Below are 56,662 nucleotides of genomic sequence, written 5' to 3'. Positions count from 1 at the left end.
CATCATTGTGTGCATGTAATGACTGCAGGGATTGTGTTAGGGCTGCTAATGTATGAGAGAGGGCACCCGTGTGTCATCCCATTAGTAATTGGAAAGACAAGAAGCCTACATGTATCACATTACTATTCTGCATTGGCGTTGCTAGGTCTCCAAAAGATGTGGGGCTGGAGCCCAGAGAAGATTTATATATACCGTACATACACACATACATATTTGCAACACTTTTGAAAAATTAACAAAATTGGACTGGTATGCTTAGCCCCATAGTCTCTATAGTCAAGTTGAGATTCAGGGCTTCATCTCCAGTAAACCCCCTAGTGATGCCCCTGCCATTTTCACACTATTATATAAAAACATATATCTCCAGTGAAAAATTTTAAAACAATCAGAGAAGTTTGCAACCAGTTTAGGAGAGGGTGGGCAGCAAGCCCAGGTGAACACAGTGTTATCCAGAAGGTGCCTAGCAAGCCAACAGAATTAGTTGCAGCGTTCATCGAGCACAGGCAGTAGACAGGAGGAATCCTCTCAAGGAGAGCTGCTAGGATATACAGGAGACTGAGAACCACACAGGTAACAGCAAGGAGCTGCACAGTGCATAGTGAAGCGCAGGACAAGGTTCATCACCCTCAGGTAGATCAGCAAATGGAGATTGTAGTCATAAAGACACAAGGGACAATGAGGAGGAAATCACAGTATCCACAGGCTGCAGTAGCAACGTAACACCATACTAGAGCATAGATGCAAACATCTGGAAAAAAATCCAGATGCTTACTTTTAAATTATTACACCCACTGCCCCAAAGCTCCACCCACTTTCCCAACCTGCATCATTTGCATAATTACTATGCAGAGTAGGGTGCAGAGCAATTATTTTATATGCAGGGGCAGCTGAGTCAGGTAAACTGGGTGCATCACATCCAGCCAGAGGAAATAATTGCTCTGCTTACTCCGCTGTGCAGCTTATTCACAGCTCAGTGCTCTGCATCTCACTCTGAGCAGAATCTCCCTGGGCCATATACTCTAACACACTCAGTCTAATACCATACACTAACACACGTTCTATTACCATACACTGACACTCAAACAATACACTATCTGACTTGCTACATAATGATAGGAGTCCTGCTGTAGCACAGTCTGTTTCTGGATCACTATATAATGATCGGCCTCATTATGTACCACCCTCAGTGCCTGGATCACTATATAATGATAGGCCTCATTATGTACCACCCTCAGTGCCTGGATCACTATATAATGATAGGAGTCATGCTGTACCACCGTGTCTGGATCACTGTATGATGAGAAGAGTCATGATGTACCATCATCTGCGTCTAGATTACTAAAACATAATGTGAGTTATACTGTACCACCTTCAGTGTCTTTTTCACTATACAAGGATAGGAGTCATACCGTACCATCATCTGTGTCTAGGTTACTATATGATGATGGGAGTTAAACTGTACCCCCCGTGTCTGCATCCCTGTATACTGATAGGAGTTAAAAGGTACCCCTGTTAGTGTATAGGCTACTATATAATTATGGGACTATGCTGTACCACGGTCACTGTCTGACTTAATATATAATGATGGGTGTTGTACCATCATCAATGTCTGGCTTGCCATATAATTATTGGAGTTATGCTGTACCCCTGTCATTGTCTGGCTTAATATATAATGATGGGAGTTATGCAGTGCAACCATCAGTGTCTCACTCAATATATAGTAATGGCATTTATGTTGTACCACATGTCAGGCTCACTGTGTGTTTATGCTCAACATGAGTTGCACTATATCATATCTATGTCTGGCTAACTGTATATTGATGAGGGCTATGCTATCACACCTGCGCATGCATAATGGAGATTATAGTACCCAACTTCTTGAGTGCCAAAGGTTACTTTATTGTCCCATTGTCCCTAATTCCTATTAAATTCATACAAAACACTTGCTCAGGCTCAGAATACTATTTATTTATAAATCTTTTTTATTGAAGTTTCAAAATTGTATATAACAGCATTAAACAACCCAATCACAGAAACCAATAGCTAAAACGTGTACTTTGTGGGGAGAAAAAGATTTTTTTTTTTTGTACGATGATACAATGAAAAGAAAGGTTGCAAAAAACAGAAATGCAGCATTGAAAAAGATACATATGATTCGGTAGATAGAACAAACATTCTCTGCTCCCAGAGTAATTTAAGAGATAGCTGTTGATCCCCCCTTAGGCTAGGTTTCCACTTGGGTTTTTGTCCGGCGTTTTTTTTCTTGATGAAAAACGCCAAGAAAACTGCCACTGCATTTTCCTGCGTTTTGGCGTTTTTTTCTGGAGTTTTTTCTGGCGTTTTAGCCTTTCTGTGGAAATTGCTTTTTTTGACCTTAGGCAGTTTTTCCAGCCTTTACAAGTTAGAAGTTTCACCCAGCTAAAAGGGATTAGGATAAATGGCAAGTATCTGCCCTCTCCTGATGTCATTTACTTGGTAGACCCTTTTGTCACTTTTCTGTGGTTTGTAAGGCATGCTTTATTCCGAATGTCTGCTCCTCTGGGAAGATTGGCCCCAAATGATGGTGCAAATTGTTTGCTGTTGCTTTTGGCACGCAGGATCCGGTCGCGTATGTTTGTTTGTAATGGCATGTTTGTTCCAAATGGTGTAAAATTCAATATGAACCAGTCCAGGACTTTGTTTTGTGTGAAACTGTTTGTTTTCAGCCTATTTCTCGTAGGACACACAGATACTGGGTCCATCCTCTGCATTGTAACTGTGGAAAAAACGCCATAAAAAACGCCAAGGCAATAAACCCACATGGCTTTTTCATGGCGTTTTTTCTCTCCCATAGACTTCTATTGGAGAAAAAAAGCCAAGATTTCTTGCAAAAAACGCCAGAGTGTGAACATGCTGCAGTTTTGAAAAACTGCCACAGAGCCCAAAAAAGCAGAAAAACGCCAAAGAGGACTGAAAAAACGCCAAACAGAAAAACGCCAAGTGGAAATGGCATTTTGCGATTTCCTATTGAATTACAGCTAACATCTGGCTGCAGCCGTTTTTCACAAAAAAAACGCCAGGTGGCGCTATTGGCGTTTTTATAGGCGTTTTTAGCAAAAAAAACCAAATGGAAACCTAGCCTTACCCTTACGAAAGAATTACTGCAGTTTTTCTGAAGTAATACTGCAGTTTTTTGGACATGAAAAAAATGCAATACTGCACTTTTACTGCAGTATTACCGCATTTGTACTTCACTGTACTGCAGTACAAATGCAATAAAGCTGCAGTACATTGAAGTACAACTGTAGGTTTGCACTATAAAAAAAAAAAGTGCAGTAAATGTGCAGTAAAACTGCAGTAAATGTGCAGTAATACTGCAGTATTGCAGTTTTTTCGTGTCCAAAAAACTGCAGTATTACTTCAGAAAAACTGCAGTAATTTTTTCGTAAGGGACCCAACAAAACAAAATGGCACTGACGCACTGAGGAAAATATGCACTGACAAGCTGTCTGGGGACAAAAGATGGAACTGGCAGTCTGGTTAGGGATAAATATGGCAAACATAGTTGTTTGGGGCAACTATGGCACTCCCAAGCTGTTGGGGCAAAGCTGGCACTGTGGGAACTGGGTAACATGTTACTTGAAGTTTGGGGTGCAAAAAGGTGGGGTGGTTGCCATAGAAGATGGGTGTGGCTAGAAGTATTACTTCTGTTAAGGAGTTAGCAATATAGCCACACCAACCTGAGGCACCAAAGACATTTTGCACCCAGGTGTCGGAGCATTTATGACATATTCAGCTGGTAAGAATATTGTTTAACACTTATACCCTTCAAATCCACTTTTTTTTTTCTCCACACTTAAATTGCCCTGACCTACAGCTGGTGGGTAGGTGGGGAATTTTTATTACACCAGCCATGGGCTGGGGGCCAGAAATGGTACTTTACATGCTTCACCTTGCACACATTTGAATTGATTGTTGTCACCCATTCTTAGTTCACTGAAAAGTGACACAGTGGCACCGAATCTCTGAAGACTCTTTTGGGGCGGGTGCCTTTTGGCCTCCATTCCCCCTTGAAGACTTCAGTGGGTCCTTCCTTTGTGAAGGGACCCTAAAAGATCTGGCCCTACATTCGGTAGGAGTCAAGGAGCTGTATATTCACCCAGCCGCGGGGAGTGCAGCCCCAGAAGAAGATTGGGGACCTAGTATCCAGTGGCCTTATGAATTTGGAGCACCAGTTAACTTGTTTTCTATTAACATACCGAAAACATGTGGCACCTTGGGCTTACTGGAAATAAATGCATATGATCACGTGGGGAGCACCACCACAGAAGACTGTGCTTGGTCTCCACTGTGGCCCTACCGCTTATGGAGCACCATTAACATGATGGCAGGAAGCATTAGGAGCCTCAGACTTTGGAAGAATAAAAAGAACATTATCCGACTGTTAGGACTATAGAATACTGATATATTCTGCAAACTCTTTGAGCTCCTAGAATACAGGGACATAAACAAAAGAATGGAGCGCAGAGCGATTTATCTCCCAACAAGGACACTTGGGTATATGAACCTAGGTGGTGATGCAAAAAGGGGGCCGCACCAGCACTCCATAAATAATAAAACACACCAACTCAGACATTTTTAAGAGGTAGTTCTTCAATCCGAGCCAGCTCATTTATAAAGCCCAGTGTTTAACTGCAGAGGCCTCCCTGTAAGCAGCTTGCAGAACGACCGTTGCGCTTCTACGCAGGGTCACATTGTACAAAGCAAAGTCCACGAATTTGGCGGACATTGGCTGCATTCCGTGAAGCGAGAAACTACATTTCCCGTGACCCACGGCGCGTCGTTCTTTTCCTAGTATCCGGTAGTGGCTAGGGCAGAGCAGGTAGGACTTCCGATGATGTCAGTGGAAGAGAGTGAGAGAACCTCAGGATACGGAAAGCCTACCGAGAGACAAACCGAGGGTCTGTCCGACACCGTGAGGGGCAATTCCAGCCCAGACCAACTAGGGTGAGACCAAGTAGCCGGCAGCAGTCCTTCTTTGTCTTTTTTACGCTCTTTCGCACTTTTACACAGCTTTCCCCTCCATTACTAACTCACTATGTCTGCCCCTTTCCTTTGTACGGGTCCCCGCCCTGTGCTTGCGTCCACCCGCAGCGACCCTCTGTACCGTAATTCTCTTTAGTGTGTTGCAGGATGTCCGCTTCCGGTGTCCCTCTCGTTAGGAGCAGGGCCGTTTTGCTGCAGCGGTGGGTCCAGGTGTTCCGCTCCCCATATAGCTAATCAGTGCAGGGGAGTGTTCCGGGAAGGAATGTGTAATTATCCCTGGGATCAGTACTGGGGCAATTAACAATATATATATAACCTTGGGGCCTGGGATTTAACCAAGAGCTAGTCTCTAGTGTCAGGTGTGCCTATTTGCCCTGTGTCTATATGAATGCTATTGTTTACAGGGTTATATAGTAAGGTTTATGATGAAAACAAGACCATGTTACCCCCAGCTCACAATAAACAACCTTCCATCACTTATCCAATTAAATTCTCATCCATCAGACAACCTTTCTTTGCTGATTCATGTTTTAACATCCTTACCAGACTGGTGTAATATGGGGATTTCAGTGTAAATGGATATATGTACTAACTATATATATATATATATATATATATATATATATATATATATATATTATTCACAGTCCATGGTTCATACTCATCCGAGTCATTCAATAAGATTATTCTAGGATAAAATCTCCCTGTTAAGAGAGTAACCACCAATGTAATTGTGTCTATTCAAGTGCCTCGTTTCATTATTTTTATTAAAAATATTTAGATTCAGGCCATGGTAAATAAATGCCTTGTCTGTTTAATCCTGGATGTTAAACTCGGAAATGTCAATGAAAATGTTCCACGCAGTGACTCGGTGATGATAACCATGACAGCCCAAGAGCCGTTTAACTAAACTAAAAACTCAGCCATCACATATCCTGTTCTTACAAGAGCCTCCTATTGTTTTACTTAACAGCAAGATAAACCTGGATAAAGATTTATATAGTGATGGAGATGTAAGAAATGCTCTCTGACCCACACAGATTGCACTATTCCAAGAATGCAGCCATCAAAAAAATTGAATGTTAGACAAATTGGCACCTTTATGAAAAAGTGAGTACTCTGCTTCTGGCTATGTTTAAACATAAACCCGATTTATATGAAATTTGGCATTGTCCCCTCTTAACGTTGTGCTGGTTTTGAGTATCTTCATTCCAAAAATGAAGCAAGCAGTCGAATGTACGTTTTTATAATGTTGCAGGAACTCAGAAGGATACAATAATAGTATCACGGGTTACTCATGTAATGATGGTTTTCAAATACACGGTGCAGGTTGTGTATTCGTAGATATCCAACCTAATTATATGTTGCCGTGCGTTGATTATCATTGTGCAGATATGCAGTGTGGTCACGCTGTGATCGTTCCATCCCTTCCCATTAAATCGCTTGCATCTGGTGGGTGCTGGGGGCGCTTTATCGTAGGCTCAAAGTCTTCAAGCTCTTTCTGAAGAGTTTCTGTATGTTTCCTTGTATAGGCAAGGTACAGAAACTGTGTGTAATCTGTGGTATGCTGCCCTGGGGCAGTTTGTGACGTTGCTTTTCGTAGAAAAACTCTAGTTTGTTTTGATGCGGTAAACAACGCTACTTCCCATACCTCCTTCTGTTTTAATGCATCGTTAATGATTTGCTTGCAATGCAATAATATATATATTTTTTTATTATTAAAGAAAATGTATAAATGTTTAACCAGCCAGAATAAAAGTGAATTATTGGTCCACCAATCGTTTTCTATGTATCAGATCTATATTACATAAAATACAGTCCACAGACTTTCGATGCTGTTTCTAGTAGTCACAAGCTATAGATCTTTGAGAACCATGTTTTTAGACAAACTTGATTTTGACTTATTTGACCGGATCTTTGTTTTAAATCAGAATATAAAACCCAAACACTTTACTATTTACATGCCTTAGTAAAGATCCCCCGCTGTCTTACCTATGGGACACGGATTTGTAAACCTGAAGTCAATCTTCTGAGACCCATTAGATTAATTTCCATTTATTATCGTAGTTTCCCTTCAGTCCTTGTCCTTCTTTGTCTCCTTTTCCAATGGTTTATTATTTCGCATCCTGATAACGTAATACTTTTATTGGCAGCTTTTTCCCCCTCGCTGGTATAACAGCAGATTTTTTTGGCTCAGAGTTACACGGTGAAGTGATAATGTGTTAAAATCTATTCTATGTAAGTTGGGCACCAAGTCCCATTTGGGCGAACAGAAAGATTAGACGTGATCAACGTCCATTGTCTTCTAGCTAGCTTGGTTGGAGAAGAACATGAACACAATGCTCTAGTACTCTGTAAGAGTGGTGTGATTGAAGATCAATTCTTTCCGAGACTATGTTGTACAAATTCCTGTTCCTGCGCGTGGTGTCCCATTCCCCTTTCTGTTTTGCATTGTGCCATGCTACAGAATATGAAGGCACTTTGTTAATCAGTAACCAATAATTCCTCATGATATGATTTATGTTGTAATGTTTTCCATAAAAGAATATTTAACCGGTGATCAGCCGCCTGAAATCCAGTAGACAACATGTAACCTATGTAGCTATAACTCCCATAACCCTCAGCAGCCGTTCTAAAATAAGAGTATGGCTACCTGTCTAGCACAACAGCAACAGACTGTCTAAACTTGTGTCCCTGGCCCCATATTGGCTACAGCATCAAGGCAGGAGTTTAGCTGAATCGTTGCCATGGTTTGACCCGCTGATCTGTTCTCTCATCTTTTCTTTGTAATAATTACTTATTATTTGAATGTATTAATAAAATAAAAAAGCCACCATTTCATTACCGAGCCCTGGGCAGGTAACAAAGTGCTGTTTCTATGTGAACGCCTGCTCGGGTTGTGCAATCTAGCACAGTAAATTTTGTCCTTCTAAAAATAGGCTGCGACTGTGTTAATTCTGCGTGTTTGGCAGGGGCGTTTCTTCGATATTTTTAATTTCCACAATTCACAGCACTTCCTCTCAAATAGTCAGTAATGTTTTTTACCATTGCTTTCATGTAAAGTAAAGAGACAGTTTAATAGTTTTTTTTTTTTAACCCCTTCACCACCCCAGGGGCTTGTAGTACCCTACGTACAGTGTTTTGTTTTTTGTTTTTTACCATATGTTGGTATAATTAGGATTCCACTTTAACGTGTTTGATGTACCCACACAAGTTATACATCCTTTTGTTTGAAACCATAGAAACGTGGCAAAAAAAATAAACAAACTTTTTATGCTACAAAGGGTAGACAGGACATAATTAGTATACAACATAAGATGACATACAAAAAAAAGTGAGATGGGCCCTGTTCAAACAAGCTCACAATCTAGAGGATTGTAATTTTGCTTAGAATTTCTTCTACACAGTAGGTGCAACTGATCAATGACCCAAATACGGTAATACCTGGCAACATCCTCTGATTAGATGTACCCCACATACATATTTTTATGTTCTAGATGGCCAGGTCAATCCCTCACATAGTACCCTAGAGGGTAGAATTTTTAGTAGTTCTGGCTTATGGATTTGAAGGTAGTGTACAGATGGGAGTCATACTTACATGTAGTGCTGGGGCAAGGGAATGTCAGGGTTTCATTTATTGATGTTATGGCACTGTGTTATCCGTGCAATATGGGTCTATATTATGGACTATATGGTCTAAACAGACCCTGCTGAGTCTCTCCTGTCCTCTAGTGACATTCTGGTCGGCATCAGCAGTGTCGGCTACCGGAAGGGAATCCCAGATTATTATTATTATTATTATTATCTTTTATTTATATAGCGCCAACAGTTTACGCAGCGCTTATTGGGCGTTCCGCATATAACAGCTTCGGCAATAAGCCACCCTTTTTGGCTTCTGCTGACGGGGGAGAGTCTCTGCCGCTGCAACAAAGTTGGGACGTACTGGTACGTCCTAATGGGCGTCTTATCACAGCTTTTAAGGGCATACTGGTACGTTGATATGGTTGCAAAGGGCATTAAAAGGGGCCTGCAAGTTTTGCCATTTACTGCTGCAAGAGGACATTCATGGTACACGGAGCAGCTAGTGTTGCAGGCAGACACGTATAGGGAAAAAGATAACCTTGACCTTTTGAATCCCCAGCCATGTTCTCTTTGGCTACAGAAAACATAGGTACAGCACAGAAAAGCGCTAGCATTTTTACATATTTCAGCACTTTTCTATATGCAGTACTGAAATCTAAGCCTTGGCTTGTATTTATTTTCTTTTAACTTTAATTTTGTTACTTATTTGTGATGTATAGTTGCTTCTGAGCATACTCTTGTTCTTCATTGTTTGCATATACATGTCAGTCGTGGCATAGTATTTAAAAAAAATTAAAAAAAATGGTTTAGGCAGCAGACGTGTAGGCAAATGTAATATTTTTTTTAAAAAATGCAGTAAGTCAGGCATGTGTGTACATTCCTGTTTGTGTAAACCTCCCACATGGCTCAGTAAGAACTAGATAAATATTAACCTCGCCAGTGTGCCAGGGCAAAGTAACCAAAGGCAAACACACAGTCAAATATTACACTCACCCAAGGTGTGTAGAATATAAACTGTACAGTGCAAAATGTTTTTCGCAGGTGTGAAACAATGCTGTGAAGTAAGAATGCTTTCAAACATAAGCATGTTTATAGTTCATCTATTAACAAAATGCAAAGGGAGTGAACAGGAATAAAATCTAAACCAAATCAATATTTTGTGTGACCACCCTTTGCCTGCAAAACAGCATCAGTTCTTCCAGGTACACACATTTTCAGGAACTCGGTAGGTGGATTGTTCTAAACATCTTGGAGAACTAACCACAGTTCTTTGGGATTTAGGTAGCATTGGTTACTCTCTCTCTCTCTCTCTCTCTCTCTCTCTCTCTGTGTAATCCCACACAGACTCGATGTTTAGATCAGGACATACCATTACTTCAAGGGCTCTTTATTCTTCAAGCTGAAGATAGTTCTTATTGGCTCTTGCTGTATGTTTGGGGTTGTTGTCATGCTTCGGAATACATTTGGGGCCAATCAGATGACCCCCTGATAGTATTGCATGATGGATAAGTATCTGTACTTCTGAGCATTGAGGAGATGGTTAATTCTGACAAAATCCCCAACTGCATTTCCAGAAATGCAGCCCCAAACTTGCAAGAAACCACCACCATGCTGCACTGTCGCCTGCAAGCACTCATTTATGTACAGCTCCCCAGCCCTTCAGTGAACAGACTGCCTTCTAGTACAGCCAAATATTTCAGTTTGACCCATTGATCCAGAGCACCTGCTGCCATTTTTCTGCACCCCAGTTCCTGTGTTCTCATGAATAGTTGAGTCCCTTGGCCTTGTTTCCGTTTCAAAGATATGACTTTTTGGCCGCGAGTCTTCCATGAAGAGCACCTTTGGTCAGACTTACCTGGCCGTTGATGAGTGTACCATGGTCCCACGGTTTAATGGCAATTCTGAGGAAAGTAAGCATTGTGTGTCTTTCATCTGTTTCCTTGGCCGAATTCTACAGCCCTCAACATTGTCCATTTATTGTGCTTCTTCAAAGGAGTTTAGACTGAGCATCTGGAAACTCCTTATCCGGTGTAACTATCTTGTGGATTGTTGCTGTGCTCAGTCTTGCTATGGTGTATCACTTGGCATTTGTGTTCCGCAACCTCACCTTGTTAGTGAGTCCAGCTGTTCCTCACCCAGTTTGATTCCTCCTAAATAGCTGTTTGTTAATGATTGTCTTTCAACCTTCATATTAAATTGATGGTCATTCACACTTGTTTAATTGTTTAATCATAAACCAAACTATGTGCCTACAAAATCCCTGACTTTGTGCAAGTGTACCTAGAAGAATGAATGTTGTTTTGAAGGCAAAGAGTGGTCACACCTAATACCGATTTGATTTAGATTTTTCTTTTGCTCCTTTACTTTGCATTTTGTTAATTTATATATATTATTATATTATTGGTATATACAGATTTATATGTATGTACCTTATACGTGCACTTGAGTATAAACGTATACACATATGAAGAGATGTGATTGCTTTGCAACAAACCCAGTGCACTCCTGTTCAGACTTGCTGTTCACATTCTGAATTATTTAGCTCTGCTTTTCTTTCCACTTGTTTAACTCTTCGCTCATTGTTACACTTTACTGACCTATATAACCTTGGTTTGTGCAAGATTGTCAGACTGCATGGCAGAGCCTTTGACATAGTAGTAATAGATACCTATGCTGCACGAGACACGCTGTTATTCTGTCAGGAAAGAAGCTGCAGCCACGCTCGATACAGGCCCGTTCTTGTAGCAAGCTGATCACGCTGCATAGGAAGAGTGATGAGATGGCGTAAATGGCTGTATCCACCAATCTTTCTTTGACTGGGAGGATTGACCCTCCCACTTGCCCAATAGTGCCACCTCTGGAAGGCGTTTCAGGGTTACCTTTTAATAGCGTGGTAAATATTGTTACACAGTGCAGGGGTAAGGTTACAACTCTGTGATCTCTTGTATGGGAGGCATTACGAGATAAGTTTCTCTTTATCAATTAGTGGATTACATTGGCAAACGCTGCTGAGAAGGCTCTTCCGGGGGCACACACTACAGGACTGTCTTTGTGGAAAGTGAAATTCTGTATGACTGAGCTATTTTTATTTTTTCTTTTCTATTTTCACAGATTCTCCACGGAATTGTCCCCCTCACTCCGCGCCCCTGCAATGGAGGACAGGAGCGGTGAGTCCTAAGTTATGAATTGTTCTGCTCCTTGTTCAGGCCTGTGGACCTGGAGCTTTCCACTTATATCCCTGTAAACGATTGTAAGCTCTTGGGTAATTCAGTCTCTGTTTGTAATCTATAATAGCATTATGTCTATACATGCACACACCTATATTATGTAACCCTTTGAATTCCATCCATGTCTAAATCATACACCATTTGCCCAGTAGACCTAGGAAGTCAACCACTTATCCCATATCCAAATAAAAAATATGCAGCGCTTTTACCCCCAATCCAGGATCTTGCAGGTTTAAATGTTTGTGCAGGGGCCCATGATAATTGAGACAGCAATAATTTGGCAGCCTCTTGTATAAGAGAAATAATGTCTGTATGTGAGCAGAGATGGGTACTTGGAACAATTGGTTCAGTGTAGCTTTGATATGCCGACAAGTAAAAAAAAAACAAACAAAAAAAAAACATTAAGACAGTCATCAGCATGCAGGGACAGTAATCTGATTCCTGCTGACATACAGAGATCAGAGACTCCCCACATCTGCAAAATCCCCAGTAAAAAAATAAGCATATGTATGTTTTTTAACATCATTTTATTACTCTTATAGAATATTGCTCCAATAACTTGTAAGACAGAATAAGGGTAACCAGAACTATTACCCACAAAACAGTGCACCAAATGTGCAACAAGATAGCATAATTGTAGTAAACTACTGGTATATCTTACGCCTCGATTGCAACTCTTTGGTGTAATTACATCATTGGACCTCCATCTTATAAGTGCCTAGTGTACAGTATGTTGTATGCTGTCGCTTACATGGCTTTTGTATGTGTCCTTCTTGTATGTAGAACCACATAAATTGGGCATACACTTATCAAATATTTTTCTCAAGCCATCCCTGAAGCTGGCAAGTGGTGGGTACACTGCCTGTGAGCACTGCTGGACTGGAGATGTGTATCACTGAATGTACCTCCAGCCAAAAAATGTCTAGGGAATCTGTCCAATCATTTCTAAGGGGGGGGGGGGGAGCACTGGACTATTGCGTTTATGTGATGTCTGGAATGCCCCATTAACTTCTGTAAAAAAAATAAACTGTATGTTCCCATAAAGCATAAGATAAAGGAAAATCTGTTGGGACTCTTGGCACTCCAAGCGGTAAGTAGTTTATTACAGTATGCACCGTTGAGCCCAGTGTTCTGTACTTAATAGTGTTGGTGGTAGGCGCTGGTTGTCATCCCCTCAGAAAGCTTCCCTCTGTACAGGGGCTCTGGAAGATCTGACATCTCAAAGAACAATGATTACCCTGACCCCTTATGATCACATGGCCCATACAATCCAGAACTACTGCTGGAGGAACATGGCAAACTAATAATCCACTGTGGCTTAGTTTGCACCAAGATTATCGCCGTTTCACATCTTTTCGCATCTTACAACACATTTCTTCTTACGAGGTGCTTGAAACATTAAAGGGCAATCTAATGTCCCATGCACCCCACCAATGAAGACGTATATATTACCGCAGTGTAACATGCATTCATTAACCTTGTATGGCAGGATAAAACCCTAATGTTAAGGAAAGCTGCAGCTCCCTTGCGTTGCCCACCTCACAGTCTGACTTTGCACTTGAAACATCCAAGTCCATCCATGGGGAGGGAGTCTCATATCCCCAGTGATTCTCATGGGGAGGGAGTCTCATATCCCCAGTGATTCTCATGGGGTGGGAGTCTCATATCCCCAGTGATTCTCATGGGGTGGGAGTCTCATATCCCCAGTGATTCTCATGGGGTGGGAGTCTCATATCCCCAGTGATTCTCATGGGGAGGGAGTCTCATATCCCCAGTGATTCTCATGGGGTGGGAGTCTCATATCCCCAGTGATTCTCATGGGGTGGGAGTCTCATATCCCCAGTGATTCTCATGTGCTCAAGCCTACTGGCTGCGAGTGTACTCCATGTTTATAGTGTGAAAGAGGTGGTATGTTCCGCCGAGTATTTGGGTCTGATGAGAGGCAAATGCATAGGGGGAATTCTGCTGAATCCCTCCCGGCATGTGCAAATGGGAGAAAACTATATTTTAAAGGAAGCGTTCCAATTTAAGTTAGTGGGAATGCTTTGTGTGTGTGCACCAGGGCTCTCATTAGACCCCTTGAAATTCCCATCGAAGCCAGCTGGCTGCCAGCGAGTATGTTGCTCACACACAATGACAACCTCCCACAAGCTGGTGACTAGGCGAATGCATGTGTGGGCATCCTGCAGAATCCACCTGACAATTAAAACTACATGATAGCTGAGTGGTCCCTTTAAAGTGCAAGTGGTGACTGGAGTGTCCCTTTAAGCCTGTTTGTGGCCTGGGGGGGAATGGCGAAGCCCTAACATGTATGTTTTATATGGAGTGTATCTTTGTAAAGCATCCACAAGAGTGCAGTATGACAGTACTTTTAATGTGGATGTGTGGATGAGCATAGTAAACCACAGCTCTATGGGAAATTATTTTGTAGGGAAATAAAAAGTATAACTAAAGAAGAAGATCAGAATATTGAAAATCTGTTTCCAGATTCTGCTACTATGAAATGTGAATTAAACGATTGCTTATTTTACAATAACACAGGCTATTTACAGGTTCTTGTTTTCAGTAGACATCATAACCAAGTAGTGTTCCCCTCCAAACTCTTTTGGATGGGACACACACTACTTAATCATGAGGTCTGTTTTGTTTGTTCCCAATAACTGAGCCCATTTCTTTCTAAAAGAGGGGGTTTCTCCTTGTGCCACAGGTGTAGGTGATACAAGGAATGGCTTATGAGAAAAGACTTGTCACTAAGAGGGAGTGGTGGAGACTGAATCAGACACTGAATCACACGTAACCCATTCTTTTCTAGATTGGAGTCGAAGGAGTGGTTCAGTTGAGTGGTATCAGTCTTGGATACTGTTTATACAAATTGATAAGAGGTTTAGTAAACAAAAACATTATAGAGTGCTGCTATACGCTCTTATTAGGAATAATGTATAAGCTGGGTGTCGTAGCCAGTACTGCAGGATATGGTACGGTATAAATCGAGAAGGGGAAAAAAAAAGGCTTGGCCAGGGTCTGAAATTCAGTATAGACCACATACACAGAGATACATATGCCGCTTCTCGGTGAAACCACCACTCACAGTAATATCATCCAAATGACATGCAACGAGCCACACATTATCAGCACTCCTTATCCCATTCATCAGCTGTTCTGTTAGCACATGGGTCATGTGAAATCACACCACGTGACCCTGCTTAACACAAATACAATCAGTGCATGCATAACACGCTTGCTTTTCTTCTGTGCTAAAAGGGCGCTGTATATAAAGGGAGTTGTTCTATCAAAACATGGAAGACATAGGAAGAGTTATATGGAAGAAATGAGAAGGTTATTGGGCAAGGTTGTACAGGATGATAGGAGGAGTTCACGGGTAGTTGTAGGGAGAGGTTGATGTTGCAAAGAGGTATGGAGAGATAGGAGTAACAAGAGGTCATGCTGAGGTCTACAAGGTGCTATCACAAGAGATATGTAGAAAATGAAGTTATTCGCATTACGGCCCTGAGCTGAGCTGCAATGCGCAGGCAACATACTAAACTACTGACTGCTCGGGAGGAAACGAGACAAAAGTCTTGTTAAAAAAAAAATAATAATAATAAAAAAAAAAAAATATATAGTAAAGTGCATTTGGTGAAAGCTCACACAAAATGGATTCCAATGTGAAGTGTATCGGTCTTTTGGACTAGAGGGTTCCTTTTTAATCACAGATTCTAAAACAAAAATCCACAAATCGACGCACCGCTTCTCTCATTCTTCTTGCGTATGTTTCTGTTTAAGGCGAAGGGATAATTACACCATAGATCCTGTTAATCCTGTTTGCAGCAGGGACTGGGTGTGGAAAGGGTTAAGAGGGCGGCAGTGGTATTAAATTCCCAGTGTATGTGTTTCTCACTTGACTGCTCTGCTCTTTTTAAATACGGTCCCCTCCTCTTCTCTCTATCTGCCCACAAGTCTCTACTTTATCGGGGAATTTTAGTAGCTGTAACAGTGGCATTGCGCCGGAGGGGAAGTCACCAGGGTGCACCAGCCGAGGGGATCGATGGGGCGAGCACTCTTCTCTCGGCCTATGATCCCGGCTCTCCGGGGTGAGTATACAAGGGGAGAAGGGAGAGGAATGGCAAGTGGTTATTTAACCCCTACTTGACCACAGAGCTAAGAGTGTGATAAGGATTTTGTTCTTGTAGATTTTTAACATGTATGTGGTAGTGTCTTTGCCGTGAAAAGCTTGCTTTAACTCTCACAACTTGCGTTTCTTTTCTATAATGTTTTATACAGTACCTTAGTAAAACTGGGGTATGTTTTTGCTCATGCATGAATGTGATTGTAATACTTTTGTTGTTGCTATTTCCTTTCTTTGTTTTAAACTCTCTCCTAGCTAATGCCATGTTACATTTCACAAATGCATAAGACCACCTTCCAAAATAAACTCCTATAGCCTTCCCCTCCCATCTATCCATGTAGCAGAGCTTTATAACTCCGTGTAACAAAGATGTGTTAGTTACTATGTCTTCATTTACAAGTACACGCTATCATACTCTCCGGAGTACCTCCTCCAGAACTCATGTGACTCCTGTAATGTTTTGTAGCTCTCGTGTAACCCGTGGCTTTTCCTGTCTCAGTACTACGTGTGGCTCCCGGTACCTGCCTTTTTATAATAGATCAATAAAGCGTCTTTGCTTACGGACCTCATGTTTATGACACTGCACCCTGTGGGGGCAGGAGGGATACAATTACGGTTATTGACAGGGGGCTGTAGGGGTGATACCTCTTCCTTCATAAAAAATATTTCCTCCCCTGAGCACTCATTATTATATGTTAAATCCCTTAATTATTTTCTGAACACTCCCTACAATTGAGTAACATATGTGCCAGCCTCCTACGACATAAGAAAAGCACTATTGGCAGGATTTCTCCATTATTATACCCCCTCCCAACTGCGATGCTCTGCTTAATTAACACTCAGAACTGTCAGACTCCCCCTTTATATATAGCGGCAATGTCCGCTCTCTCCTTACCTTTATAACATGCGCACGCAATGGATATATATTCCTGAAAACTGCAGCATTGGCAGTCTCTCTGTATTGGGCATGCTCATAGTATATACTGTATGTATTACCTTTCCATATAATACAATCGGGGAACGTAATTGTGCCCTATAACACATTCCTCGAGAACCCTTTTTATCCGTCTATTTTATTAGGTAGCGATATAGTAAATAGCCAACTATGGTGGCATACTGTCACTGGTCACATAAAACATAGCCGCAGTGTCCACCTCCCATATTACATGTACACACAGTGTATGCAAGTCTGTTATTATAGTGTGTGTGCGCGTGCTAAGCTGGCACGTGAGAGTATAGTTTGTACAGATATTGTATTTGAGTTGTTTGAACACAAAGCAACTTCAGCTCAACCGTTTAGTTACTGCAAACAAAGCACTGGGTTCCTCCATATACATACAGCGGCTGTGCCAGATTCCACCACAATCCTGTATTCTTAAGTGTATTAATATAGATATTCTGTAAACAGTTATGTTCAGGGTTGGAGCCAGTAAGGGATATATCCATAGAGAGAAATGTAAATAGTATAAAAAGCTACCGCTCTCGGAACCCCAGTGGCTGAAGGTTTGCATCTTGGCCCACAAATGCTGTATTGCGACTCGTTATCAGGAGACAGCCTACAAGCTGTTGTCCCGGTGGTACAGGACTCCAGTGGCGGTTAGTCGGGTTGTGCCTGGGAGCGACCCCGCCTGTTGGAGGTGCGGGGAGGACAGCGGCACTTACCTGCACATGTGGTGGAGTTGGACTGGACTGGGGTTTTCCGGTGTTTGGAGGAGATCACGGGTGAGGCGATTCGGCCTTCCCCAGGCTTTGGGCTCCTCCACTCTGAGAAGTCGTTGGGTAGTATGAAACGCTCCATCCTCCTTCATCTTCTTAACGCGGCCCGTAGCCTTATACCGCTATATTGGAAGCGCCCTATGGCTCCCCCCCTGCGTCTGTGGGTTTCGCGGGTAGAGGAGATCCGGACTTTGGAGGAGTTGATTCACCTGGCTTCTGACAGGATGGAGGCATACACGAAGATGTGGGCGTGCTGGCTCTCTTTTCTCTCCTCTCCTGTGCTTGTGACGTTGCTTCAGTGATAAACCTTGAGCTTCCTGATATCAGACTTTCCCTTACTGGCCCTTTGCTTTTTCTTCTCTTTCTCTTTATGCTCCCCTCCTCCGTTTCCCTCTTTCTCCTCCCCCCTTTTTTTTCTTTTTTTTTTTTTTTCTCCCCTCCACCTCCTTCCTTTTTATGTGTGTCTATATGTTTACCTCTACAACACACGGTCTCGCGGCAATTTGAATATGGGGTTTTGATTTTTGGCTTCCATTGCCTCACACTCCACATGTCATATTTCTTAAACCTACCGGTGGGGGCTGTATTTGGAATGTATCTATTACTGCCGATCTGAGCCTTATTATGTATATGGATCTTGACTATGTCATTGTCGTTGCATCTTTATTGTGATGCTTCTCTATGTTTCTGTATTGTCTGTGTCCTTAAACCAATAGAACTATCATTTACCTAAAAAGCTACCGGTAGTTTTCAGTTTTAGGGTATAGACCCTAAAGTGACTGGGAGCATGGCTTCCATATTGTTCCTTTTTCAACAATAAACTTGACATTAAATTAAATAGTTAAGTTAATCTTAAAAACTGTCTATGTGTTGGTCTACAATCGCAGTTGATGTATCCCAGAATACAGCTGACCCCACACTTCTTGATTGGCAGCCCATTTAATATCTTTCTAAACATCATTTTAATTGGTGCAGAAAGCAAGACATGGATAAATGCCCCAAATAATCTTTAATTGTCTCATACCAGGTAGGATGAAATCTTTTATTACGGATACCTCATTATCTTGACCTCTAAAGCATGTTGAAACAAAATTGCGTGCCAGATCCATTTTAATGAAATCATTTTACGGCAGATAAGAACCATTTGGCCCAATGGTGTTAATCATACCATGGTCTTGTCTCAGATTCAGGATTGCTTTATGCCTATCCCATGCATGTCTGTTTCCTAAATGTGGGCAGGAAAGTGTTAATGGTGAAGAAAACCGCATCCTCCAATCTCGCTCTCCCTGCAAGGCCCAGGGTAACTACACCTTAACCCTAAACCTATTCACCCCATGTCCCAAAAGTTTGATTTGCTTCCACCACCAAATTCTACGTAATGTATTAAAAATACCTAAGGAGGCTTCAGCAACCCCCTGAACTGCTCAGAATCTACAGAAACTCAATTTAGTAAAAAAGCTAAATTTCCAAATTAGAAGAGTGGTAAAGTGATAACTCTCGTTCTCCCCAAACGCAATGAGTTCAAAATTAGAGCACTAAGACAGAATTGATTTATATTGAATCTGAGCATAAATGTCACCGTGCTTATACAAAAATGATGGTTACAAGACCATACAAAAATACATATAAAACAAAAAAAAATAAAAAAGCAAGGATTAAACACAAATGAAAAGTATAATAATCCATGAGAATCTCCAGTCCTTTATCCAAAAAATAAAGAAATTCAAAAGGCTTATTCGCAGGTTGCCGTTCTCATAGGGATCTTCTTCCTTTGTCTTTAGGAGACGCCCATTTGATGTCACCTGGCAGGAGAGCGTGTAGCCCAGGCACTTTACGGCACTCCTAATGAGTTTGGTTGTAAAACCTGGCAGTGATCTCCTGCCTAATACTTTTGATATTATGGTATACCTGTCAGCTGGGTCACCCATTGTTATTTCTGAGGCCCAGTTTAACCCCACTCTTTCCATGCTTTCTATCGCACACAGAAGATTTTGTGATTCTACTATGGAAATTTAACTATATTCCTCAAATCCTAGCCCATGTGACCCCATGGTCCCCTGTAAGATTTTATGGCTGAAGATGCCCTGCATGTGTGCTGTCCATGTTCCACTGGTTTTATGTTGGGCTCTGGCCAGGTTTCCACAGAACATTTATGGAAGGATGTGGCTTAAGAAAAAAGCGATATCTTTAATTCTTTTATTCTCTTATTTTTTATTTTTTTTTTTACTTTCTTGTCAGCCACAGGTCAAACATCTTGTCCCTCATTCAGTAGCGGCACAGCATGTTCTCCATACCCTATGGAGTCTTATTACACTCCACAGCAATCCTTCTATGTTTTACACATTATGCTAATACATGCAGCTTTGTATACTTGCGAGCTGAAATAACTCTCCGCTCTCACATTCCAGCAGAGGAGGGGGACCCCCAAGCCGCTCACTCAGCACCACCTACACCCCCTACGAAGAGGAAGAGCAAATTTGCTGGCATTGGGAAATTTTTCAAGCCTTGGAAATGGAGAAAGAGAAAGACCAGTGATACTTTCCGGGAAACGTCAGAGAGTAAGAGCCATAACTCTTTTACACCCTCCAATTTCCCAACTTCTGTTCAGATTCTCTGTTTGTCTTTTCAGCCCTCTGCAGTTTCTTATATATTTCTTATATATGCCAAGTCGTTTTTGCTGTTTATCTTTTCTACTAATGCTTGCACACACGTTATCTTAGCTTCCACCCACCTACTTGCTCCCTTGTTCATTCTTTAGAGGTTTATTAAGTAAAGGTTTGTTTACAGGTCATAACTTATCTGTGCATTATGAAGATCCAGTCAGTTGAGCTTCTGCTGGAGCAAGAGTTTGGCTGGCCCTGTATAATGTATAGTTAACAATATGGTGTCTCCTTAAACATTGAATTAAGCTCAGCCCTTCGCTCTTGATGAACTTGCTAGTGTTAATAATGAAAAGTGAAGTGAAACTTTAAACCCCAAACTCTTCTGTCAACTCTTCCTTTAGTGAATAAGCCCCTTACCCTCTGTGCTACTTATGTACTATTTTTCAGAAGTGGTTATGCTCAGTCATAAGCTGCTGAACATTCTACTCTGTTCTGGAAAATAAAATCTTGACCTATTGGGTATTCACTTCTACCTTTAAGCTTATTGATTCCTTTATTCTCACTCTACTTCTATCAGTAATGATAGCATGCTCTCAGCTTTTCATTGTAGCACGAAGGTGCTTCCCTATTCCTCCGCTTACAATCTCATTTATTTATCGCCGCATCTTACACGTTTTCTGACACTGTTTCTTGACATGATCATTTTCCAGTTTTAGAGAGGAAGATCTCTATGAGGAAACCCCGGGACGAGCTTGTGAAGAGAGGCGTATTGGTGGAGGTCCCAGAGGAAGGTTTGTGTTATGGACACCATTTTTGCTTATGCTGATCCTGCTTTGTTAATGCCATGTATGCAGCTTGTGATATAAATATATAAGGTGTTTATGTAATATGTGCTCCAGATGTTCCAGAGGTATCCAGTTCCCCTCCCTTAAGAAATGGTCACTTGAGTGTGGTGCCTGCTGAGCCACAAGAGGATGAGGTTGGGTTAAAAAAGAATAGTCGACCAGGTAAGATGTTCTAAGTGGAAAGCCTCTCTTGGGTATGGGAAGCAAGTTGATTTGCAGTACTAAATTCATATTTTTCTGTCTCTTTTCAGATTCAACAGTGGTTCGCCCCGTGTCTGAAGTAGAACCTGTGCAGGATGGGCCACGTGAAAGCTCCAAACAGCCCCTCTTACCCCCAAAGAGACCACTCTCCTCCAGCAGCTCAATTAGCCAGGAAGTCCATGTAGAGCAAAATGTTGACTCATCCCCGGTCACGTCCCGGCAACAGAACTCTGCCCCTTCTCCTGCTCCTAGAACCAAGCTCCCACCCCCAGTCCATAAACTGCCCCCTATTCCACCCCCTAAACCTGTGAACCGCAACAGCAACCCGCTAATGGGTGAGTAATACTAAGGGCAGTTTAACCACTTCAGTACCAGAGCAAAAGTAACTGATATCGGTGTAATCCCTACCTTTCGTGACTATGTAGACTATCCCCTGTCAGAACAAATGGAACAGGCTAATACGTTCCCTGCCAGGGAGCAAATAGACTAACAAAAATTTGGCAGTGTAACTCTTTTTTTTTTTTAATTTTTTTTTTTTTTTTTTTTTTTTTTTTATGAAAGAGAAGTAGAGACTGTAACCGAGCTGGGCATGCAGCTGTGTGGGGCCAGCGGGCTAATGCTTGATAAACTGGCTCATGTGTGGGGAAAAAAGGCTTCAATAATTATAGCAAGAATGCTCATTGTATAATAAAATGTATCATTTCAAAAACAGGTACTAAAATAGGTATCAGGATATTATGAATGTGGTTTTAAATAGTGGTGAGCAGATGTCCTGTTTATAGGAAATTCGCTGCACTGGAAAATTATTTCGGTGGAATCCTGCAATAAAAGTGACCACAATAAAAGGGGAAATGCGGTCACTTTAATTCTAATTCATACATATAGAAAAATACTCTGTGTGCAGTGGTACATGTAAAATAATCCACTTTAGTGCAAATTTATAGCTGTATTGCTTTAGAAGTTTAGAAGGCTTTAACTTTGGTTGTTATAGCGATAAGACCAGACTTTGCACCAGAATCAGTTTATACATAACACGTGCTAATGAGATGGTTCTGCGGGCCAGTGAAGGATCATTGGTGAATCAGGACCTGAGACCTGTAGTATAGTTCTGTAACACTTCCCTCGTTTGTTTTCTTGTAGCGGAGCTGAGTATGGCTTTGGGAGGCACCACGCTGACACCTGCTGGCTCTCGACCATCCCCTCCTCTTCCCAACAAACGTGGAGCTGTGCCCCCTACGGATGTCATGGTCAATAAGGAAAAAACATATCGCCCTATCTCGCTTCCTTCTCCAATGGTAGTCGAAGCCCCAGTACCATCTCCGCCATCACCACCGCTTCCAGCTCACATTCCAGTAGCGCCTGTCCAAGAGATGCCCCCTGTGGTTCCTACACAGAGCACAGAAGAGGAAAGTCGGGAGCTGCCTCCAAACCTCCCACTGCTACCGCTCCACATCCGCATTCAACAGGCGCTGAGCAGTCCTCAGCCAATGCCCAGCATGGAAAACGGTCAAAGGGCGCATTCTCTACTCTTTATGGCCAACAATGGAGGTGCGGGTGAGGATGGGACGAGAGTGAGATCCCTGCCTGTTACTATTGAGCTTCTTAAAGTGTAAGTATTGATTATACCTCTTCCCAGTAACATTCTCTCTTCTCTTACATTGTTTCACCTCTGCACATTTTGACATTGCTTCCTCCCTCTCACTATCTTCTTTTGCATCCATTAGTACAAATGGATTTTGTACATTGCTTGTTGGATGTCATAGTCACTTTATCAAAACAGAACATTAAGATGCACCCAACATCTTCCTGACTGGTTGCTCAGTCTTTGTGCGCTGTGTTCTTTGTGGACAGAAAACCAAAATGGAAACATAAGGTGGCCACAAAAAAGACCTCAAAGGTGCTTTAGGTGCATAACATGGCTTAAGCTTCTCTTTTGACACCCTGTATTTCTCGTATGTGTTCCATAACATAGGAGTAGGAAAATATGTTACGTGACATGCGTTTGTGTAACACCACATTCTTAAGACTGTGTAAAACTTGACTAGTTGCCTTCCAAGCGAGGCCCTCTTTACATAAAATATAAGTTTGCCTTAGTCTGTCGATTTTAGTTTTGTCATCCTTTTGAATGTGTGTATTGTGAGAAGTGCTGCTTCAAATGTTGGAGCTATATAAATAAAAGGAAAATAATAAAAATAAATATTTAAATAGATAAATAAAAGGTTGAAATGGATCTTATAACCAACTGTGAAATGTTCTGCTGCAATGTCTCCATTGGTGGCTACGGTGAAAAGCCCACCGTTCAAACCTAGCACTAGAATCCCATCGTCTTAGTGTAACTTATTTTTAGTGGGTTTTTTTTTTTTTTTTTTTTAGTGGTCTAAACATTTATATTTCGTCTTAAATCATGTAGGAAGCCTTTTTTGATACGCTTGTCAAACTCCATAGTACCAAAACTATTTCTCAGTCCCTGTTTCACAAGATTGGATCGGAGAATGTACCGGTCACACAATGTGCTTGCTGTGAATTGCACATTTTCTCACTACATACTTTGCTCCAGAGGCTTCTTGCCTTCTCAGCACCTGGACGGATGCCGTGAAACTGCTCTGCGAACTTTAATTGGGGAAGGTGGCCGTTTGCTGCATTTGCTGTCCGTGATAACCCATTTTATTGAGAATGAGAAACCTAAAATAGGTTTATGCTGCATGTTCCTCCACTGTAATGAGGAGAGAGTTTATGGGTTCTCTTTCTGGCTCATGCTGTCCAGTCTTTATACTGCGGATGCAATATTGTCATTTCTCATGTGCAAGTAAATGTAGTTTTTTAAACTTTAGATTTGCTGTCATATAGCATGTTAATGAGCCTTTTTGTTCAGATTTTCTTTTTAGTCGGACTTTAGTGTTGGTGCCGTCTGCTTTTCTGCTTTCGCACTTGTGACAGTTTTCGTAGGTCACCCCACAGCCCCTGTATGTAAATCCAGTATCTTTCTTATTCTGTGCATAGAAATTTGTCTAATGAATTGCGTGGGGCTTATTCCACTTATAGCAAGGATAATTTGTGTGTGTGTATATATATGTGTGTGTGTGTGTATGTATATAATGAATTAAAATGTTAGTGTATCTTACATCACCCTCTATTTTTGGTAATTTAATTTTATTGTTAGAATAACTGTAAAACTTCCCCTGAAAGTAGGGGGTTATTGATGCACGTGCAGAGTACCAGCACTCCTTACTCAGTGTTCATTCTGGAGGCAACGGCTTGTCGGAGAAGCGTTTAACATTGGGAACACTGCTTGGCTTTATGTGGAAACGGGGATAGTGGCGAGAAACGGGGTTGCTTTATTGATGCCTGGAAAGATTGGGGCCATGATTGGCCTTGTGAAGCACTTCAGTTTCCTACTCATCCCAGGGTATTGAGTTGAAGTGTAAGGGCCACGAGAGTTAGACCTCTAATTAAGTACCTTGTCTGGGCCGTATCCACCCAGGTGAGGTGTATATGAGAATGAAAATTATTTATGAAGTATCTTTAAAATGCTTAATCACTATGTAACATGACTAAGATCTGTAGGCACGTATTACAAATTCAGGAGTAAGGAATGCTTACATGGTAAGCGAGTTTAAGCATTTGTATTTAGTCATCGTTTGTGTCGCTATACAGGCCTGATGATGATGATGATGATGTCAGCCCAGAGGATGATAGCTTATCTCCAGAGCAGCCTGAACATGCCTCAAGAGTGTATATCGGGGATGTGCCTTCCGTAACTGTCATACCAAGCAATGTACCATCCAGTTTGCAAGAGGAGGAGGAGGATGAGGAAGATGAAGGTGTCAGTGACAGTGACTCTGAAGGGCCTATCCTCTACAAAGATGATGATGATGATGACGAAGATGAGGAAGAAACAAGTGAGTGATTATTTGATAGAATATTTGACTTGTGAGAGATGTCATCATTATCTGCATTTTGGCATTATATTGTTTTGCTGTGAGCACTGTCAAATGTTGTTGTAGTCACTGGTGAAATTTTTATCCCCCCCCCCCCAGGCTCCCTGGCTAATAAGGTCAGAAGGAAGGATACTCTGGCCATGAAGCTGAGTGGGAGGTCAGGGTCCCAAGAATCTTCCACAGAGATTCCACATCGAAGCAAAGAGGAGTGGACTCAGATCAGAGAGCAGATTGGCTCCCAACTGAACCGGAGACTGAGTCAGAGACCTACGGCAGAGGAGCTGGAACAAAGGAACATCCTCATACGTGAGTAGGGAACTAGGCACCAAGTGGGGAAGATTGTCGCAGGTTGCAGGTGAATTAAGATAAAAGCACCACCAATTTAATTATGCATTAATCCTGCAAATTGAACCTGTATAAAGCATATTGTTAATCTTTTCTTACCTTGGTTTGATTTAGAAACATTTGACCGCAGATAAGAATTATTCGCCCCATTTAGTCTACCAGATTTTTGGATGTACAGACTCAGACCTTTATTATTTAGAACATAAAGATTATATATATATATATATATATATATATATATATATATATATATATATATATATATATATATATATATATATATCCTTAATATAGATTTAGAATAGCCATATGGCTGTCCCATACATGTTGAAATTGTTTCATGGTTTTAGCCTCCAATACTTCTTCTCAGAGGGTTTTTTTTTCCCGTATTTATGAATGGATGCACAATTTGTCTTAAACTAGGCTTTTGTTGGTGGAAACTATTGTCCTCTGAACATACATGCTAAACAGCAGAACATTTGCTGGCCTCTTAACGGTTGGCTAGACATAAAGGCAGAGAGATATAAGCCTCATCTGGATGTGGAGGGAAATAGAGACACTTGGTGAAATAAGTTTTGGGTAGGAATTGGCAGAATGTGAAATGGTTATACGTACATTATACAGCATATAATGTGCCATTGAGTAACACTGGTGGACCTGTTTTCTTCACAGAAAAAAATGAAGCTGACAGGCTAGCAGAAAAACGGGAGATCAAAAGACGTTTAACGCGCAAGGTATTTGTCATCCTCTTGTTTAGTATGCTCTGTTAATAAACATCCATATTTTTGCATAGTATGCTCCGTTTGCAAAACTTAGCTTGTCTTCAACGTAAATGTAGATGGCGGAGTCCGATTGGGTATTTGTAGTTTATATCTGTATTCTTTTGGTATGCAGATCAAAGATAAAACATTCTAAGAAAACTGGCTTCCCAACAGGTTTTTTCTCTGTGCAGTGCAGCATTATCTTTTTATTTATTACTACTACTACTACCAGTTTTTGCATAATGTTAGCAGACAACTTCATATTACCCATTTGTATGTGTTCCAGCCCTATTATTTTAGCCCAATCTACTAGACAAACACTGTAATCATACCGCCTGTGGTAAACAACAATGTCTATACATGAAAGGTTTTTATTGTACAAGCAAGAATTCGTTAGCATTGCCATAAACAGAATACTTGCTTTTCCCACAAAACATCTTGTAGTTCTACCACCGCAGCAATGGATTCTGGGTAGGAATATATGCAAACAAGGTTGGCAATGATCACCTTTTTCAAAAAAAGAGTGACTGCCTTTTAAATGTGCCAGGCTTTGAGACTAAGGTTTTTCGTTTTTTTGTTTTTTTTGTTTTGTTTTAAAATAATTATTTAGGGAAATGTGAAAATCCGAGCTGGGGTCATGTGCTGATAGTAGATGGAATTCACACATGCACTTTTATCTCAAATAGTTAACGTGCCAAGCTCGTCTGATTATGCCCATGTATCTGGAGCTGTGTGTTCACTGATATGGCTGGAATGTGTCAATATTTAACATGTTTAGGCTTGTGAATATAATATAATTTTTTTTTTTTTTTAAAGCGAGATTGGCCACACTAAGCTAAAATATACAGCTGTTTGAAGACAGTATTTTATGTAAAAACTATTATTGTAGTGTTTTGGACACCTCAGCTTGTGTGCAGGCATAATTATTACATTTTTAAATAATTCCTTGCCATTTTCCTTATGTTTGGCACATGGTATAGAGAAAATACATAATAGAGCTGAAAATTGGCAATTTAGGCATGATCTGTGACAGAATTTGTCACAAATAATTGGACAATGTCTCCTTTTTTGGGTGCTGATAACTAAGGTTCTGTAGTGCACACGCTTAGTTTTCATTTTTTTTTTTTTTTTTTTAGAATAGATTATTGTTGGCAGCATAATCTGTATTCATGTTGAGAAAGAAATTCATATTTGTTAGGGAAATATGTTTGAATTTGTCATACGATGGTGCAGAGCCCACGGGCGGCATAATGCTGGATGTGGTAATACGTATTACGGCTTCACCGAGGTGGGCATCCACTAGGCCGGCGTGTTGTGTTCTCAGTAGAACAGCCAGTGCTTGGCAAGTCTGTCTGTTGGTTGCTTCTTCTTGATAACGTAGATCCTATCCACATGTCTCAAACAGACTCAAACCTCTGAAAACTGACCGTATGATCCTCCTACCTAAATACATCTATGTAATACATTAATACCAGAATAATAGAATAAATACTACATAAAACCTATACAAGCACAAGCATTTTTGTGTAGGCCTCTGTAATAGCTCTTTGCTTATTTTCACACTTCTGTACTTTGTCTGCAGCTCAGTCAGAGGCCCACAGTGGCTGAACTGCTGGAGCGGAAGATACTTCGGTTTAATGAGTATGTGGAGGTGACAGATGCACATGACTATGACCGGAGAGCAGACAAACCGTGGACCAGGCTGACTCCTTCTGACAAGGTATCTACGCCTTTTAGAAACCATGTGAAATGATGGCTCTCCATCCTTATCTCAGCTACTTCCCACCCTTTTAAACTATTGGCAGCCCTCCGGCTTCTTTTTATTTATTTTGTTTTGTCTTTCTGGTGGCATATAAGCCTGGGTATTAGACAATGTGGCCATCACAGTTACAGATAACCTGCATATATTTTAGTTGTTTTGATGTATGACTGACAAAAGAGCCTTTTGGCAATTTGCCGCCATTTCTTTGGTCGGCATTTGTAAGCAGTTTGAAGTGTGTGTGCATGGTGGAACCACAAAGCCCTTGGGTAGGAAGATGATTTCAGGATCTTAATAGTCCTTTACTTTGACAACACTTATCTTTAAAACACACTGATTACAAAAGTAAGTTAAGTATTGCATCTACTAATCCTAAAATCAAAATTAATGTTTATATATATATATATATATATATATATATATATATCTGTACAAAAATGGATATAAATCTAATCTAACTAAAAAAAATAATGGTTTTGACCATAGAATACTTTGTACTGTGCTGTGTTAAGGTGCCCCAGCTATACTTGCTTATGGTTTTGCTTATTCAAATGTTCCTGTTGCTGTATCTCACAGGCAGCAATAAGAAAGGAGCTAAATGAATTCAAGAGTTCCGAGATGGCTGTACACGAAGAAAGCAGAAAATATATACGGTACGTCCTTTAAAGCACAAAACCCTTCCAACTTAGTCCTCCCCCGGAATTCTGTGTAATTCTTTTTCCTTTTTATTACAGGTTCCATCGACCCTAACCTGCCATTACATGAGGAAGAGGAAAAGCATTAGGGGCTAGAAGCACTTACCTACCTGTCTGTTGTGCCAATCTCAACCCCTACCCTTTGACTTATTTACCTCGTTCCTGCACCCCATGCATGTTACTTTGCTGAGGGTATTGAAGAGTGATGACTTTTTTAGCCTCGGGATTCCTACTGTCCATATTGGACTTTAGAAATGTCTTTAGAAACTGGAATAACAGCCCCCGTCAATGTTTGCAATGGGTTGCCATTAACTGCTCTTCCACTCGTGCCTAGCGGGTGCCTTATTACAATTGTTAAGGAGGGCAAGGGCTGGCCCTGTCTCTTCTTTCTTAAAGTAACATCCCTTTCTAGCAGGGGAGGTGTTCATTCCCCCCTCCCCCACCTGCAGGGATGTCTGCGGTTTTGTGATCTCTCTCAGGGAACGGTAGTGCGAGTGGTTTATCTTAATGGTCAAGCAGGTAAGTGATGTTCATAGCTTGGCCTTTTACTAGTGTACCTATGTGTGTGGACTACTAGAGTATGGACTGTAATAAATACTGTGATTGTATATTCTATAAAACACAGGTGACCACAATACCCTATCCTTCCATATAGGTTTCCTGCATGACCTAAACACATTATGTAGAACGTTTTAAAGAAGCATAGTGGCAACTAGAAGTACCCTATATTTTTTGCTTATGTTCGTACAGCCGCATTGTTTCCCTTATAGTCCAGTGGAGTCACAGAGAGATCATAGAATCGAGGTGGCATGGTGCATCTTCTTTGGCCCACATACCTTTTTTTTTTTTTTGGCTGCAGAATGGAAGCAAAGCATGGAGGTTATAAAAACCATTTTATGAGGTTAAGAGATATTAAAAACACTATGCCTTAATGTAATGTGCTTTAAAAGGGTTTACCGTGTGGCACAGTGTATGTGTATCACCCAGGTGCCCTTTGCATTAAAGGGAGCAATTGCAACTGGAATATTATGTCCTAACGTGTGTGTATATAAATTTATATATACTTGGATTGGATCAGCATCTGTATATCAGTTTGTCTAGATCTGAATTTTAATGACAAAAATAAAAAAGACAATTATTTTAGGAAAATGTGCTTGTTTTGTTATTAAAAGAAAAGAAAAAAAAACACACACACACCCCAATGCATAAACATTTATATTTCAGGGTTTCTGTTTAACACAACTATGCTTTTTAATCATTAAGTAAAATAAAGCTGGAAGTTTTTTTTTTTCAAATGCTGGATCGATCCCTTTGGTTTTTTTTTTGTTAACACAACGTAAACAAACTTCTCATTTCTAAAATCAATACAATGCGCACAAGAACCCAGTGTGTTTTAATATTGGGATTTATAACACTCTTTGGTCATATTCTGGGACTTCATACAAAAAAAACAAAACAGGAGGATCTGTGTTTCAGCTGGACACCCACGCTACTTCATTAACCTCTTCCTTTTTCATTGGCCTTTTCAATGCACTGGTCTTCATTATACTTCTGTAACTTTAACTTTGTTTTATATATATTTTTTAATAAAGTTCTGCGCCCAGAACTGTTTCTCTGCTGTTCTGTTTGCAGCTTAGCCTTTTTCATGAGCTTCGATTCCAGTAAGACACCCAAGGTGCAGTTGGATCAAGTCCTCTCCCCTTTTTTGCACTTGGGAACATCTTTGGAAAATACAGACACTTTCTTACATCTTGAGAAACTGTTTGATACACAATAATCGGATGCAATGTATTTTGCCATCATTTATATATACGTATGCCTATTTGTAAAGACTAGCGGGATGCGTTCAGTGCCCATACTTCCTCTGTTTGAAAACGTACCACGCTTATAATTTAGGATTAAACCAACACTGCCAGGCCCCATGATCTGCCATGCAATTACTAAAAAGGTGTATTATGTAAATTGTTCAGCCAATGTGTCTGGCATGTACATACCAAACAATAAAAACATGGCTTTTAACCCCTCCAGGACTTTTTTTTTTTTTTTAACCATGCTTGCACTAAAGGACCAGAGCAGTTTTTGTGCTTTTGATATTGCATATAGTTTTTTCAGCACAAGTAGGGCTTTATTTTGAAATAATAATTTATATATATATATAACATATATTTATTATATATGGGCAGGCAGCAGGGTTAGGTTACAGATCCCCCGCAGCGCAGCAGGGGAACTGGATCCTACTCTCCAGCAGCCGGTGGACGTCTGTGCGATATGCGTAGACAACTTCCGGTTCCTGCACTTCCGCCGTGGGAAGTGCTGGCAGGGGAGGTTGTCTGCACAATGCGATTAAACAACCTCCCTTGTCGGCACCTGAAGTTGTGCTTGGTAGAATACTGTTCTACTATTCAACTGTTTTTGTTATTTTTTTTCAAAAAATAAATTTTTTTCTTTAAAAAGAAAAAAAAAAAAAAGCACCTAACTTTTAGGGTGCAGCCTATAATCGAGCCAATATGGCGTATGTGTATATATATATATATATATATATACACACATATTATAATTATGCACACACACACCATAATTTAGTATGAAAAATGTGAGGAAAATTAGGAAAAAAAAACTAACTAGTGCAAATGGATAAAAAAACAAAACTCAAAGTGAATTTAGGTATCTGTCCTGTTTTTGGAGACACCACATATGCCTAGTACTTACATTTTCTTGATTTTTTTTAAATATGGAATGCTGAGCCAGAAAAAGACAATCTGCTTAACAAAAGTATATATTTTTTGAAAGTTGGCTTCCCAAAGTATTTTTCTAGAGTCATTTTAACACTTTTGATTCAACCATTTTCTCCTGGGTACATGAAATTACTGAAACACCCCCCTGAGTACAAACATACCCTATATACATGGGTAGGGTATGTCTCCCTGGCACTGTGGGTTCAAAACTGGAACATGCGCATACAGTTTTCAAACAGAATTTTGAGAGATCAGTTTGCGGGGTCCAGGTCTCATCTGAGACACGGTAGATGTCCCATATTTCATTTTAAATGAAACTATATATTTCCAAAAACTAAATGGCTCAGGGAATCTAGTTAGGGGCATCTCGGCCTGTCCCATGCAACTGATTCCACACCAGCCCCTTCCAAAGTTAGTCTAACCAAAAAACAAACAAAAAAACATTGGATATGTGAGAGAACAAAATAGGGCTTGATTTGTGTTCAGTAACACCCCCCCCAAGTACAGCGATACCCCACATGCATAGATACGTCATGTTTCTCAGATATTGTGGAGTGAAATACTGGAACATGCGCGTTTCAATTAAACCTTTTTTTTTTTAAATAGCATATTGGCTCGAATATAGGCCGCACCCTTAAAGTTTGGCGCTATTTTAAAGAAAAAATACACAATCAGTGGAATGGTAAAGCAGTATTTTATTATTTTTGGTATCTATTATACAGTTTGTCAGGATATGTTATATACGAACAGAAAACCAATAGCCATTTTAAGGTGCCCCCCCCCCAATTCATAATGCCACTGTGATCCCCAGATATGCTTTATAACCCGATATGCCACTCTGCTGCCCAGATATGCTTTATGCCCACACCACTCCATGGTGTCTAGCGGGGCCAGCCGGTGGACGCCTGTGCGATACGCGTAGACAACCTCCGCTGCCGGCACTTCCGGTGCTCCACCATAGAAGCCCCAGCGGAAGGTTATGTCATGTGGAGACCGAAGAAACCTTTCTCCCCGTCCCTGAAGCTGCCGACTGTGGCGAATTTTTTTTTTTTTTTTGGATGACGTACCTGGTACGTCATGGAACCGCTTGTACCACGTCAACATGAAGTACCACGTACGTCTTCGGGCGTGAAGGGATTAAATGTAGTAAAGCCTTCTCAATTGGCGTTCCTCAGTCCCAGGAAAGGATGTCCTATCCCACTGCTCAGATGCAGTCAGAAACCAAAGATGTGGGAGACCAGACGCAGGCAATGTGTAAAGTTTTTGTTTTTTTTCGTGACAGATAAAAGGTGATCAAGTTAAAAATACTGCATGATTTATGTGGCCTGGTGTGTATATGGACTTTCTAGTAGTTAATGCCCTGCTACATGGAAAAAAGTACTTGGCCAAGTAGTATAGACTAGCAGAAAAGGACTAATTATATATTGTAGAAAACGTATTTAAACAATGATCCTTTTACTCAACCACTGCGTCTGAAATTCTCAGCATTCCTGAAAACATGGGTAACAAAATAATCACAACATAGTTAACAAAACAAATAAAAACCAGATATAATATGTAAGATAAAAGGAATTATGACATCGCTGTTATGTTTTCCGGTTACAGTTTCTAAGCTTGTGCTGACAATAGAAACACACACAGATTATTATATAATGATCATACATTTCAGAATTATGATCTACCTGAAGAAACCAAGTACGTCTAGAAAAGCTGCATTCGGATCAATACAACTATGCAAAATCTCCCATTAAAACGGAATTTCACCGTCTACAGCGATAAAACGCTATTCATGTAAAGAATCCCAAAAACTGCTAGGGTGTCACGCTTTTATTCGTTACATGTAATTTACATATAGGGAGACAGGCGGTTTGCGAATACAGAGAGGATGTTATATAGTGACTCGTAAAAAGGTGGAATAAAATTGGCGAGGAAACTATTTCATAGTGAAATGTGCCTGTCCAGACATGGCCCAGGGAAAAAGGAATGCAACAGACAAGAGGAAACCTGAAACCGGTAAAAGGAGGAACAGAGCAGATCGTCAGTCTAAAGCCTCGGCTCCTCATTGAATCGACTCTCTCCCTTAGGATGGCATGCGCATGGGATTTCCAGTTCCGTGTGCTACTGCTTGGGGATTCTGGCGTTGGAAAAACCTCTTTGCTGCGCTGGTACACAGATGGAGCGTTCTCAAGCAGCACAGGGCAAACCGTAGGAGTGGATTTCTGCTCTCGGGTAGAAGAGCCAGAGGACGGTGTTAAAGTCCGACTACAGTTCTGGGACACTGCAGGCCAAGAGCGATATCGGTAAGCTGGGGATGTAACTGAGAGCAGGAGTTTTCCTGTACCACTGGATGTAAAGGTCGCATATGTAGAAGCTCAGTCACTTTGTTGGGGGGAGGGAATGATACAGCGTTCCACAGCTCCGGTGTGTTTTTACATTATCCTTAGATCTCAGGCTGCCTTTGTGTTCACAGAATGTTTGAGGAGGAACAATTCTTCATTGTGTTCCAGGTGAAAAGATTTTTTTTATAAGTGGCAGTCTAGACAAGGGACATGATACATGTTTTATTGTGTATGGTCTTTTCTCTAGGGCAGTAACACGGTCCTATTACAGGAACGCAGCCGCTGTTATTCTCCTCTTCGACCTTACTGCACGTCCATCTTTTGATAATATCTTGAACTGGTACCAGGAAGTAATAGAGAGAACGAGACCTGAGCCCCTAATTTATTTGTTACTGGGAACTAAAAGTGACTTACGGGCCAAGCGCACGGTTACAAGAGAGGAGGGTCAGACGCTGGCAGATACCCTTAAAGCTCCATACCTAGAGACATCTGCACGGACAGGTAGCAACATCACAGCTGCACTCTCTCTTCTGTGCAGAGAGCTGCTCAAAATGGCCCGGCAAGAGAAAACACAAGGGGAGCGCTGGAAAGGTAGATGTACTACTGTACCGGAGGCTCAGCACACGCAGAAGAGGACATGTGCCTGCTAAGAATGTCATACCAGCTTATACGACTACCTTTCTCAGCTATCACTTTGGGCCCTGCCCTACTCTAATACCTACAAGACACTACAGTCAGTGGCCCTGGGATGAAGCTACCACAAGGACAGTCATTCAGTCACCAATGCTATTCCTGCATCAGTCTCTAAAATATACAAGCAGCACCCGCAGAGTCATTACCGTGGCAAAATCTTTACTTAAACGCCTTTTTATATACACATACAACATCTGGAAGATGTGTTAACCCATTGCCTACCAGAGGTTACCGTAACACGGTTAAGAGAAGAACATTCTACAATCAGTGAAACAGCGGGTTGCTGTCCCCCAACTAAGGCTTTTCTTCAAACAGTCTCCGAGCTCGTTTGCTGCACATTCAATTGTTCGACAGGAGTGCGCAGATGGTGTGTGCAGCTGGTAGGGTGTGCAGCTATTTCTTTTGGGTTTTCTTAATTAAGGCCATTCTCTGTTATAAATCATCCAGGAGAAAAGCGCAGGGAACGAAGACGCAAACCAAAAGAGCAAAGAGCAGGGATAAGACAAAAAAGGGAGGGGAGAGAGACAGAAAAAAAATGGTGATTAATAAATCAAGATGCAAATAAAATATATGCAATTAAGTGCATTAGGCTGCAATGTATTATTACATAAGAGGAAGTAAGCCATTGTAAATAAAATACTAGTATTCTGGGGCATGCCGGATAATGTAAAACTAATTACACAATGTTTAACTTATGAAGAACAATACTGATGACTTTGGAGCAGTGATGAAAATATATGGAGTTTGACAAGTGAGGACATCTCATAACTTCTCCAATATAGAAATACTTTTATTTGCTGGTGGCCCTTCATGAGAGCCAGGGATATACTTTAGGGCCAAAGACCTTAGATGGAGCTACTAATAAGCAGCAAGGGAGAGGAATAACATAACATATAAGCCATTGCTGGCAGAGATCCCCCTCTGCTCCTACATGGCAGACCATATTAAAAAGGTACAGAAGACACAAAGCACAGTAACATAACTCCTATAAGTGTATATGCATTTTCAGCAACACGTTTTTAATATTTTAATAAATCAGTGAAAATCAAGTTAAAGTGCCATTAAACTTTTTCCCACTCAAATGAAGCAAACCTTAATTAAGATAGGCCTGTTGTCTAGCAGTACGATAAAGCAGATCCTCCCTTAACAGGCAGGTAAGGAGGGACTTTTAAAAGTTTTTTTTTTCTCTTTAATGCTTAAGGGAACAATTGTGCAAATGATACTTTTAATAAAAGATGATTAGATACTTTGAGTCTTGGAAAAGTTCAAATGCACTTTAACCTGCAATTGTGGTTAACGCCTCTCCTCTTAGTAGGGAGATTCTGCAAAATGAACGTTTAGAATTCTTCTTACCTGCTTGTGTGCCTCGGTTGTGCAAGCCTTTTTGTAGGGACGGATTTCTTCTGATCCAAAACCTGGGATCCACATATTCCACTGACGTTCTAAAGTTCAAATCAAAAATCAACAGTAAAATATCACGTAGTCAATGAGGTAAATGCAAGTATGCAACTATACTGAAAACACTAAAATAGAGAAAAATACAAAGATTTTTCATATTACCTCAAAGTAACTAGCAACCCAAGGGGTATACGACAGGCAAAAAACAAACATTCCAAAAAGGATGGTTAAGCTAATTTCCAAAAAAAGAAAAAAAATGGTTCTGCACTCAACTCCCAGGAAGCTGGGTGCTAACAGGAAAGAAGGGATAGCATAAACCCTCTTGAAGCACACGAACAAAGAAAAGGAATCCCAGAACTCCAGTCTCTAGGACACTTTATTAAGAGAAAGCAAAAAAAAAAAAAAAAAAAAAAAGCTACTTTTCGGCCTTTGTCAAGCTAATTTCCAAAGATTGTGTTCTTGTATAAAGACAACAACTGCACTAAAAATGTTTTCATAAACGTAAAACTTTCCCAACAGTGCCACTTTTGCTATATTTTCAGTACAGTCTAATACTGTAATACATATCCTACATGGTGTGTTCATCTATTTCTTTCTGTATTTATGTAGTTGTGAGAGAGAATAATTCTGTGATTGTGGAAACGCAATGTGTGTGTACACTATATAACCAGATTGCTAACAGGTGTATACAATCAAACACACCGCAGCCATCTACGTAGACAAACATAGGTAGTAGAATGGGTCGTACTGAAGAGCTCAGTGATTTTTAATGTGCTAGATCCATCCTGACAAGCTCTAAGTGTTGTTATTGTGAAGTGAAAGCATCACTCGCTACAGAGTTCCAAACTGCCTCTGGAAGCATCATCAGCACAAGCGCTGTGTGTCGGGGGCTAAATGAGATGGGTTTCCATGGCCGAGCAGCTGCACGCAAGCCGAAGATCACTATGCACAGTGCTAAGCACCAGCTAGAGTGATTTAAGAGCACACTGCCACTGGGCTCAGGAGCAGTAAAAACATGTAAAAATGATGAATCACGCTACACTATCTGAAAGCCTGATGGACAAATCTGGGTTTGGTGGACGTCAGGAGAACGCTAGCTACTGGAATGAATTTTATCTACTGTAATATTGGGGGAGGGAGGATAATGGTCTGGGGCTGTTTTTCAGGGTTTGAGCTAGGCGCCTTAATTCCAGTGAAGGGTGATGTTAATGCTACGCCATACAAAGACATTTTAGACAATACTACTCCTCGAACCCCATGGCACCAGCTTGAGGAAGGTCCTTTCCTGTTCCAGCATGACAGTGCCTCTGTGCACTGCAGAGAGCCTTGAGCTTCACTCCTTTGAATTGAAATACTTTCTTATACAACATCACTGTCTGACCTCACAAATGCTCTAAATGGGCACAAATTCCCACAGATACACTAACATCTTGAGGAATGCCCTGCCCAAAACGTATAGGCTGTTATAGCCACAAAAGTGGGGAGGGGGAAACTCCATATTAATGCCCATGGAGTTTGAATGGGATGTCCAGAAAGCTCATACAGGTGTGACGGTCAGGTGTCCACATACTTTTGGTTATACATTTTGTACATTCACATACACTAAATAATTGCTGTATGCTACCCACAGTGTTGTGCTCAAGTTAAGGTCATTACTAACACAATGATCGCTGTACAGAAAAAGAGTAACTTCAAAATATATTTTAAACAGTGGGCAAATTTTTGTAAACAGACCTAAATGAAGTTGCACGTCTTTGACCTCCAGTGTATTTGATCTCCGGTGTCGGGCCAGCTGACAGGCTGCCGACACTACACTCTCTATGAAATCATCAGCTATCTGCAAGAGCATCTGTAATGAGAACATGACAGAATTTGATGACATTTGTGAATGAGAAATACAATGCACACCAAGAAAAACTCTACTGCAACATTTAGTTGTTCACTCACCTCCTCCACGTCCTCATCCAGCTGTTCATTAGGGTCTATCTCTCTGACCAGATCATGGAGCTTCTTCTTGGTTAAAACCTTAGGAAAGTGAACATTAACTAAATAATTTCCTCAACATTTAGAGGACTGAACCAAATATCTTTTCTCAAGTGCAGCAGATATACCGTATTTGCTCGATTATAAGACTAGGTTTTTTTTCAGAGCAAATGATCTAAAAAATAACCATCGTCTATACAAGGTCGACTAATCAGACCTCAAATAGAGGTCTGACTGTAAGACTAAGATCCAGATCCCTCGCAGCGCTGCAGGGGACCCAGATCCTCCTGTCTGGCAGCTAGTGGAGGTCTGCGCAATGCGCACAGACAACCTCCGCTGCTGCCGGGGCTTCTATAATGGAGCACCGGCGTCACATGACCTTCCGGTGCTCATTCACAGAAGACCCGGCGGCAGTAGCGAAGGTTGTATGTGCGCATCGCGCAGACCTTCACCGGCTGGCACCACTAGACACAGAGGAATCTGAAGCACGGGGACACGTTTAGGGATGCACTAGTATCATCGGGGGAGGGTGAGAGTGGCATATGGAGGGCATTTAGGGGGTTAAAAAGAATATCAGGGAGGCACAGTGGCATATAGGGGGTTAAAAGGAATATCATGGAGGCAGAGTGGCATATAGGGGGGTATAAGGCATTTCTGGGCAGGGGCAGAGTGGCATATAAGTTTTGGGGGGTCATCTTATAATCAAGCAAATGCGGTATATGTACTTCATGGTACCCTCCTCACCTGGTTAGCATCCGGGCTTACTCGGCCCCCTCCAGCTGCTGTCCCCTGTACTTTGACCCCTGGAGTGCTGTTTGCAACAGCTTGCTCCTGCTTTACCGCAACCGAGGTGGACATAGAGGTGGTGGTGGTGGTGAAGTTTGACAGATTTATGAGCGTGGAGGCCCCGAACTGGTTCATAATCTGGAGTGCTTTCGCCCTCAGCTCACCCAATCGGGACACGTCTGCACGCTGTTTTGGGGTGTGAGGTCCCGGTCCAAGAAGCTGTGGTTAGGTAAACAAACTAGTGAATGTCAAGATATCATTTATTTTTTCTCTATTCCACACGCAGCTCAAGAGAACTAAACGTTTCCATTTTCACTACGAGCAGGGCACCCAGAAAGCATGCCCACGGCACATGTACATGAATAGTTTATAAATCAGTATCACAATATAGTCACATTGTTTCTAGACTCTCTTTGCTATCATTTCTATATATCCTATCTCCTCTAGATTGGAAGCCTGCGAGCAGGGCCCTCTATACTTAATGTATGCATTTTCAGAAGCACTGTGTAAATTGTGGGCGCTATATAAAATAAACACAATAGTGATATACCAGAGCTACGAGGCAGCTGCATGCGAAGGCAGTAGAATATGCAGAAGCAAGGTTTGGGAAGGTGGCTAGCAGAAGTTATTAAGTAAAGCAGAGCCAACCTCCAAGCCTTTGTGGTAGGACAAGAGATTGCACAAATAAATGTGTGTTAGTTGAGATATATACACCCTTCATGTATTCTTAAAAAATGGATTACAAGACAAACTAGATATTTTGTGAAACAAACACCTCAACCACTCCAAGATCTGACATACTGTAAGAAGTACCCTATTTTAATGCTCCTATAGAACGTGTCAGTTCCAGAATATGGACAAAGCATAAGCACGTCAAGCATCTGTGGCTCAAAATGTGCCTACCAGGTATGTAATATTTGTGACAGCGGAATGTTCACAGGCAAGATGGTTATACATTTTTTATGTCCTTGGCAGCCCCACGAGAAGAATGCATATTAAAGTAATCCATGACTTACCTTAGAAGCAGCAGCTGTGCAGCTACCTTCCTGCATGGCCCAGAAGTTATTGCCAGTATTACCAAATCAGCGGCAGGAAAGCAATGGACTCAATTCAAGCGCTCTCAGCTCATAGGGGGTCTAAACGGACCACCGCAGGGTTCGAAGAGCTAGCGCTGCCTTTAAGTAAGTATATCATATGCGCAAGGAAAAGAGTCAGGCTGACCACATCTTCTGCACAGAAAATAGCTGGGGGTATGGAAAGGGGCAGATATATATTCTGCAGAATCCTCCCATGCATATCCAATGTTTCCATTATAAAGAACAGAATTTGATTCTTAAAGCACATACACTTATGTCTCAAAGCAAATTGTTACTCAGCCTACAATAGAGATACAGAGAAAAGGGAAGGCAAAACTAGAAGGCACGCACACATGTGTGTTTAAGCAGGTCGCTTGCACTTAAGCCCATACATTTAAGAAACACATGCATGATAAAATATCTGAGTGAACCCTGAGGCGTAAAAATGCTACCCAGTAAAAACCAAAGCCAGATAGTGTTGTATTTTATAGTAAACCAAATTAATATACGGTATATCTATATATATATCTATCTATCTCTACATATCTATATATTACAGGATACAGGCCAACGCTACATATATAAACTACCCAAAAGAAGACCGAAACATTGATTGTTCAGTGAATAAACTACATGCAAACTTGTGTGACTATTTTAAATATCTCATTACATAAGCTACGGTGGGTAAAGCTGATGGAAAACCCTTCCACTAAAATAAAGGGGGAGGTAGAAGCATTATCAAACACTCATCTACAGACACCAGACGGCTTGTTTTTTCCCTCTGAAATCTCATGGTGCTGCCACGACCACAAGGGATTCTGGGTAGGCACATGCAAATAAGTTCAATAATTATCACCTTTTGCCCCTATATCCACTTTATACACGGAACCCTTAAAAGTAATTGCCCGCTGTACAAGACAGCCTTTAGACAACACTTGGGTAAGAGGGGCAGTAGCTAGATCATGGACAGCTAATTATATATATATATATATATATATATATATATATATATATATATATATATATAATCCCCTACATACATTCACTGCTACTCTGCATTAATAGTTGTAGGTTTATCAGGGTAGGGTTGATTACACAATAAATCCACAGTAAACAAACTGAGCTCTTTATCACACTTCAGGGTTGCTATTCATCATTAGCACAGCGAGTACTATCAGAGTGACGAGTTTCGGTGCCCTGTATGAAGAGTAATAAAATCAGCGTCTTATTAGTGCCTAGATACTCAGCAGCACCGTTATCGCGAGCCGTGTGTTAGTGTTTATGTAACAGCAGCTACTATAGGGTGCTGAAGATGCATTACTGCTGTGTAGATACTCAACACCACTATACTACGAAGCATGCTGATTTCTTACTACAAACACACACACACACACACACGTTTACAGCGCAGCGAATGGTTAATTAGGCTGTCAGGTACAGAGATACTTGGTATCACTATACAGAGGCTCATGCTCACACGGTTTTTTTTAAAATTTTTATTATTTTTACTTACAGCCAGCTGAGTATCTAGCTCTGTAATGACATCGCACACGGCGGTGGGACCGCTGAGCACACACGTCATGATCACCAGCCGTCTGCGGACAACAAGAGCATCAGTTTTGGGCAGTGGCGTGTGTGCGCTGCGAATACACGGTGTACGGGCAAAAAGACATGGTACATGTTTAAAAACCAGGTCAGACACCGCTTTGTGCTCACCTCCTCTATCACTGTCTCGCTCACTCTTCCTCAAACACCGGAAGTCCGCCGTAGACACTCAAGCTCTGTGCACGCGCGCAATAATTGTATGGTGTTTTTTTTTTGTTAACTTTATTTAAACGAACATTTAGACACAGGAATTCCTTTGCCGTAATGATTCATTTTTCGTTTTCCTTTTAATTAGAAACGTTTACTTTTTTTCTAAGCTATATGTAGTATTTTAGTTCCTGAAAACACTGCAGCATATAATATAGTTAACTACGCGTCAAGGTTTTGAATGTACAAAAACTCCCATAATCCACCTATCTATTAATTTACATATATTTGCATGTTAACTTTTGTCTCGCAGGCATAAATCTTATTATAAGCAATGTTAATATGTTTGAGGGAATCATTTCAGAAATGTATAATTAGAGGGTCGTGGGTGGCATTACCTCATGTTTTAAATGCGCAAACGCGAAGTCGCCATAATCTTAACAAAGATTATGTAACGGCTGGTGCTTACGCCAGTCAGCGTTTCGATAAAAAGGGCTTGTGCCGTGCATGGCACATCGCTGTTCTCCTTTTGGGGGACTGCGGTGCGGAATCGATATCAAGAGATTTCGGAAGCATAATTTTTGCTAATGAGGCTGCTTGTGATCTTGTGTCCGGGCGCCTCAGTTTGATGTGTATAAAAATAGAAAAATGCTTGAATTAAAAGCAATTTATGTAAGAGATACTGTGATTCTAGTTTTACTTCAAGAAAAAGGCAAAGTGGTGTTTTGGCTTTGCTTAAAAAAATGTAAGGACCTATTAGATTTATATATTTTGTGGTTTTACATGACATCAAATAAGAGAGAAAAGCTATTAAAATCTGTTTAATCATAAATAAAATAAATGTAGAACAGGAGTGGAAGAGTCAATTTTATCCCTGGTATGATGAGCAAGTACTAATAGAGAAAAGGGTTACACTGACTCTAATAAATACCAATGAGATGGAAACATTAGCTCCCTAAGGAAACCCAACTAGAGAACAAATAATCAACCTCCTTGGTGGATCCAGTCTGGCTGCCTCATAGCCCTGACTTCAATACGATTGCCTAAGTACAGGATACAAAACGTAGGCCCTAAGAGATCGCTCCTAATAATGCCGTAAGTGGAATGAAAGAAAATAGTGTCATAAAATCATCCAATGCATGTTTCGCTGGGACTTGGCTCAGCTTCCTCACAGACTAGTGTTCTACTAGCTTGTGTTCTCGTCTCATTAGTTTTAGAAGGGTCAGTGTACCCTTTTTTCACTTTTAGTACTTGCTCATGTCAGGGATGATGTGACCTTCCCACTACTGTTGATCTTATTTATTTGTGATTAAACTGGTATTTTATCAGTTTTCCCTTTTTTATATATATTTACTGGGATTCATTTCCTACTTGTTGTACCTCCTTTAGTTAGGTGGTCAGTGGCCCTTTCTCCGTTACTCTTCATGTTTATGAATGTTTTAACATTTCTGTGGCGCTCGTGTTTAGCTGTAATTGTCTTCTTTCTTATTAACTGAACCCTTACAAGTTAAATATATAAAAAGGTTTCCCCAGAGTAAGGTAGGTCAAAGAGGAGCTGCAGCAGTAGTAGTAGAACACTTGCAGCTCCATGGAGCAGGACTGAATTTACACAATGCCAAGTTTTGTCACCAATATTTATTCATCAATGAAAAATATGATATATATATAAAAAAACAACTTGTCCACAATGACAGGTTTTCCTAGTAAGATAAACGGTCTTAATCAGCTAAACTCATTCGTATGCACTATCCTATACACAGTCCCTCTCACTTTACCTCATTGAGTGCCAAAAAAGCTTGTAATGGCGCCAACACGACTTGCAATGACGCTGGCTACACGTGGCGACGAATGGACGAATCATTACTTTTGCAGTTCGTTTTCGTTAGTTTTGTCAGAGATCACCCTCATTGTTGATGCACAAAACAGGCAAAAATAAAGTTCGGATAAAAACGAATCCATTAGTCTAGCAATTTGTCTATGACCTCAGATATTTTGGACCATTCACAATGCAATAATCAGGATAAACTAGCCTTAATGTTAGAAAGGCAGAGAAACCCGGGGCAGATCTTCTATTATGTGTATAACCTGAGAAGTTCTAGACTAGTAAAATCAGCTAGACATCCTGATCTGTCCCCTAAGGCATCAAAGTTCCAGAATCTCTCCTCCTTGACTCTGATTTTTTTAGTAAAAAAATATTTTTCTGAGGTTAGATACTCCACTAAGAAACTGGGCTGAAGGTGATTCTCTGGGTCCTATGAATTATTCTGTTCAACACATGGCCACATTTCAGGGGACATCCTTTCAAAAATCTTACATGCGTCTCTCACTTCCATATTCCAATCGACAACCTCAAATAGGTGCTTTGGGTCATGTGGAAAGGCCTCTCCCCTCTTCTTCTCAATTCTCCTCAATTTCAGGGTTCCAATAGGCACTCTGTTACTCCTCTATTTGGGATATTGATCCTCTTACTGTCCTATCCAAGTTGGAAATTTTTTCCATTTTCCTTCGCACTCTCTTGGTTTAACTCTCTAGCCTAAGACTAAGTGCTTGTAAATGAGCTCCAAACTACCCAGTATCTGTACTGGCCTACTGGGTAGCCAAGAGCTCAATTCTGCAGGGTCATGCAGAGAGTGTGTGTGGTCCCGCACTCTTTGTCCCAGGAAATGTTGGTGAATATGCATTAACCATTTTAAAACTGGATACCAGGGAATGCTTTATGCTGTGAGAGTCATTAAGAAGGGCTGCCTGGCAATACATACATTTCACACACTGAGCTGTTACTCTGTGCATCCCCATCCAACTGGGAGTATTCTACATTATCACAGCAGTGCAATATAGGAAGAAGGCCATTACACTGTGACACCCTGAGAATCTGCCCCTTCACCCCGAGACACTGGTGTGACTACAGGGGTTGCAGCGAGATGAGTGTGTGTTAGTATGAGTGTGTGTGTAATTTGCGTGCTTACATATGTTGTATGTTGAAAGGGGGCGGGGCAAAGAAAGCATAGACCAGCTGTTGAAGTTGGGGAGACCCTGGGCAATTTTCGCACCAGGGCCCTATGGTTTCTAGTTACGCCCCTGCCCTGAGTTTGGGGCAAAAGCCCAGAGACTTCGGGTCAAACCCCGAGAGTTAAGCGGTACGTGCATCACTTGTCAAAGACCGCAGCCTTCAATGGCCGGTGCAACAGCCGTGTGGCACAAGTAAGCAACAGAGTGCTGCTCACTGAAAGCCATAGTCATATAATGATAACTTAATACCCATGCGGGAAGAAGCTCAGTACCAAGCACCAATGTCTTTCTCCTAGCGGGAAGCCAATACTCCACACCGTATCAACCAAAGAATGGCCAGGGTAACGCATCACAAATAAACCTCTGGCTCACGATACCTAAGAACTGACTGCTGATTGGGCAAAAGATCTGCGCGTGCTCTCCTACGTCTAACAGGAAGTGACGTACGATAGCTTAGAAGGAGGCTTGGGACGCGCTTGCTTGGGTGACGTTCACCGGAGATCTGATCGGAGACCGTGCGCGTCCACGAAGGAAGGGCGGGAGCGCTCAGTGAGGTGGTTTGCAAGAAGTTACTCAGTTGTTGAAGTAGTATGTTGAAAGAGACAATAACAAGGATGATAACTAGAGTAAAGAATACCGCAGAGCGCGGGCTGCTTATGAAAGGATATGTTGTTTTGTGTTTTCCAAGAATACCGTAGTTCACATGACGTGGTCGCTGCGTGTTATATATTTACACCATATGTATCAATAAAGAAAGTGTAATTGCAGTAGGCTGCATGGTATGGTGGCGTATATACACTTTGTAAGCTGTAGCGGTATTAGCAGGGAGGGAGAAAGGGCTGGGACTGTTTTCCGGTAAGACTGCGGTATAATATAGTCTGCAAATAATGTCTGGAGGAAACAGATGAGTGAATCTAGATCACATTTCAGGAGATTTCATAAACGTGGCAATAATGTGCAAATAAATGATATTACATATAATGTATTGAGTGATATTATTACCAGCCTAGGGTGTAAGCCCTGCACTTTTTTATTCTTGGCTTTGGATGGATGTGTCTATGGGCGGTAAGAATGCAAAAAAACAGAATGTTGCAGAATCTATGGGCGGTAGGAATAATGCCACATTTTTTTTAAATTTCCCACCATAGACTAATGCTGGAAAAAAATGCAGTTTTGATGATTATCCTGTTTAGCTTCTACATAGAGAGATCTGTGGTTTTGGGCATTAAATACACGTACATTGATATTGTTCGTAGATTAATTCTATGCAGTTATATATTCTGTATATATATATATATATATATATATATATATATATATATATATATATATATATATATATATGTCAGAGTTACTCTAATAGGTAGGTGCAGACTTTGTAGTCCTGTCTCAACATAAAGGAATCTAAACATAGGAACTTACTGATGCCTAGAGATTTTAGCTGATGTGCTCTGAATGCTGATATGGCTTTTCAGGGCTTTTGGTTGATCTTGGTATGGCCCTGTATTTCTAGACTGGACTGCCTAAATGACACGGGCAGATTAATAATCAAATAATATTTGGCGTGAGTTGGATTACCTTCTCGTTCCCTTGCATTTCTCTGACATCATGATTAGGCACCTATGCAGTGCCAGTTGTTACATCCCTGAAAGATGCAAATACTGTCTCCTATGTGTCTATTAAATTCACATGATTAGCGTCAGAGTGTAATAGGTCAAGGGTCACATGACATTTTTATCATGTAACCATTCTTTGACGCCATTAACACTCTTGGGCTCTGGCAAAAATCGGATGCTTATTGTTTGTGACTACCAAAAAGAGGTAGTTTTTTTTTTATTATTTAAATCAAATTCTGTGTGCAGAAGGCTGCTGGATAGAACTAAACTACACATGTGACAGATGGCAAATGCAGAGGTGACTGTCCCTATGGGGGATGTGGTGGTGATTCCCAGTGAATGTACAGAGGGAGAAGACCCAGAAGATACAAAGACACAGGTCATCTTGCAGTTACAACCAATTTCCCATGGGTAAGTGGTTCTGATAAGGCACTTGTTTTTTTTTTTTTTCTTCTTGCATGCCTGCACTTTTAATATTCTTCTTCTGTCCTTCAACCTCATCCATCATGCTGGATGCCCTTTAATGCTATCAAAAATCCTCTGCCATTGGATCGGTCTCAAATCTCAACAGTGATTACTGGTTCAGTTGATTATTTCTTCCAGTGCCCTCTTCTTCAAACCAAGTATTCCCTCCTTTTACTATAGCTGTGTGCTGATCTCCCTTGCTGAAAATCCCACCCTTGCATCCTTTCTCTGTCGATTGACCTACCTTTTTTTTTTTCTTCTCACAAGAGCCCATTGTTGGAATGTTTTATAGAATAAGGCATGTAACTATTTTTACAACTATATTGCCTCTTCCAGTCTCTTGCTATGTATTCTTTCCTACCGCTGGATTAAATGTAACTCTACCCACGCAGGATTTACGGGGAGGTGTCAGACGCAGATGCTGCTGTTGTGTCCTTAGAGACTCACACCCTGAAGATGGGGGACACATTAGGTATGTTAGTTACTGTACCCCACCTCCAGTTTTGTCCATGTAATGCATAACCTTGCTTTTTAGTGTTTTCTTCCCACCACCTTTTCTTTTTACAGACGGTGGTACAGTAGAGCTGGGTGAAGACATCGACATTGCCTATCCTATAACATGCGGGGAGAGCAAGGCCATCCTGCTATGGAAGAAATTTGTCTGTCCAGGAATAAATGTGAAGTGTGTTAAGGTGAGAGCATAGGACACGAGGAGAACACTGATAAGAGGCTGCCATCAACATGACCCAACAAGACGGCAGACAGAAATGGGAATGAGTGTGGCAGAAATTAGTTCACAGAAGTCCAAAGCAACATATAAAGTCACACAGTAGTAAAGACCACTTTAAGCGCTGTTTCATTACCTGCATTTTTCCACGAGTGCTTGAGTATTGCTTTATGTATGCTGCCTGATGGCACAGAGCTGTATGAAAGGGATCCCATCTTCAAGTCTGTATTTATACAGAGCGGTTTTGGGGTAAAGTGCAAAAAGTTCATTGGTGTCTGTACATTTTTCTCTTGGCACTGAATTGCCAAAAACCCTCGGTTTATATGTTGCATTTTTCTTGTCAATTCAACAATGTGAGTGTAAGATATGTAAGAACCTGACAAATGAGCCCTTATGTTTTACTATCCCACTACCCTAATATTTCTGATCCCTTGCATCTTCTCTGGTTTGTAGTATAACGAACAGCTGATCAGCCCCAAACACTTTGTTCATTTGGCTGGAAAATCCACATTAAAAGACTGGAAGCGAGCCATCCGCCTGGAAGGTGTTATGTTGAGGTGGGTAAGGGAGGGAGCATAAAAGTGAAGTCTGGTCACACACTCCTACATCCAATGTTAAAGAAAAATCCATTTACAAGATGCAGTTAGACAATGGAAGGTCTGTAAATCCCCATCTTCTAGATTTGCACAATATACATGTTTTCATGGAACCTTATATTCATCATTTATGTGTGTTCTTGATCTATTATTTTAGCCTAGACAAACAACCTGACTATTGGATTATAATACCAATTTGTGGTAAACGCCTTTAAATCTCCTGCAGAAAGCCAGTTGAACATTGTTAATAACAGGTATACATTTGTAAATACAGCTTATCATGGCTTCCAGTGCTCTTGGCATATACCGTATATATCTCACTTCAGGTAAAGCCTCTGTTGATCAGGCCATGAAAAATTATGGCAGAACAAAGATTGATGCACAGGGTTATTTCAGACTTGCAGCAACTGTAAAACTCCTTAGTTGGATTTTCATGCAACTACAGACAGTTCTCATTTTTACATTGTCTCAACGCAGTTCACACTTGCATCTTCCCGAACTTAGACTTGTTTTAGATAAACCAGTACACTTAGGATAACTCAATACTGCATTTATCACACTACCTATCCTTTATCTTGTATACTGGGTCAGTTCTGTTATGAAATTAGACATTGTACCTTAAATAAAGGTACATAACCTGACATTTACACGTGAGGGCCTTTTGTGCTTTGTATTCATTGAAAAGCTGTTTTTTTTTGGTCTCTGGTGTGATGGGATGCATCTATGAACGACTTAACATATAACTTGTCTAATTGTTTGATTAATTATGTATGTAGATTTCATCTGTCTGTTTCATTTTTCTGTGTCTTCCTACTCTGGCGAGAAATTACAAACAAAAATCTTTCAAAGGTGTCCAAAGTGTGCTGTAACAACAATGTTTGCTAGGATCTAAATGTGAGAATTTAATTTAGCATGATTTAATATCCTAGCAGGTGCAGGTCTATGTATGGGTCCCTTTTAGTTACTTTGTTGTTTTCTTGGTTTCCCTTGGAAGGAAAATGATGGATTCCGGCCAGATGGATTTTTACCAGCACGACAAGGTCTGCACGAATACATGCAGGAGCACCAAGTTTGACCTCCTTATTAGCAGCGCCCGTGCCCCTGTGCCTGGACAGAGCACTGTAGTACAAACCCCAACCACAGGAGAAGGTATAGCGTCACATCTACGGGTCAACCTGTGTAGTCTGTTGTTTCCACCCTTGGGTGATGTAGAGCCCAGAGGGTTTGTTTTTTGCATTGGCATTTAAGAATAAATAATACATAATCAAATTATTAATACATGGATTGATGACGGCAGCCAAGTTAGTGTTTAGTTTTAATTTTAATTTTTAAATTTTTTGTTTCATGTCGTTATGTATAATTAATTATGCATAATATATATATATATATATATGTTTGTCTCTTTGTGCAAAAATGAATACTGAACTTTTGCAATAGCTGCTTAATGCTAAGTGTCTTCGAAGCCTTATTCATGGCAGTGTGGTGTGCAGTCCTCATAGATTTAAAGTTCACATGGTTCACCTTCTGTACCCTGCAGGCAGCCTATCTTCAATTGCTGTATCTGAAGAAGCTGTTGAGGACGGAGCTATTGAATGGAACCAAGCACTTTCTGCCACTGTGCAGGTGAACAGAGAGGAGAGAAGCAAGAAAGAAGGGGAAGAGATATCCGGTAAAACAGATGGAAACTTACAAAGCTAGATCTGTGTAGTACTAGAATCCTTATTTCAATATAATTACAGGAGGAGTTTGTTTACTGTGACATAATGTAGCATTAAAGTGAGAAATAACAAGCTTTTTTTCATTTCCCCTGTAGAGGAGACTTTGCTTTTCTGGAGGGGTATCTCAGATGTGGGTCTTATGGATGAAGTGATCAGTAAGGTGCAGAATGAGATAGAGGATCTTTTGAGTGGAGTCCAACAACGAATGGACCAGACACCTTTCCAGGTGACAGGTTGGTACTGGATTATATTTTTTGGGGGAAGTCAAAAAAACATTTGGGTGTCCAATAGTAGTAGGTAGGGGGTTTCTAGTTACTACAGTGTTCATTTCAGCATAGATGGAACAGGACTTCAAGAGATTACATGTAAATATGTAATGTTTCACATTATGTGAGGAGGAAGCAAATCTTTTCACGTATGACTCTTGAGTACCTTGTTGCATAGGGTGACTTCAAATGATCCTCTCTGCTCACTCTCCCTGTAAGATGCCACGTTGCTCAGTAATATTGCGCACAGCTTGGGCTTGTTTGACGCTGTTAAGAGAGTTCTGGAGCAGAAGAAGAACCAGACAGACCAGAGTGAAGAACAGTATCATTACACATTGGCGGGTAAGACTATAAATACTTTATAAAACTGCACTCTGAAAGATTTCACAATGAGTTTGTAGGTGGGTTGTGGCGAGATAAAACATTTCAACTCTCCAACTGTACTGAAGACGGATGTTGAAATATGTAACTCTTTCCGTAGTCTCAAAGTTCAGTGAATGATGCCAATTCAAAGATCACCCAGAATGTTGCATAGCTGTCTACAGTAATGTCTTACGGGTAGATTAGCGGGACCAGAAAAAAACTTTTCTTCAACACTAAGCTAAATTACTCTATACTGCTTTGTGTTTAATACTGGAAAACAAAAAACCCTTTTCCCCCTCACCAAAGAAAGCATGTTAAAGTACGTTGTAAGTACTTTTTAATATGAATTCTTTTACATGTTAGAAACAAAGCACTTAGCTGCAGCCCAAAATCCTCCTCTGTGGACCAATTATCACCACTAAATGACTGCTAGGGGGCCACCTCAGCCCAACACTTGGGTTCAGGCAGCATGAGATTACTTTTTGGTTCAAGTTGGTTGAGTTTGGGCAACAGGAGATGTTTGGCCAAACAGATCTGCATGCTTGGCAACTGAGGTGTGACACATTCTGCAGAATCCTTCCTTACATTTGCAGAAAGCCTCAGCGATCATATATATTGTATTAAACTGCCTTTGACAAGCTTCTTAAAACCATGTTGATTACAGTGGGAATGGCAAAATGTGTCCACACTTAAAAATAAAATAAAAAATATGAAGGCCATAGCAAATTTTAATGTTCATCCCTTGAAGCTCTTGTGAAAGGGAGTTTCTAGCACGAGCTTGACTTCATCCCTGATTGTGTAATTAGCTTATTAGAGCTTAGTTTCTCAGAATTGTCTGCAGAAACTAGGGACAGGAGTTATTTTTCTCATCCCCTTGTTTTTTTATTTTTGTTTGATTCCATACACACTATCAAATGGTTGGGGTCACTTAAAAATGTAATGGTTTTTTTTTTTTCTTTTAAAAGAAAAGCAAATGTCCATTTAAATAACATCAAATGTATCAGAAATATAGAATAGACATTGTTAATGTTGTAAACGATTATTCTAGCTGGAAACAGCAGCTGATTTTTAATGGAATATCTTCATAGGCGTACAGTGTTGGCACGCCGTGCCAAGTTTAACCCCTTAAGGACAATGGGCGGTCCCTAAACCCATTGAAAACAATGCATTTTGAGCCCGTACATGTACGGGCTTTGTCATTAAGGGGTTAAGGTAATTGCTCATTAGAAAACCTTTTTGCAATTATGTTGGCACAGCTACAGATTTTCTTGTTTTTCATGAAAAGTGACCCCCGAACCTGTGTGTGTTTTATATTTATATAATGTTTAATGGGATGTAAAAGTGTAGTGAATTAATGGTCCCAGAGAACTGGTGTGGTGACATGATTTTTGTTTCCTTTCTGTACAAACCTGCCACCCCCCCCAGATCTGGAGCGCCAGTTGGAAGCACAAAAGAAGCAGGAAGGCAGCAAGTCGCCTCTCTTCCAAAATGTGGTTCTAATGCCTGTGAACACCCCCAAACCACCTAAGAGGCCTCGACTACAGCGCCCAGCTTCTGCTGGTTCTTTGAGCACCACATCTTCTCAGCCTCACTACACTGTGCTGTCCCCTCTGACTCTGGCACCTGTAGGACAACAGTTCTCTTTGGGTGGTCTGAGATACACAACTGTGCTTGGTAAGGCGGGAAGTGGAGATACCTTGGCAGTACTAACAACTGAAATGCAAGAATCTGGGGGCTTGGCCGGGATGATGAGCCCAGTTGAGTTGGTTACCATGGATACAGGACTTGGACATGATGGTGTTGGTGAGGAGGGGCAGACCATCATCCAGATAGACCCAGCACCAGACCCAGAGGGTGGTTCAAAGGTGATGGAACTTGGAGACGGAAAGGTTTTAGGTGTTGGCCACTCAGACGGAATACATAATGTGGAGATTGTTGTGTTAGAGGATGACTAAAAAGGATCTAGGAGCATTCATGATCATGTCGAAGCCTGCTCCCATTGAGAGAATGTCATTTCTGATAGAAAAAGACACTTGCAAAGTGACCTAATGCAGTTCCTGCATACGAACTTGGATTATGAATTGTTAGGACTGAGTCTTCATCTGCCATACTGGATCTTCACTCCTATAGATTTATCTGTACATATATTGTGAGTAAAACAAAAAACACACAAATCTAATAAATTGGCAGTAGCATAAACTCATTTTAAGGGATTCATTTCTGAAATAAAATAAACTCAACCTTTTGGCTTGCTTCCCTCTTGACACTTGCCCATCACCTGTCCACCAGATCAGCAATTATAAGGATAATATAATTCACTCTGATGCTGGGCCAACATGCTTACGCTTAAGAAGAATTGTCATATTTTGAAGATACAATCTGTAATCAAGGGAGTTGGCCTTGCAAACAGATGAACAATATTACTAAAGTACCGTATTATCTACACATGCTTTTGGTAATATGTGGATATTAGTTATGTTATTAAAACCGCTCATAACATGTGCTAGTTTACCTTTGGGAATTCGACATTTGTTGCAAGTGGTGATATATGAAGTTCTTACAAAAATAAAAAAAGATGACAACTGCGGTGGGTAAGTGTGAATAGCCAACTAGCATAGTTCTAATAGAAAGGTGCGATCTGCCAAACTATAGGAACTAGTTCATCTAGAGTAATTCCTGCTGCTGTTCGCTCATCACAAGATCATCACATATTAAAATAAATGTAAAATGAAATCAATACTAAAAAGGAAAAAAACAAGCCCTACACAGAAAGATATTGAGTTATCACCCTATACAAATGCTCAAAACCCTGAATCAAAAGAGGGGTGATTTTTATTATTATTTAGACTATAATTTGACTAGTAGTTCCTTTTCTACTAGAATTAAACTATTTGGCTATCCACAATTTCCTTTCTCTTTTACTTTTAAAGTCATAGATAATAAATTGTACTTTAGCAGCACCCCCCCCCCCCGTATGATGGTCTTGTCCTGATGTTGGCAGTCAGAAAGGTAGGCATAGTTTAATGATCTGTCGTTAAAAGAGAGATATAAGAGAAGAAATAATCACGTGACAATTCTGCTCCTGAATGTATACACAGTGGGTTTCTAATACATGCATAGTGCTTATTACTCTATAACTATACCGGTGGCTAGTGCCCGAGCTGCAGCACGCGATATAAATGATGAGCTATTAAGTATTAGCCCACTTTGAAGTCATGCTCTTTATAGACTATAACTAGTTTTATTAAATGTAAAGCTAGGGAGGCAGCAATTCCCATTTAAACAGAAATAACATCGTGGGCTACAGCGAGTGGTGTAGTCACCATGGTTACATACACACTACAGCGCCAATAGCTCCTCCTTCCACAACAATTCCGCTTTAGGCCTAATATGTGATGTGATTAAGAAACTATTCTGTTATCAATAAAATTGACAAAACAAAAAAGAAACTTCGCACTCCCGGCAGAGCGCAATCAGACTGTGCCAAATATTAACGTGTTTAAGTCTCGCCAGCGGCGTATGGAGCTAACGCGCCATGTTGGATACTGGACAGCCAGGTTATACACCAAGGAAACATTTATCCGTTTTGGGTTTGTTTTTTTTTTGTTTTTTACACAAAAGCTCTGAAGCCAGGATGTTTTATTCTGCTTCATATCTTGTATACACACTAGTAGAATTCCTCTAATAAATAACATATTGGGTATCCGAGAAAGGCTCGCACGACGTACGAATAGAAAGAAGGGTGCAGTATGTGATTAGATTATTGCACGTAATGGGCGGAAATGATAACACCTGCCCGAATCCAATATGGCTGAGGTGGATGCTACGTCCAGTCTTCTAAATGCACGCGCATGCTCGCAGAAACGCCCGCCCCTTTCCTGCTTTCAGGGTGCGCTCCTCCTGCATTACTTCGGTCACTTCGCCGCCGACATGTCCGCCAGTAGTCTTCTAGAGCCGGTATTTGAAGTTCTGTCGCACTCCGCTATATAGCGCTCCTTCGCTGCGCTCGCCTTTTCATCCATACATATTCTCAGTTTTTTTATTTGTTATGTTGCGGTCTGTCTCCTTTGTACTCTCTCATTGCAATATTTTTATCCTTCCTTCCTCCAATCATTAGCCCTAGTCTTCTCCCTTTTCATTGGGTCAGCCTTTCCATCTGTACTCCTATATGTTTTCCCCTATATGATCACAGGCTCCTCCTTTTACAGTTCAGATCCTTGCACCCTTGTCTCCCTCCCTCTCCTGTTGGCACTCATTTTTACCCACATTGCGCAGCATTTCACCCCTGCTCTGAGGCCTTCATGCCTAACCCCTTGGCATGCTTACCACCTTCCCTTATCCCCAACTCCTCCTCAACTAACCCGGCACACAGCTCCCATTTTCTATCCTTGTGTCCTTCCTCTTCTTGTCCTGTAAGCATCACTTCTCCTTTGGCCATGTTTTCCTGTGCCCTGGCACCACCTTAAAATGCCCTATTGATCTGGTGCCCATCATCCTGTTATACGCTTGTACGGCTGCCCTCCTCTGCACCATCTGTGTTTCTTGAGTCTCTTCTTCATCCTCATTCTTTTACATGCATTCCCTATTTTAATTGTGTTTTCTATGTTGCTTCCCATCAGATTGCATGTGTTTAAAAGCGTTCTCTGATCACACCGCTTGAGATATATATATATATATATATATATTATTGAAACCCCCTATGATGAAATCTTTAAGAATCGAAGGCCACCGCTTTTTTTTTTTTTTGTGTGTGTGATTACCTCTAATGCATACAGTTGTGTTGGTCTTGAGCCTTCACCTCTTGCCTGAAATATGCCTTTCGAAGTATAGTCATTAAGCGTGCATGTTAGAAAATTTTAATTTCACTTGCTTTTCTGCACTACATGTGGCACTGCTTATTCATTTCATTTGCACTACTACTCACTTTTCCATACTGCAACACTTTTTTCTCAATCCAGTGTTCCTTGTCGTCAAGGGTTTAGCCTAATTTAGCAGAACTCAAATTTATAGTTCCATCTCAGGCTAAAGTTAACAGTGATCAAGAAATCCATTTTTTTTCAACACTGTTGTGCTCTTGTCAACTGGTAATGGCTCTTCCACCTCTTCAAAACCCTCAATTTCCTGGGTTCATGTCGTATACAGCTATCAAATGTGTGTCTATCCCATTTAAGGCCCCTGAGTACCTTATATTCCTTTATCCACTTCCATCCATAGCTTCCCACATCAAGAGCATTATCCTCCCTTACCTATTACTGTGCATTCAATACTCTATACCTGCCGTCGTCGTTGACTCCTTCTCGCTCTTTCAATATATTGTCTACCTGTTAGTCTTTTGAGAATATTGATCCCATATAGTATGTTCAAGAAGGACCAGTATGGAGAAATATTTATGGGCTGTACTAAGTACTCTGTTTGGACCACGCATTTTTCCCTTGCCAGCTTTTTCCTTTGTCTTGTTTATTCCATGGAACTCTACTAGCCCAAGTTTTTCATCTGTAAATCATATTTCCCATCGCACTGCCCCTGTTCTCTATCTTTTCCCAACACCCTTTAGCGGTCTTTCTATGCGTACGTATTTCAGATCTTACTCCTATGTCTCTTGTTTTTCAGAGACCTAAAGGCCAAGGAAACAAAGGTAAGTGGCGGCAAGAAATGGCAACAGGGTGGGTAATGTTTAAAGATGGGGTGTTTTAGGGGAAGTAATGCCCGTTTTTCTTTTTTGAACTGCTTCCCTAGGTGTTTTGCGCATTGCTCAGCATTGTATATTGACACCAAGTGTAGATCAACCCCTTAATGACAAAGCCCGTACATGTACGGGCTTAAAATGCATTGTTTTCAATGGGTTTAGGGACCGCCCATTGTCCTTAAGGGGTTAATAAGGAGGTTATTAGTGGGAGAAGCAAAAATGGAAATGCAAGAAATATGCAATGGTCTGTCTTATGATCACAACTTACTGAAATCTCTCTTTAGTGCAAAATGGATCTGTCCATCATAAAGATGGTTTGAACGATGATGAGTTTGAGCCCTATCTGCACACACAGGAACGACAGGTAATATTCTACTCACCAACACTCAATACTTAAACATTGTAAGTTCCCGTTGTGCTTGTGTTCTATGGTCCACTCTGTAATACAAGGCAGCTTTTGGATTGTTTTGAAATTCAGTGTGTACAGTGCATCCGTTATCTAAAAACAATCGTTCAACCCTCTAGAAAGAGCAAAGGGTGTATTAATGCTTATAATAGTTGATTTTTCGCAGTCACTTTTACCTGCTTTGGTAAAATGGTGATGCAAGTTTGTTCATTTGATGGGTCCAGT

General features: G+C 40.9%; 5 protein-coding genes and 1 non-coding gene across 6 annotated transcripts in view; 5 read left to right on the top strand and 1 right to left on the bottom strand.

The window, feature by feature from the left end:
• Positions 1 to 10,435: 10,435 nt before the first annotated feature.
• On the top strand, positions 10,436 to 28,878 carry LOC149287981 (phosphatase and actin regulator 4-like). The gene is made up of 13 exons (XM_089492306.1): positions 10,436 to 10,517; positions 11,310 to 11,391; positions 11,719 to 11,774; positions 20,085 to 20,234; positions 20,990 to 21,070; positions 21,376 to 21,660; positions 22,466 to 22,934; positions 24,980 to 25,224; positions 25,363 to 25,569; positions 26,281 to 26,342; positions 27,952 to 28,089; positions 28,705 to 28,781; positions 28,863 to 28,878. The coding sequence occupies exons 1-13, from the start codon at positions 10,436 to 10,438 to the stop codon at positions 28,876 to 28,878; spliced, it is 1,950 nt and encodes a 649-aa protein (XP_089348432.1).
• Positions 28,879 to 33,643: 4,765 nt separating this feature from the next.
• LOC149287980 (ras-related protein Rab-39B-like) lies at positions 33,644 to 34,547 on the top strand. The gene is made up of 2 exons (XM_089492305.1): positions 33,644 to 33,858; positions 34,145 to 34,547. The coding sequence occupies exons 1-2, from the start codon at positions 33,644 to 33,646 to the stop codon at positions 34,545 to 34,547; spliced, it is 618 nt and encodes a 205-aa protein (XP_089348431.1).
• A 436-nt stretch (positions 34,548 to 34,983) lies between these two features.
• LOC149287979 (transcription initiation factor TFIID subunit 12) lies at positions 34,984 to 38,892 on the bottom strand. The gene is made up of 5 exons (XM_089492364.1): positions 38,716 to 38,892; positions 37,936 to 38,013; positions 37,723 to 37,837; positions 35,944 to 36,032; positions 34,984 to 35,019 (listed from the first exon to the last, which is right to left on the bottom strand). The coding sequence occupies exons 1-5, from the start codon at positions 38,890 to 38,892 to the stop codon at positions 34,984 to 34,986; spliced, it is 495 nt and encodes a 164-aa protein (XP_089348490.1).
• A 3,180-nt stretch (positions 38,893 to 42,072) lies between these two features.
• Positions 42,073 to 42,208, top strand: LOC149287978 (U11 spliceosomal RNA). The gene has a single exon (XR_016277431.1). It is a non-coding gene; the product is annotated as a U11 spliceosomal RNA (small nuclear RNA).
• Positions 42,209 to 46,493: 4,285 nt separating this feature from the next.
• On the top strand, positions 46,494 to 52,300 carry LOC149287977 (glucocorticoid modulatory element-binding protein 1-like). Its single transcript, XM_089492360.1, has 9 exons — positions 46,494 to 46,621; positions 47,068 to 47,147; positions 47,243 to 47,367; positions 47,856 to 47,959; positions 48,993 to 49,147; positions 49,536 to 49,667; positions 49,812 to 49,949; positions 50,202 to 50,324; positions 51,771 to 52,300. The coding sequence occupies exons 1-9, from the start codon at positions 46,494 to 46,496 to the stop codon at positions 52,298 to 52,300; spliced, it is 1,515 nt and encodes a 504-aa protein (XP_089348486.1).
• A 1,975-nt stretch (positions 52,301 to 54,275) lies between these two features.
• The window catches only part of LOC149287976 (YTH domain-containing family protein 2-like), a 3,810-nt gene continuing 1,423 nt past the window's right edge, over positions 54,276 to 56,662 (top strand). Inside the window, exons 1-3 of the mRNA XM_089492322.1 lie at positions 54,276 to 54,302; positions 55,956 to 55,980; positions 56,316 to 56,395. Coding sequence (XP_089348448.1) covers positions 54,276 to 54,302; positions 55,956 to 55,980; positions 56,316 to 56,395 — 132 coding nt within the window. The remainder of the gene's footprint in view (positions 54,303 to 55,955; positions 55,981 to 56,315; positions 56,396 to 56,662) is intronic.

This window comes from Sceloporus occidentalis, unplaced genomic scaffold (genome assembly GCF_023333645.1).
Source record: "Sceloporus occidentalis isolate IW3139 unplaced genomic scaffold, rSceOcc1.0.p SCAF_55, whole genome shotgun sequence".
In the NCBI taxonomy this organism is placed as follows: Eukaryota; Metazoa; Chordata; class Lepidosauria; order Squamata; family Phrynosomatidae; genus Sceloporus; species Sceloporus occidentalis.
The sequence above is the reverse complement of the archived record's forward strand: the minus strand, read 5'-3'. Positions and strand labels throughout refer to the sequence as shown.

Excerpts from the sequence above, each read along its gene's own strand:
- LOC149287979 (XM_089492364.1), bottom strand. The coding sequence starts at position 38,892 with ATGAACCAGTTCGGGGCCTCCACGCTCATAAATCTGTCAAACTTCACC. Across the intron at positions 36,033-37,722 it reads AGACGTGCAACTTCATTTAG|AACGTCAGTGGAATATGTGG; the intron begins GTCTGTTTACAA and ends TTTGAACTTTAG. Across the intron at positions 35,020-35,943 it reads CAACCGAGGCACACAAGCAG|AGAATGGCCTTAATTAAGAA; the intron begins GTAAGAAGAATT and ends GATTTATAACAG.
- LOC149287981 (XM_089492306.1), top strand. The coding sequence starts at position 10,436 with ATGAAGAGCACCTTTGGTCAGACTTACCTGGCCGTTGATGAGTGTACC. Across the intron at positions 10,518-11,309 it reads TAATGGCAATTCTGAGGAAA|GAAAGAAGCTGCAGCCACGC; the intron begins GTAAGCATTGTG and ends TTATTCTGTCAG. Across the intron at positions 25,570-26,280 it reads ACAAAGGAACATCCTCATAC|AAAAAAATGAAGCTGACAGG; the intron begins GTGAGTAGGGAA and ends TTTTCTTCACAG.
- LOC149287980 (XM_089492305.1), top strand. The coding sequence starts at position 33,644 with ATGGCATGCGCATGGGATTTCCAGTTCCGTGTGCTACTGCTTGGGGAT. Across the intron at positions 33,859-34,144 it reads GCAGGCCAAGAGCGATATCG|GGCAGTAACACGGTCCTATT; the intron begins GTAAGCTGGGGA and ends TCTTTTCTCTAG.
- LOC149287977 (XM_089492360.1), top strand. The coding sequence starts at position 46,494 with ATGGCAAATGCAGAGGTGACTGTCCCTATGGGGGATGTGGTGGTGATT. Across the intron at positions 46,622-47,067 it reads TTACAACCAATTTCCCATGG|GATTTACGGGGAGGTGTCAG; the intron begins GTAAGTGGTTCT and ends CTACCCACGCAG. Across the intron at positions 49,668-49,811 it reads AGAAGGGGAAGAGATATCCG|AGGAGACTTTGCTTTTCTGG; the intron begins GTAAAACAGATG and ends TTTCCCCTGTAG.